Here is a 72,089-nt window from a genome sequence, read left to right as displayed (position 1 = left end):
TTAAAAGGCAACCCACCAATTGGGAGAAAATATTTCCAAATCATACATCCGACAAGGGGTTAATTTCTAAAATAGATAAAGAACTCAGACAACTGAACAACAAAAAAAGAAACAATACAATCAAAAAATGGGCAGAGGATATGAACAGACATTTTTTCAAAGAAGATATACAGATGGGCAATAGGCACATGAAAACATGTTCAACATCACTAATCATCAGGGAAATGCAAGTGAAATCTACACTAAGATATCACCTGATACCCATTAGAATGGCTATAATCACCAAGACAAAGAATAACAAGTGTTGGCGAGGGTGTGGAGAAAAGGGAACACTCATACACTGCTGGTGGGAAGGCAAACTGGTGCAGCTACTATGGAAAACAGTATGGAGATTCCTCAAAAAAGTAAAAATAGAAATACCATATGACCCAGCTATCCCACCACTGGGTATTTATCCAAGGAACTTGAAATCAATAATTCAAAGAGATTTATTTACCCCTATGTTCATTGCAGCATTATTCATAATAGCCAAGATGTGGAAGCAATCCAAGTGCCCATTGACTGGTGATTGGATCAAGAACATGTGGTATATATATATATACACAATGGAATACTACTCAGTCATAAAAAGGACAAAATTGTCCCATTTGCAGCAACATGGATGGACCTTGAGGGTGTTATGTTAAGCAAAATAAGCCAGACAGAGAATGACAAACACCATATGATTTCACTCATATGTGGAAGATAAACAAACACATGGACAAAGAGAACAGTTCAGTGGTTATGAGGGGGAAAAGGGCTGGAGGGTGAGCACAGATGCTGAAGGGGAGCACTTATATGGTGATGGACAAATAATAATGTACAATTGAAATTTCATAATATTGTAAACTATTATGACCTCAATAAAAAAAAATTATACAAGTAAAAGGAAAACTAGTATGAGAAGATGAGGCATGTGGTCTGTCTATAGCGGAGAGTGGAGCTAGAAAAGCATGGAGACTTTGAGGCTTATTGCAACACGTCAGCTAAAGGATGAAGCACGGCTGGGGGTGTTCAGTGACAATGTGGATGAAGAGGAGAGGGCAGAGACATTATTAATAGGATGGAGAGAATTTGGGGGGGTCACTAATTTTTATGGGGTTAAAGAAGAGGAAAGAAGTAAGAATTTTCCCAAATCTCTAGTCAATGAAGTAGAAACAGAGAGTTTGGTGGGGAGAAAAGAGAATGCTCAGGAAAACATGGTGACACCATAGAGAAACACAAGGCTACTTAAGGAGACACAGGGATGTATTTAGGTTAGTTGCAAGTGAGACGAACTGTGCTTATGTGGACTAAGAAAGACAGATTTCCTAAGTGAGTCACAGGGAAGCTGAGGAGTGGTGCACCTTAGGGTAGAGCCTGTTCTGCCAACACCATTGGACTCTCCTTCCTATCTCTTCTCCACCTCTTCAGAGGCCAGCTTTGTTTGTTTGTTTGATTTTTCCTTTCAGAATGGCATTTCTCCTGGCTCATTGAACCAACATCCCCAGTTTGGAAATTAGCTTCTGTTTACAAAAGTTCCAAGGAAAAATTCTGATTGACTTCATGTGAGTCACATGTCCATTCCTCCAAAGTAGCCTGTCATAGAGGGTGGGGTGCTATGAGTGACTCAACCTGGTCTGTATGCTCAAATCTTGACCAAATTCTGTAACATATGAGGTTTGGGTTACTTAAATAGATTTCAGCTTCCATCCCATTTTTGTGACTAGAATGTGATAGATCTCCCCAAAATGGGAAATACTATTTCTTCAAGAAAGTGCTACGTGCCAGACAGGCAAAAGAATGTATTCTCATTGCATAAACGAAACAGATAGGCATGTGGAAGTACTAGTAAGAGCTTTCTTGGGTAGAACAGATGCCTGAACATAGTCCTAATGGTGAGGTCCATGTTAAGCAGGCAATAGACCAGAGGGGATCAGTGACTTGACTTAGGTTTATGAGGAAAAATAAAGTGATGTGTCTGATATGTCCTGGGAAATGTAAAGAAGTTCAGAAATGTCGGATTTAAGGTTCATGGAATAGAAGCAGTGGCTGGAACTGAAAATGAGTCATCTTATGAAGGACCTTGCATCCTATATTAAAGATACAGTCATGTGTCCCTTAATGACAAGGATAGGTTCTGAGAAATGCATTGTTAGGTGATTTCGTTGTTGTGGGAACATCACAGAGCATACTTACACAAACCTAGATGGTATAGCCTACTACACACCTGGGTTATATGGTCCTAATCTTACAGGACCACTCTTGTATATTTGGTCCGTCATTGACCAAAACGTTGTTATGTGGCACGTGACTGTACTTATTTTACTCTGTAGGTAATTGGCTTCAATATACGTTGATCATTCACTTCTGTATGTAAAAATTTTCATGCATAAACCACCAACATAAGTATATTTATTATTACAAAGGAAATATACGTATTTGTTTTACTAGTATAGTATATATAATAAATTATAAAAATACACAAATAGAAAAATATAATGAAATAAAGATAAATATTTTAGATAATTATTTTACTTCATAAATATTATTATTAAAATGTTTTAAAAAGTCTTGCTAATCATGATGGATTTGTGTTATCATTACCTTCTATTTAAGATATAATATATACTTAGGTAAAGTCCATCAATTATAAAGGATATAAATCCATATTTCATATACCCTTTTTAATAATTTCACATTTTTCTGACCAATATCTTGCTGATCAGATTAGGCTATTATTGATATTACCTATTTTAGTGGCTTACAAAGAGATGCATCACACAAAAAAAAAATATCATTGTGACAATTTCTTATTGTTTAGTGAGTTTTACATTGTATTATGTTTCCAATTGTGGTTTCTTTGCAGGAAATTGTATCAATCTCTTGTCCATTTAGTTATGGTTATTTTTGTTAAAACTAAATAATATGATCAATAAATAAATCCTAGTTTATATAATCTGAACTACAGTGCAATGAGCTAAAATTAATTAAGTAACTGAAGACAACACAATTTAACGTTTTTCTGGAACTCTTACTGTAGCTTTAGTATATCCTACATAATCTATGTGACACTTGACTATTTGATATATGGACCAAGAAAGCTTGTTGCTGCAGATCTAGATATTGAATATTAACAAACAATCTCTTTATTAATTTTGTAAATATAAATATAGTTGGAATACTTTTCAAAACCTAATAAATCATCTTGGACATTGTTATGGACACACGTTTATGCCCCCCCAAAATGCATATGTTGAAATATTAACCCCCAATGTGACCATATTAGGAGGTGGTGCTCTTAGGAGGTGATTAGGTCGTGAGGGTATAACCCTCAGGAATGGGATTAACGCCCTTATAAAAGAGACCTCAGAAAGTCTCTTTGTCCCTTCCACCATGTGAGGACATAGCTAGAAGACAGCTTGGTCTTGGAATTCTCAGCCTCCAGAACTATGAAACATAAGTATTTGTTGTTTAAGCCAATCAATCTATGGAATTTTTGTTGAAGCAACCTGAACATACTAATAGAGGCATGCATCCAAATGTTAGACAGAGGAAGGGCATAATTAAACTTCTTTTCCAGAAAAATGTTTCTGGTTAGAGTATGGAGAATTTTGAGACTGGAGGAAGAGACTATTTCATATGCAAAATAATGAGGACTTGAGCTAAGTCAGTGACTGAAAGGACTGAGAAGTAGAATGGAATGTTGGAGATATTTAAGACATGGTCTGACCAGATATGGCTACTGGTAAGTTGTCAGGGTGAGAAAAAGGGAGATGTCTGGGATGGCTTCTAGGTAGACCCCTTGGACAAACGCATGCTGATGGCGGCATTCGCTGAGCTAAAAAATAGGAAAAGGAGATAAAATCTTAATACAGCTAACAGGGTTTCTAATCTGACATATAAGAAGCTTAGAAGTCACCACTGTGTCCTAACAAGTAAAAGACTGAATAAACTGAAAAATTAACAACTCTTCTTAGTTCTGAGAGGTGAGGTCCCAGAGCAAACTGCTGTGTCAAAAATTGGAGAGACAGACAGGTGGATACAGAGACTCACAACTTATGGGAACATAAATTTCCACGGAACCAGTGCCTGGCTAGGAAAATCCAAACTGTAATTGAGGACTTGCTGGAGGCTCATTGTGGACAAGTCTGAGATTAAATAAAATCCAGGGGGCCCAGTTATAAGAGAGCACCCAGACTTTCGTGAGTTTTACCTCCAGGAGCTCTACCAAGTGCTCACAATAAATATCAGAGAAAGACCCGTTCACTCTTCTGGCAGGCAGCGGGGGAAAGGAACCATTTTGAAATGTGCCAGAGCATTACATTTTTCTTAGCAAGGCCTGACCTCAGGAGAATCTTTTTTCCCAGAGGCTAATGTGCTGGAGTTTTATCAGAGCCTAACTTTCCTGGTGGAAGGGAAATACTCAATTCTAGCCCCTTCTAGTCATCCTGTCCCAATAAGAGGGGGAAAGAAATTGAGAAGCAGTGGTGAAGTTCACAGTCCAGGGCACAGGCTCGCCAGAAGACTGAAATCTCCTATTGGACTATAGAACGCTTCCCCTCCCCGACATCTCACCACCGCAGTACTAAAGGCCTATTTACAGCAATTCCTCTTACTGGATACACCATGTCTAGATTTCAACAAAAAATTACACGGCATACTAAAAGCCAAAAAAAAAAGTTTGAAGAGATTGAAGAAGCATTAGAACCAGAGTCAGATATGTCAGGGATGTTGGAATTATCAGGCTGGGAATTTAAAGTAACTATGATTAATATGCTAAGGACCCTAATGGAAAAAAAGAGACAACACGCAAGAACAGAAGGACAATGTAATGGAGAGATGGAAATTCTAAGAATCAAAAAGAAATGCTAGAGATCAAAAACATTATAACAAACATGAAGAATGTTTTTGATGGGCTTATTAATAAAATCAGTAAATTCAGTTCAGGGCTTGTTCAATTTAAGGTGCCTCTGAGATGTCGAGGTGAAGATATTTCATTGTCACAGGCTTAGCTCAGGACAGGAGTCCAAGCAGGAAAATAAATGTAGAAGTCATCTACCTACTAGTAGTGATGAGAACAATAGGCCAAGATGGAAGGGCACAGGGAAAGTGTCTTAGAACAATGATTCATATTCTTTACTGAGTCGCATTCTGATTCTAACATTCCGGATCTCCTCTTCAGAAAAAGGTACATATATACAATATTAAATATATAGCTTCAGGAGTTTTATTGTGTCCTTAAAACCCATTTCAGGACAATAATTTAAACACCTCTAATTTCAAACAAAAAGACTTAAAGTTTAAATACAGTCCTGAGGAGCTTCATCATTTAAGGAAAGGGGGTGCTTATAGAAGAAACTGAGAAGTGGCTGAAAAGAAAGAAAATAGAAAGAAATTGGGAAATAAGGGGATGAGACCCTTTTAAGAAGGTGGCTGAATTTATGTCAAAAGTTGAACATACACATATATACATAAATATTTATGCATAGATGTTTATAAGTACATATTCAACTTTCGATATATGTGTATTTGTATGAGTGTGGGTGTGCTGGTGTGGTATATCTACTTAGAGGAGCCTAAAAGTACAACATAAAATGAGAGTAATTGATGGAGTAAGATGGACTCTATTGGGGCTGGGGATTTAAAGAAAATGAAGAAGGGCTGGAATAATTGCTGAGGGGAATGGGAAATAGGCCAGATAAGAAAAATGTAATGGGATTGCCAGGCAGTTGTGGTTACCCCTGAGTTTGGATACCATAAATTTGCTATGGTACTAATCTGCAAGCTCATCTGGTTTTTCTAGTGGTGCACAGTAATGAGGGTGCAGGTTTCGAAGCAGAGGAGGCAGATGGCTGAGTTAATCCAGGGCTCCTCAGAAGGCAAAGAGGAGGAGAATGTCAGAACTAGCTGAGGAACTTTTTAAACTATGCGTCTATAACTCAGAACTATGAAAATACTTTTTGCAATAATGTACCAGCAAGTGTTGAGTGGATAGAGAAGGGAGAAACGACAGAAAAGGCTCGTACTAATGACCAGAAATCACAAAGTGGGTAAAATAGAAGAGGTAGAATGAGTGAAACTAGGGAGCTTGTAGTAATAAAGTGATTAAATTAGACTCAAACTTATCTTCGATGTTATAAAATGTAATGGAAAACCAGATGCTTTTAGATGATAAAAAATGGATGTGGAAAATAAATTGGCTACCTGGAAAATCAGATTAATCAAATAATTATGTTAGAAGCAACATCATACAATGTTTAGCCATACACTGGAACCATTCTGGCTGTTTAATTCTCAACACTAGGTCTTTCTAACCGTCTGACAAGCAAGTTACCTTGCCTTGTTCTGTCTGGTTTCATCATTTTAAAATGCATATTTTTGTCATTAGAGTTAAGTTAATATATTTCAAACACTTAAAACCATACCTGGTGCCTAGTGCACACTTGATAAATGTTGGCTATTATTATTATTAAATCTCAATTTTACCTTTATTATCCAGATATGACTTCAACTAACAATGAATTCTCATTCAGTGGAAAATGTGTCAAAAAATAGCTAACATCTACACATAATTATCTGTAGGGATCAATGTTTCCTAAAATTTTTATGTTCCAAACAACTTGTAAAATAGATTATTGATAGAATTATCTCCTGGCCCCTACTTCCCTGGAAGCTTTTAACTGTACTCATCACTTAATATTAAATAAGTCAGATGCTTCAAATTTAATTCTGCATGATGTTCTCATCGTGCTCTGTCATGACATATATCAAGTGCGGTTCTCCTTGACTGTCTTCATGTCATCCTTAACAGAAATCCCATGACAAGGAAGCTCTAAGAATTGTTTTCAGAATAAAGTGGGTTTTCTATTTGGAGAAGATTAGAAAGCAAAGAAAGTGTCACCAAAATCCACCACAGAGAATGAGACACACAAGGCATGAATTTCCCACTTCATCTGGGTCTGGCTTAGTCCCCCACACCCCTACGTTTATTAAAATGTAAATCTCACTTTCTTAGTCTCCATATCCCTCCAACTTTGGAATTCAAATTTATCAGCCTAAATCGTCATTATCTGTGATGTTTATTCTCCGGAATTCTGGATGACACGTTTCTGAATATTGACCCTTGTGTGAGGGCAATACCACTGAAGTAGTCCAGCTTTATTGAAGCACAAACACACACACACAAAAACCAAAAGCAACAACAAAAAACTACATTTTTTCATTTTATTTTCCTCATTTTAACCTTGTACCATGTGTTACATATGTTCCCGAATAGTAGACTAAAATGCAACACCTATACAAACTCTAGGATAAATGCAAATTGCGATATATCATCTTACTTTGAACTTCTATGAAATATGAGAGCAGGGGACCTAGCAGCATGTAAGGATTCCACATGGCCAGTGACATAAAAAGTCAGAGTCGGTAAAACCGTCTTTGTGATCTAGCCAATAAACAGAAAAGAGATGAGTGATTTGATTCATACTGAAATAATTTAATCTTCTCAGTTCTCTTGTTCTCATCCAGACATCAATCTTTTCTCTTCTGCTCCAGACAATTATAGTTCTATAATATATTAAAAATTTATTTTAGCCTTAATTAACCAAGGAAAACCTGACTCTCAGTAATTAAGCCCTTATTTGTTTGAAGAATAAAACTTTAAAATAAATTTTTATTTTCTTTTTACGACTTCCTGTCTTGTTTGGTCATTTTTCTATTAAGTTTTAAACCTTAACGATTTCCTATGATTCCTTCACAAAAGAAACTTAGAGACACTCTGTTGTTTAGAATTTTGAATGCACTATGTATAGTAATGGATGTTAATTGGATCTGTTATGGTGATCATTTCACAGTATATACTAATAGAGAATCATTATGTTGTACTCCTGAAACTAATATAATATTATGTCAATTGTAACTCAATTAAAAAAAAGAAACTTAGAGATGCTCTGCCTTTTAGAATTTTAAATGCAAAGATGGCATTGGTGAACCACAGCATTTGTCCATTTCCTTGGTAACTTATCCACAAGACCTGTACACACAGAGTCAAAAACCATGAGTTTCCAATAGAATCTCAGAATCTGACCTGATGTCACACTGCAATTAGCCAATATTTTGATTTTCATGAATTAATATCTGACATAAAAAATAGGAATGGGGCTTGGGGCTGGCCCCGTGGCTGAGTGGTTAAGTTCGCGCGCTCCGCTGCAGGCGGCCCAGTGTTTCGTTGGTTCGGATCCTGGGCGCGGACATGGCACTGCTCATCAAACCACGCTGAGGCAGCGTCCCACATACCACAACTAGAAGAATCCACAACGAAGAATATACAACTATGTACCGGGGGTGTTGGGGAGAAAAAGGAAATAATAAAATCTTTAAAAAAAAAAAAAAATAGGAATGGGGCTGACCCGGTGGTGCAGTGGTTAAGTTCTCATGTTCCACTTCTCAGAGGCCCAGGGTTCGCCGGTTCAGATCCCGGCTGCAGACATGGCACCGCTAGGCATGCCATGCTGTGGTAGGCATCCCACCTATAAAGTAGAGGAAGATGGGCATGGATGTTAGCTCAGGGCCAGTCTTCCTCAGCAAAAAGAGGAGGACTGGCAGTAGTTAGCTCAGGGCTAATCTTCCTCAAAAAAAAAAAAAGGAATAAACAATGTGAGATACTTTTGAGAAATGATTTTGATAGATTACTTTATTTCTCCTGATATACCTTTTTTTAATTGAGTATACTTCTATAGTTAATGAAAAACAGAGACTCCACATAGGTTGAAGCAAAGAGACATTATTTTTTCTGGACAAGGTGCCTCTTAGGCAATAACCCTAATAATTTGCCCACAAGGGAACTGAATGCCTACATGGCAACTCTTAGTGCTTTCCATGGGACACAAAGGAAAATGTCTTTATGAACAAAGGAGCAAATATCCTTCGAAACATGCAAAGTCAGCAAGGCTTAAGAGCGCCAACTTGACTGAATACATAGAGAGTTCTCTACATATACGTTAGCTCACTTAATTGTCACAAACACCAGTCAAGCCTGATTTGTCTTCTCCATTTTACAGATTAGAAAAATAGCATGCTCAAATTTAGGAGATTAGCTATGGTCAGAGGGCTGAGGAGCACAAATAAAATTTAATGCCATTTTGCTAATTTTTACCTTTGTTAACTTACAAAAGCAATAACTACTAATTAAAATTCTGAAACAATGGCAAGGTATATAAAGCAAACAAAGAAATCCCTGTAATAGCTTTCATTTATATATACACATAAGTGTATATATAAATAAATATATATCAATATACATATATATAATTTTATTTAAGCAAAATACAGTAATGCCATGCATGCTATTCTGAAATTTGCTTTATTACTCCATTATTTTAATCGTTTATATTATTTCTTAATATATACCATATATTATTTAATCATTCCAATATGAATTTTTACCAAAATGTCAATATTACAAACTATGTACATGTATATATGCTTAGGACTATTTTTAAGAAAAACTATCAATAAGTGGAAATTCTTCATCAAAAGTGTTTTATAACTATTACTGTTTTTGGTAGGTATTATTAAATTTTTCTCCAAAAATTTGTATTAACTTATGCTGACATCAATAGAGTACGACAATTCTATTTCCTAGACATTTTCTTTAACCATAAGAATATTCTCAGTCTTTTAATGTTTTTTCTTGTTCAACAGACAAAACTTATAGTGAAATCTTGTTAAAAATTCAACTATCTCATCACTAAAGAGTTCAGTTTTGCTCATGTTCTTTCTCTTTATTTCTAATGGATTATATGTCATGTTCATATTGATGTGTAGGATCATTCTCTTTTTGCATTAAGTATTTTGGTTTCATTCCTCTTACATATTTCACAAAACTATCTTCCCAATCTATCGTTTGTTTTCTTTTTACTTTGTTCATTCATAATTTGGAGTTTTGTATTTATTTTAAAGAGCCAAATCATTTATTCTTTTTCTTTATGACTTTTATGCTTCACATCTTACACAGTTTTCCCCATTAGGAGATAACAAAAGAACAGCATCTTCAATTACAGTCTAGAATAATATAAAATTGCTGTGGGTAGAATTTATAAAAAATAAACCTTATGTTTTCTGTGATACAGAGCTCTGAATTTATCTTACAACATATAATCAATTATTCCAGTATCAATTTTTCCCGTCTTTAATATTAAATGGTTAAAAGATAATCTTCAAATACATTCATGTCTGTTTCTGGACATTCTCTTTTGTTCCATTGATTTGATTATCTGTTTCTACACTAGAACTTTATTGTTTTTATTACTGCAAACATACGTATTTTTTTTAAAGATTGGCACCTAAGATAACAACTGTTGCCAATCTTTTTTTTTTTTCTGCTTTATCTCCCCAAATCCCACTGGTACATAGTTCACAGCTGTGTATCTTAGTTACAGGTCCTTCTAGTTGTGGCATGTGAGACGCCACCTCAACGTGGCCTGACGAGTGGTTCCATGTCCGTGCCCAGGATCCAAACCGGCGAAACCCTGGGCCACCACAGCTGAGCGCTCGAACTTAACCACTCAGTCACAGGGCTGGCCCCTCTATGTATTTCTTTTTAACTAACATTTAATAAGAGGCCCAAGAGCCCTTTGGCCAGTGGGAGCTGCCACAGTCAAGAGGAGAGGAAGCAAGTTTCACACACGAGGATGCAGTCCATTAGTGAAATAAAACACACCATTGGTGCAGGCATGCTGCCATGCAGGCTAGTTGCAGGATTCTACATAATGCTCAAAACCCACTAAAGACCTTTTATTTTTATATACAAAAATATTATAAACGAACAAAGTATAAGGCAATGTAAAGCTTGTATTTCAGCTTGAGTCCAAAGAAATAATATTCTCTAACTACGAGGCTAATCGTGGTAGATTAACTGCAAAAATGGTCATTCCTATAAGCATATGCTTCTTCCATTAAGAATGAAGTCTATTTCTCCCACTTGTCTTCTCAAACAATGTGACTTTTTTGAGTAATTTAATGAAATAAATATGATTATCTGGGACTTATGAACTCATGCCTTAAGAGACCTTCCTTGCAGTTTCTAATTTTATTCAGGGAAGGCAATTGCCAGGTTAAGAATCCATCTATACTGCTTTAAAGCATGTCTACACATGGAAAGAAAGATTCTAAAGGTTAAGAAATTATTAAGGGAGATAAAAGACCCCCCAGATGTGTCAAACATGCAAGATGAGACATCAGATATGTGCATGAGGCCATCTCATATCTTCCAGCCCTTATTGAGGTTCCTCAGCAAACAACACATGGAGAAAAGAGAAGCTGTGTCATCGAGCCCTGCTCCAACCACAGAATCATGACCAAACAAATGGATATTTGTTGTTTTAAGCCAAAAAGTCTTGAGATGATTTTTTACATGGGAGTACACAGCTGAAAAAATACTATCTTTTTTTTTCTGGTTTTACTTATTTAAGCTTCCAAATAAATTTTAGAATTAGCTCTAAGTTTCATATAATATCTCTCAGCTTTTTGTTTGGGATTGCATAAAATGCATACATTATTTGGGGAGAAAGTGATGTCTTCAGCATGCCTTCAGAGGTTTTCCAGAGGCGAGTTTGACCTCTCCTCTTTGGTGAGAGAGTCTAACTCCGTTTTGCCTTTGCTGCTATTGTGTAGCTCTTTCCCGTTTGGGCAATGGAAAGTTAGTGTCTGACTGGTCAGAGAGAACAGAGATCAAAATTTATATCTCCTAATGCTAATAAGATTTGGAGGAAAGATAAAAAAGTACTCCACAAAGAAGGACCTCCAAGAATATGTGAAAGAATTCTCCTTGGTCCTTGGCTTAGATGCACAGGATGACATCAAAGGAAACGTAGCCTAGAATATCTGCTGAGATCTGGGAGCTGCAAAGTGACTCAAGAATTTGTATGGAGCTGGAGAGAGGTTGTAGTTCCAGCCCAGCCACAGTGGAGAGACCTTGTCAACTCTTCAGATGATTTCTTTAAAAGCAGGAAAGGCTATGCCCAAAAAGGAAAGGGAGTACACAGCAGCAACACAGGCAAAACTGAATTAGTCCCTCCTCACCAAAACTTTAAAGCAAGTCTTAGCAGGATAAAGTAAACTGCCGAGAATTTAACTGCTGAATAAACAAAACTCAAGATGTGATGCAGTTCCAAATACTCTACAGTGTATCATATCATACAAAATACTCAATATACAGTAAAAAAAACTTAACATTATAGAACAACTGATTGGAGACTAAAACTAGTCATGGGGGGCCGGCCCGGTGGCACAGTGGTTAAGTTCACATATTCTGCTTCAGCAGCCCAGGGTTCGCTGGTTCAGAACCCAGGTGCGGACCCACACACCAATTGTCAAGCCATCCTGTGGCAGGCATCCCACATATAAAGTAGAGGAAGATGGACATGGATGTTAACTCAGGGCCACTCTTCCTCAGCAAAAAAGAGGAGGATTGGTGGCAGATTTTAGCTCAGGGATAATCTCCCTCAAAAAAAAAGAAACTAGTCATTAGAAGCAGATAAAAATGATTTAATTCTGAATTTAACAGACAAGAACTCCAAAATAATTATAATTGCTATGGTTTTAAATATAGAAGATATGGATAAAATGAATAAGGCAATGGATTATTCAACAAATATTTAGAATCTATAAAACATAATTAAATACACATTTCAAGAATTCAAATACAGTATCTCAAAATAAGTAGTCATTTTATGAACTCAGCACACTAGACCCTGGAGAATATAAGATTCATAAAGTCAAAAACTAGTCAAGAGAAAATATACAAACTAAAGTACAGAGAGAAAAATAATGAAAAAAAGAGCAGAAATAAAAGAAATATGGGCTGTCATCAATAAGTTTAACCTATATATAATTGGAATACCAAAAGAAGGGGAGAATGACCTGGAAGTAATTTTTTTTTAAAAAGAATGATGAAGTTTTTCTAATTTGATAAAAATACCAACTCATGAATTTAAAAAGTTAAGCTAAATTCAAGCAGCATAAATACAAAGAAAACAGTCTCCAAGCACATCATAGTCAAACTGAAGAAAAGCAAAGATAACGAAACAATCTTAAGAGTAACTGGAGAAAGAAGACACATTTACTGCAGTAAAAGAACAAAATTTGACCTCTCAGCAGAAATTATAGAAGTCAAAATATTGAAGTGTATTCTTAATGTATCAAAAAAACCCATAAATGCCAACCTAGATTTTTATACCCAGGGACAGTAATTTTCTAAAATGAAGTTGAAATACAAGTGTTTTCAGACACTAAAAACAAAAGAAAAAGAAAAGGCCTACTGAGGAGCTGGCCCTGTTGCAGAGCAGTTAAGTTCCCACGCTCTGCTTCAGCGGCCTGGGGTTTTACCAGTTCGGATCTTGGGCGTGGACCTAGCACCACTCGTCAGGCCCTGCAAAGGTGGCGTCCCACATAGGTGAGCCAGAAGGACCTACAACTAAAATACACAACTATATATTGGGAGGCTTTGGGGTGAAGGAAAACAAAAGGTCTAGTGAATAATGACCAGCATATCTGAACTAAAAGAAATGTTAAAGGAAGTTATTCAGGCTGAAAGGAAATGATCACGGATGGAAGAAAGAGTAACAAGAAATGAATAGTTCCATTAAGAGTAAATGTAAAGCTCATTATAAAAGACAACTGATTGGTTTTAAGGCTACAATAAGGACAATGCAGTTTGGATTTTTACCAGAAGTAAAAGTAGAGTACATGAAAACAGAAAAAAAGGCAAGAAAAGGATAAAGTGTTAACAGTTAAAATATTCCTGCATCTTTTTGGATACATAACTGTATTAACGTGAGGTGGACTGTGGTAAGTTAAGGATGTATTAATTTCTAGGTAGCCAATGAAAAAAGAGTACTAAGAATCACAAAAATGTGAATAAAGAAGTAAAATGGAATAATAAATATTTGTTCATACAATAGTGATCAGATAAGAAAGTATAAAGAAAAAACCCCCTAGATGGAACAAATATAAAACTACTATCAAGGTGATTACTTTAACCCAAACATATTAGTAACTTTTAACATACCCAACATTATGCTGTTTACAAGAAATATGCTTTATAAATCACCTAGAGGTTAAAAGTAAAATTTTGTGAAAACATGCCATGCAAATACTAACCAAAATAAAATTGAGATGCCTATGTTAACATTAAGGGGGATAAAAGACCTTACAGCAAAGAGCACTTCCTACAATAAAAAGGGACATTTCACAATGATAAAAGGGTCAGTTTATCAAGAAGCTATAACAATCAACATCCACTAAAATGAACATATGCCTATCCTATTTTCCAGAAATCCTAGTCCTAGTTATATGTGATACATGAGAATTGAGCACATGCGTCCACCAAAATACATGTATAAAAACATTCATAGCAATTTCATTCTTATAATCAAAAACTGGACACAACTCAAATTCAAATATATTCATCCTATGTGATACTAAACAGCCACAAACATATGAACTACTGACGTATGCAGTAATGCAGAGGATGCTCAGAAACACAATGCTAAGCAAACAAAGCCAGTCACGTAACAGAATATACAGCAAGATGTAGATGATGGCTCCTACTGCTCATGGGAAATATGGAGGTGTTGACCCACTGCACTGAAGTCCACAAGAACAGGACTTTCACTCTGTCAAATCTAAGGAGGCCATGAAGTGCCTACACCCCAGATCTTGAGGGCCACATGTTTACCTGGGAGAAAATTCTCCTCATTCACTGCAATCATTAACTGAAGATCCTGAGAGAATTCCCTGAATTGTCCCTTTTACCTCATCACAACTGAATTCATTTCAATGAATTGAGAGTAACAAGCAAATGCTCTCTCTTAGAATTATTTTATCTAATCACTCTTTTGCCAATCTCTTATAATAAATTCAGTCTGGCTGATGTAAACAAGTTAAAAAACGTAATTTAACATGAAGAAGTTGTACCGGACCCTTTAAGTCAGACATTTTCTAAACAACACTATTTTTTCTTCCAATATAATTTTAGAGAGTGGATTTCCAGCTTTATCTTTTGTTTCAGACCTTGGAGACTGCAATTAATTTCATCACGAGATACTCTTCAATACTAATTACATTCTATCAAATGGATATGTGCTATTAAGAAATGGTCTTTTCTAGGGGCCAGCCTGGTGGCACAGCAGTTAAGTTTCAACGTTCCACTTCAGCAGCCCGGGGTTCACTAGTTGAGATCCTGGGTGCGGACATGGCACCACTTGCCAAAAGCCATGCTGTGGTAGGCGTCCCACGTATAAAGTAGAGCAAGATGGGCATGGATGTTAGCTCAGGGCCAGTCTTCCTCAGCAAAAAGAGGGAGATTGGCAGTAGTTAGCTCAGGGCTAATCTTCCTCAAAAAAAAAGAAAGAAAGAAATGGTCTTTTCTAGATTAAGGTGGTTCTTAAATTTGAAAATTATTTAGTCAATATGTTTTAAAATGTTATGAAGATTAACCTTGACTTATTTCTTTATTGTTTTTTTAATGCACAATTAACCTGAAGATGAATGCTAATTAATAGATGACATTGTAATATGACTCCAGCTATTATGTGAGCCACTTAGATCAATTCAGGAGGAGTGAGGAGATGGATTGAGGAGTTTTCCTGTTTTGAAATTTAAAGACTCTTACAGTTGTGTTTAGATTTCATTACTTTCTACTTTATTTACTTAGTCATTTATATTAGTTAGTATCAGTTTTCCTTTTGATGAAGCAATAAAAAGTCATGTAATTGGGTAATAGTAATTTAAAGCACTAACTACAAGCTTTTAAAATCCCAAGAAATTTGTGTGACAGTTTTATAGTTGATATATTACTGGCAACTAAATTTCTTCCTGTAGGCAATTTTGTAACTTAACAAAATTAGGTTCTTTAAGCATCACCATTCCCAAGACTAAAAAAATTGGTAACATATTTTGTTTTCTGAATATATTCTTTATTATAATGATTTCTAATCATGAAAACATAAACTTTTTTTAGTGAGGAAGATTGTCCCTGAGCTAACATCTATGCCAGTCTTCCTCTATTTTTTGTATATAGGACGCTGCCACAGCATAGTCCGTGCCTGGGACACAAACGCACAACCCCAGGCTGCCGAAGTGGAGCATTCGAACTTAACCACTATGCCACCAGACCCACCCCATAAACACACTCTTAAATGCATTGTTTTTCCCTTAAACCACATTTGTTCCCCCACACCACCCCCCCCCGATGATGTCATTTACCTCTTCTCTGGATGTTGTGTATAAACGCTTTTCTGCAACATGTTGATTAGAGAGGATGCTGACTCACAGGAATGCCCCTTCAGGCAAATGGGAGCCCCAGCAGCATCAGAGAAACCAAGAGGACCAAAATCACACTGCAAACATTAACAAAAGAAGGTCAGGATCCGTGTGTTAAATCTAAAGAGGGTGACTGCTTGATAAAATAAAATATTTTAAAAGGACTGAGTATTCAATCAGAATAAACAAAATGTTGGAGAAACATTTAAAAATCTTAGAAAGTTCTTACAATACTAAACATACTCTTTCCGTACCATTCAGCAATTGCAATTCTTGTTATTTTCCCAAAGGAGTTGAAAACATATCCATATAAAAACCTGCACCCAGATGTTTATAGCAATATTATTCATAATTGCCAAAACTGGGAAGCAACCAGGACGTCCTTCAGTAGAAGAGTGGATAAATAAACTGTGGTACATCCTGACCATGGAAGATTATTCAGTATTAAAAAGCAATGAGCTATCAAGCCATGAAAAGACATGGAGGAACATTAAATGCGTATTGCTAAGGGAAGGAAGCCAATATGAGAAGACTACATACTGTATGATTCCAACTATGTAATGTTCTAGAAAAGGCAAAATAATGAAGTAGTCAAAAGACGAGCTTTCCAGGGGTTCAGTGGGGAGGGATGAATAGGCAAAGCACAGAGGATTTTTAGGGCAGTGAAAATACTGTGTGTAATACCATAATGATGAATATATGTCTTATAAATTTTCAAACCCATAGAATGTACAACTCCAAGTGAAGCTTAATGTACACTACGGACTTTGGGTGATTATGGTGTGTCAATGTAGGTTCATCAGTTGTAACAAATGTACCACTCTGGTGGGGATGTTGATAATGAGGGAGGCTATGCACGTGTGGGAGGAGGGGAGATCTGGGAAATTTCTATACCTTCCTCTCAATTTTGTTGTGAATCTTAAAATGTTCTAAAAAAAATTCATTCAAAAAATAAGATGAATTGCACTTATGTGTTGTGACTGTGATGATTAGAGATGGTGTATAACCAGCACATACTGGGCACTGAATAAATAGAGTTGCTATTTTCAGTGCTAGTAATGATTAAATAGCCAAACTGATATACTAGAGCACCAAAGGCAAATGTGCGTGCTACTTTTGATCCCCCCAGGAGACATTTGGCTATGTCTGGAGACACTTCTGTTACAACTTGGAGGGTGCTATTGACATCTAGTGGGTAGAAGACAAGGAGGTTGCTAAACATCCCATAACACATAGTATAAGCACTCCCTACACCCCAAAATTTATCTAGCCAAAAGTGTCACCAGTACCAAGTTTGTGAAACCCTGCTTTAGACCACATGTGATTTTTAAATGTAAATGAAATACTATTTCTCCTCTCACTCTCATATCTTTTCTCTTTCTATGTGTGTGTGTGTGTGTTAGTCTTAGGAGGCATTTAAATAAAAATGTTAATTTGTAGTTTTCTAAAACCCTAAGATGCATACATACTTGGTTCTGGAGAGGTTGCCTAATGTGTAAGAAATAATATATCTAAATTTTTTAAAAATATGGCCAATTTTCTGTATAGCTTTCTGAGTATAATGGCTTCAGATTAAAACAAAATGGATATAAATATTTTCTTGTAAGCATTAGCAACTAAACAGAGCAGCTGTATTTTTGGCTTTTATTTAAATATTTATAATTACTCATGAACTCTGTCATCAGCAATTTCAGTCTTCGGCATGTTTGTAGGATCTGTATTTATAAACAATAATTCAATTAATATCTCCAAGTGCCATAGATGATGAAGAAAAATGGTCTGTGAATATGTAAAGAATATTTGAATATAAAAAGGGCTTCTTTGGTTTACAGGGAAATGACATTTCTCTAGAAAATAACTTCTTAGTAAAAAACCCACCTATACTTTACCATTTAAATGTTCCTGTTACATCATATTAAACTGATAGCTAAAATGGTTGACATATATGAAATATTCAGAAAACATATAAAGATTATTTTATATATAAATGGCCTCCATGATATTCTTTGTGACGTAAAAAATATAACCATCTCTTAGTTGTGTTTTTACCTTACTTTAAATAATAGCATGAATTTTATTTTTAAACCATAGCATTTGAATTGACCACATATGTTTCATTCATCTTGTATTTGTTAATTTGTTAAACATTTTTCATTTCCGTTTCCTTTTATTTCTGAAATTGTTTAGAACGGCTGGCCTGGTGGTGCAGCAGTTAAGTTTTGCACGTTCTGCTTTGGCAGCCCGTGGTTCACCAGTTCCAATCCCAGGTGTGGACCTACACACTGCTTGTCAAGCCATGCTGTGGCAGGTATCCTACATATAAAGTAGAGGAAGATGAGCACAGATGTTAGCTCAGTGCCAGTCTTCCTCAGCAAAAAAAGAAGAGGATTGGCGGCAGATATTAGCTTAGGGCTAATCTTCCTCAAAAAAAAATAAAATAAAATTTTAAAAATAAATAAAATTGTTTTGAGAATGAAGGCCAGATTTAGCAAATAAAAATACAGGATGTCTAGTTAAATTTGTATTTTAGAAAAACAAGGTAATTTTTAGTATAAGTATGTCACAAATATTGTGTGAGACATTCTTATACTAGAAAATTTTTTTTTGTTTATCTGAAGTTCAAATTTAACTGGGCTTCTTTTATTTTATCTGGCAACTTTATTTCGAATTCTTCTAGAATATACTCCTTTGCGTCCCTTCTTATTGTGATGTTTCTCTTTTCTTTTCCATTCTGTAACTTGTGTTCTCCCTCCAGAGATTTTTGCTTGTAATTCCTTGGTAATTACAGTATCTTTTCCTTGCTGTGTTTTAAATAGTCAGCACACAAAAAACAAACACACTTTGTAATTAAAATGCACTTGAAAAAACCCTCCTTCACATAAATTACGTAACTATTTATTTAGATACATTTTTGTAATTTTAGTTAGGGACTAGGAAATGATATATAGTTGTCTTTATATAAGAACACAGTATGTAGTGGGAGGAAATAGTGACCCTAAATTGAGACAGACTTCAACCAAGCAAATAAGACTGATTCTTCAACATCTTATAGAATAATATCTATAATTTGCAGACTAATATCTTGAGCATTCGGTTTATAGTAGGACAGAAACAATCAGAGGGTTGGAATGAACTCATATTTTATCACAAAATCTGGACTTCATTCTGTGGATTCTGCAAATTAACCAATATATAGCCTTTTTTTCCCCTAGAGGTAGCAAGATAGATGATTCCTGGGATCTTTTGCTCTATTCAAATTTCTCATAGGCCAAAAGTTCATGAGGACCATTGTAATACAGTCTTTGATAGGAAACTCCAGTGTATGAGCTGACATGATTACAACCGGTGAGTCAAATCATTTTCCACAAATTAATCTTGTGTTTAATAGTGACCATATTAATGGTAGCTACTACTTCACAGATATTTGAGAACAAATCACTATGGCTATAACATCATGTCTCAAACTATTTTGTCACCCACATACTCCTTAATGATCATTCAGCCAATGAGTGCATTGCCAATTTTAGGTAAATACAAAAACATTTGCATAAATCATAGCTGTTTTTTCCTTATAATGAGAGGGATGATATTATTGGTTACATTTTACCAAGATATTTTAACTCAGTTTAATGAAGATTGTTTTAAAAATAGGTGAATTTATACATGTAGTCATTTTCTATTTTTTTTTATGATTGGCCCTGCATTAACATCTGTTGCCAATGTTTTCTTTTTCCTTCTTCTCCCCAAAATCCCCCAGTACATAGTTACATATTCCAGTTGTACGTCCTTCTAGTTCTGCTGTGTGGGATGCTGCCTCAGCATGGCTTGATGAGTGGTGTTAAGTCCATGCCCAGAATCTGAACAGGCATGGATGTTATGGCCTAGGGGAAACCCTGGGCCGCCAAAGCAGAGCACGCGAACTTAACCACTCGGCCACAGGGCCGGCCCCCTCATTTTATTTATTATATTTAAATCCTACTAAATCAAATAATACGAATTCAAAATTAAGAGTATTAGAAATGATCAAAACTATAATAGGGGCACTATTATATATAGTATTCGATTGGAGGCTCCCAGATATAGGCTAACATATATTAATGTTTGTAAGTCAAATTATTTTCTACAAATTAATCTTGTGCTTTATAATGGTGATATTAATAATAGCTAACTTTTTTTTAACCCTTGTTGCATGGTTTATATACATTATTTAGTCCTTTTGAAATCCCTCTAAATGAGGCATCGGAGGTGTCACACGGCACAGTGGCCTTCGCCGGGGCTCTTGTCCATAACACTCGCTCTTTGAGATGCTATAACTGCTGCTCCTCTGAAAGAAAGAGAAATTAGAACTCAATTAATATTTTATCTATTAATTAAGCCTTACAGTCTTGTTTTTTGTAGTCTTTATTTGTCTTATAACTGAGGATAGATGTACCTTTTTCACCTCATGCTCGTTGGAAAGAGGAATTTCCCATTTGGTATAAATTTTCCTTTTGCTTTGGTTCAGATCTGGTCAGGACGTAAAGCTTGAAATCTTGCAAATGAAAATTACTTGAGGATGAGGGAAAATCTGGAGACTCTTTGAAGGCAAAAATATCTCTCCACTGAGCCCTCACACCTTACTAAGATTTTCCTCACTTTACCCATACCTCATAATGGCCGTGTCTGTAATGAAAGTCTAAGTTGATTAACAGGACAGATGTTTAATTTGATTTAGTGGTCACAGTGATACACTTCTTTGAATTGGAACTCAGTGAAACACTATTGTTTTGTTTCATATTTTTTTTTATTATCTGATAATAAATCATCTGCCCACCAGCAGATAATTGATATGATTCGATACCATCATAGCCTTTTCGTGTCCTGGGAATTCCTTAAACAGCTGACCATATTACACACAGTCCATAAACAGTTTCTCCCTTTGTCAGATACTGCAAGTCCTACAATTCCATTCATTGGAAGCAACCGAATTGTACTACATGGTTAAATTAGAAATTGAATTTTTGGGCCTTTGAATTACAACATTTTGCTATCTGTTATCACATTGAATCTGTGTTCTTATAATCTATAGCGTTAAGTAGAAAACAATATTCTCCGTATTTGGAAACTTCAACATTTCAGCCACAGCCTATGTTACTAATGTTTTTTAAGAACTGAAAATAAGTTAAAATCTTAACATTGCCTTTGTCTTTTTATTTATATAAGACGTATTCTCAAATTTACTTTCATGTTAATCCATATAGATATGTTAATTGCTTAAATTTTAAATATGCTATTAAGGACTTTTTATACTTCTGGCCTAGAGAAATTTTTCTACAGGTACATTTTAAGACTATCCTCTTGAATTAAATTTCAAGTGAACACAGGGGTTTGAGGCATACGACTAAATATTCATGTGTCTCATTAGCTTAGTCTTTGTGCCAATTCAATAAATTCAAAATGAAATTATAATGTTTCCAAACATTTGCTAACACACCAGTTGAATCTCCATTACATCCAGTAAAACTCGACGAGAGTTAAAAGTGCTCCTGGGAAGCAACATGATGAATAACAGACAAGACATTATTTTAAACAGATCAAGAATTATGAGTTTAAGGGCAAACCACTGACCTCTACATTAGAAAATATTTCTGAAAGTACTTTCTAAATTGACTGCTATTATTATTATTTTTTTTAGTTTTAGTCACTTTCCGAGGGAGGGTCAATTCATCCTGACACACGCCACCGCACAGTATGAAATCGCAGGCTGAATGGGTGGTCCAGACAAGCACGAACCAGTGCGAATACAACTCAGCACCTTTTACCTCCATACCACGCCTTCTCCATCTTTAGAATACATTTATTTTGAACCAAGAAAATTCTGAACAAAACTGGGTATGTGTGTATATATATATATGTGTATATATATATGTGTGTGTGTATATATATATATATATATACATATTTTTAGACCCTGTAGATAAAGTAACTTGCTCTAGTACAAACTTCTTGAAAAGTATTGATTCTAAATTTGTTTTATTTACCCATGAATCTATCTTCACAGTTGAACATAATGTTTGGCACTCAGAAAGAATTAAATAAGTATTTGTTGCGTGAATGTTGAATGAACTACTCTGTTTCCTTTTACTTGAAAATGTGTAAAAGAGACACATGGGACAATGGGAAATTAGATAATTAACTATAATTGACATATAATTTAGGATATTATGCTCTCACATGATGTTCTGAGCAAAGCAATCAAATGATGCACATTTTGAAAAGTCACCGTTTGCTTATTTTGTCACACTATGACTAGCAGAATAGGAAAAATGAATGGATTATATCCTATTCAAAGATAAAACAGCTATGTATTCAGAACTTCAGGATAAAGTCAACTTAATTGTCCATGTTAACATTACTTGTTAATTTAAGTTACATTACATATTAATGTAAAATATAAGAGAAATGTAGACTACTGAAAACATGACAAAAATGATTTATACCACTCTTCAGAAAGCAGAAATACACATGAAGGCATATAAATAAGCAAAAGTTTAGACAAAAAAATCACTGTACTTCATAATTTACTAGCTTTATTCTACAGGCTTTCTCAAAAGAGTCTGAAAAGAAAAATCCTTAAAGCACTGGAGCTGGCCCACTGGCAAGGAGTCAGAATTAGATCATATTGCAGCAATTAAATAAAGTGAACTAGCAGGGCCGTCCTGGCAGCAGAGACAGCTAGTTACTGACCCAATATCCTTCCGCTCCTCTGTTCTGCTGACATTTGGGTTTCCCCTCCTTCTTTGCAGGTAGATGATTTGAAGGGGTGTGGTTAGATGTGGTTCCTGGAAAAAAACTTTTTAAGGATTGACAGAGTTGGCATGCCCCTTATCCTTCTTCCTTTTTATCCTTCTTCCTGCCTGGAATTTGGATGTGAAGACTGGGGCTCAAGAAGCCACTTTAAAAGTAGAAGGATAAGAATCAAAGTCTAAGGATGGCAGAGCAAAGTACTGGATGAGCCAGGATGACTGTTAATATATGCACACTCCAAAGAGCCAGGTATGGGCAGTTTCTGTCCCACTCACGCCTCTGTTTTTCAGGTCTGTGTAATGACTTTCTAAATTCAATATCTAATTGATACACCCAGTGTACCCTAAGTCAATTACATCAAAATACAACTCTTTATTTTCTCCTTTGTATCTCACACAAATAAACTTCCCTTTACAAATGCCAACAATACATAATCAACTGAATGATTTTTTTTCTCACTCAAATTTGGAGTACCAGGGTTAATTTGCCCTTTTCACTTCCAAGATTAATGTAAATGTGTATGTTTTGTGAATAAATTTTGTCAATTCTTCTTTTAAAAGGTCTCTAAAATCCATTTCACGCCATTCTCATTTCTACTTTCATCTTCATTTTTGCTTTATGTCTTACTATTTGTTTGGGAAAATTCCTTCATTTCTCCATTCTTTTCATCATTTGTATCTTTCTTCCTTTCCCCCTCTTTCCCTCCATTCCTTTCACAATGCATCTAGTTTTACTTAATGAATCCACTTAAAGTCCCAATCAGTTTGAAAGATAGATCTAAAACCCCAAGTTTGTGCTGGCCCCATGGCCAAGTGGTTAAGTTCACATGCTCTGCTTCTGGGACCCCGGGTTTCGCTGGTTCGGATCCTGGGCGCAGATCTAGCACCACTTGTCATGCCATGCTGAGGCAGCGTCCTACAGGCCACAGCTAGAAGGACCTCCATGGTCCTTCTGGGGGGGTTTTTGGAAGAAGAAGAAAGAGAAAAAGAAGATGATTGGCAACAGATGTTAGCTTAGGTACCAATCTTAAAAAAAAAAAATCACAATAAAACCCCAAGTTTATCATGTTTGAAAACACTCACTGGCTTCTTGCTACCTATCTCATAGTAGAACTTCACAGTTCTAGTACCACTTTCTTAAATTTCTGTTTGGAATTAACTTACTTTGGAGGAAAGAAAAGGAAAAGTGGGAGGAGGCAGTCGGTACTTTGGGAGGTTTTTTGGCAACAATCGATGAGTTTCCTGAGGCTACTGTAACAAAACACCACAAACGGGTGGCTTAAAACAACACAAAAGTACTGTTTCAGAGTTTTGGAAGCTAGAAGACCAAAATCAAGGTGTTGGCGGCACCAGAGGCCTTCCGAAACCTGCAAGAGTTTACCTGCAGGAGGAGCAGGAGAATTACCAAGGAGGAGAATAGTACCTTCTTGCCTTGTCTAGCTTCTGGTGTTTGCCAGCAAGCCTTGGCATTCCCTGTCTTGTATATCCATCATTCCAAACTCTGCCTCCATGTCACATGGCTGTCTTCTTCCTGTGCCCGTGTCTTCACATGTTATTCTCCTCCCTCTATACGTCTGTGTCTAAATTTCCCTCTTCTTAAAATGATGCCAGTCTTGTTGGGTTACAGACCACTCTAATGACCTCATGTTAGCTTGATTACATTGAAAATACCCTATTTCTAAGTAAGGTTATATTCACAGGAACAAGAGGTTAGGATTTCCAATATGTATTTTGGGGGAACACAATTCAACAAACTATACTATGCATTTCTCCCTTTGAAAATGGGACACAAAAATCATTCTATGTTTAAGGTTTATAATGTGAGTGTGTTTACATCAAAATGTATGAAGAATTAAGAATAACTTTGCATTGCCCAAGGAGGTGGAGCTATAAGACTATTCTAACATTTGACATTTTTCTCCTAAATAAGCAAAAGCATTTGATTCAATGATTTATACCTCCTACTCTTCTGGCAAGGTCTTAACAGTAAACAAGTTGATTAAAATTAATCTTTTACTTTAATAGGCCTGTTAAGAGTTGGAGCAGTGAGAAGCAGCTTGCTTCTAATGGATTGGAGAGGGTCAGGCAGTGTGGTAGGGTGCTGAGTCCCAAGCATGGGGTGCTGCAGTACATGGTTCATTGGTCCACATGTTGCTTTGAAAATCCAACACAATTTTAACTCTTCCCCTGTAAACAAGCCAAATAATAAGAACAAGGCATAATGAAGCCATGACTCCAGAAAGGGATTAACATCCCCCCTATTATCAACCACATCTGTTTGAAGAGTGAGAACATGCAGAATATGAGTGGTTTCTTGTCTTAGGAGGCTCTGATCCTTAAGTAAACAGGCTTCGTTTTCATTTCCAAATGCTTTATGGAAAATGCAATCAATCCCATTGAAAACTGGCCATAGACAAGGGGTGATTGATATAAGCTGGTCAGTAATATTTCTGACTAGTCTGAGAGATATATGAGAAAGCAAAGCATGTCCTGATTACTTATAGCAAGAGAATGCAGGGCCCTGGAAACCTATGGCAGAATGAGCGTGTGAAGGTTCCTATTAGTAGTTACTAAAAGAATACTAAGCCTATTATATAAGCTACATTGTTGATGTGTTGTATCCATGACCAAGTCAATGAAGCATTATGTCCCAAGAAAAGGGTAGGACACAGAAATGGGAAATTAGAGAGCTAATAACTGAAATTTAGGTTTGTAGGTCATTTTTGGAATCTAACCTGATCAACACAGCCTTAGTCATTTGGGCTTGGGCTTAAAATCAAGACTAAAGTTCTTTTTTTTTTTTTTTTTTTTAAAGATTTTATTTTTTTCCTGTTTCTCCCCAAAGCCCCCCGGTACATAGTTGTATATTCTTCGTTGTGGGTCCTTCTAGTTGTGGCATGTGGGACGCTGCCTCAGCGTGGTTTGATGAGCAGTGCTATGTCCGCGCCCAGGATTCGAACCAATGAAACACTGGGCCGCCTGCAGCGGAGCGCGCGAACTTAACCACTCGGCCACGGGGCCAGCCCCAAGACTAAAGTTCTTAATGAAGAAACTGGCACAAGCAATGTAGATTCCTGCTCCTAAATGAGATCTGAATTACCAGAGATATGAATAAAGTAGAGTCCTAGAAAATTGAACAAAGTCTCAGTTTTATGAAACAAGAAATTAGGAGCAACAACCTGGTTAGTGAATTCACTGGTAGGAAGCCAATATTTAAAATCAATCACAAGGCTAGGGATAAGCACGTGATTGCAGTTGTGAGAAAAGCCAGTGGCCCAGTTTCTTGGAGAAAAGAATTAGACCCTGGCATTAACAATGCATTAAAATCTGAACTCATTAATCTGGCATTCAAAGTTTTCAATAATTGATTCAAATTTATCTTCCTAACATTGCTTTCAACCATGTCCAAAATACACCAAAATTATTCCAGCCACTTGAATGTCCTCATGGTTCTCAGAATACATTATGTTTCTCATTAACTCCAAACTTCAACCTACATCTTCACCCTCCTTCCTCAACTGGAGTGATACCACCTCTACTTGCCTATTTCCAACCTACTCCCAAAGTAATGTTCTATCACTCAGTTTCGTCGGTAATCATATGATACTGTGATTGTTTTGTTAACTATGTCATGTATGAATGCTTTATCTTTATAACTCAATTACAAATCCCGGCAGAGTATTATTTGCCTGCTACTTTTGTTTGTTTGGCTGTATTTCCTTAGGTTCCAACATTCTATCATTAGAGAAAAATATCAATGGAGAACTATGATAGCAATTTTTAAAATATTCTATTCCTCTTATTTGAAAAAAACCACTTCATCTACTTTAACATCAGACAGATTTTAGAAAAAATAAAAACTCTTGACAAAGATCATCCTTTCTTTATTTAATCTGATATGATGTACATAGATACTGTTGTGGATTGACTTTTGTCTCCCCCAAATATATATTCAAGTCCTAACCTCTGGTTGGTACCTGTGAATATGACCTTATTTGTAAACAGAGTCTTCACAGATGTAATCAAGTGAGGATGAAGCCATATTGGATTAAAATGGACCCTAATATAATGACTAGTGCCTTTATAAGAAGAAGGAAATTTGTAAATAAAAATACACAGTATGGAGTGACGTCAGCATCATGGTGGAGTGAGCTTCCCCAGTAATCTCTCCCCTCCAACATACAATGAAAAGGACATTCATACTCCAACAGAGGACATCCAAACACAACATAAAAAACATCAGAGAGACCCACACAGCCATATGATGGAGGGCGGAGAGGCTGGAGCCCCCCCCTTGGAGGAGGCGGAACAAGGTAAGAGAAAACTTCACTCTCTCCCCTAAAGACTGTGATCTGGGACACAGGAGGCCTCTGAGAGGGAATGAACGGAGGAGGGGACATTTGCTTGTGGGGAACATCAAGGATCCCTGGTGGGCCCTTGCAGCCTAGGGAGAAGCCCTCTTCCGGGGCAAAAGCTTTCATGGGGGGTGACCTTCTCAAGCCAACACACCAGGAGAGCAGACAGCAAGAGCAGAATGAGAAAACCCCAAGAGCACACAGGAGAAAGCACCCCCTCCCCCCACCCACCCAGCCCAGCTCCACCGCCTGGGATCTCAGCTGAAGGGAGAGGGCTCAGCAGCCACAGCTCTTGACCCCCACCCAGTGGCGATAGGTGGTAACTGCAACCAAATAACACCAGGATGTGAAAAAAACAGAGCCACTCCCTCTAGCAATATCAAACATTATATTAGATCTCCAGACCAGAGAGAAAATGACAAGAACCCAGAAATCAGTCCTGAGGACACAGAAATATATAATCTAAATGACAAATAATTTAAAATAGCGAAAATCAAAAACCTCAATGCGTTAAAAGAGAATGTAGAAAAACAATGAGTTCAGGAGCTACTTCACATATGGAATTGAAACTATAAAGAAGAATCAATCAGAACTATCAGAGATGAAAGACACAATGGAAGAAATAAAACAAAATATAGATTCCCTGAACACTCTAGTGGACATCATAGAGGAGTGTATCAGCATAATCAAAGACAGACATGTTGAAAAGCTCCAGATAGACGAGGAGAGAGAACTAAGACTAAAAAGAAATGAAAAAAGTCTCTAAGAAATAGCCAACTCAATTAGGAAATGCAACATAAGAATTATAGGTATCCAAGAAGGAGAAGAGAAGGAGAATGGAGCAGAAAGTTTGTTCAAAGAAATAACAGCAGAGAACGTCCAAAACCTAGGGAAGTAAATGGAAATCCATGTGGAAGAGGCTATCAGATCTCCTAAATATGTCAATGTAAACAGACCTATTGCAAGGCATATAATACTGAAACTGGCAAAAGTGAATGACAAAGAAAGAATGTTAAGGGCAGCAAGGCAGAAGAAAATAACCTACAAAGGAACCCCTATCAGGCTTTCAGCGGATTTCTCAGCAGAAACCTTACAGGGTAGGAGAGACTGGAATGACATATTCAAATCTGTGGAGAATAAAAACTTTCAGCCAAGAATACTCTATCCAGTGAAAATATCCTGCAGGTATATGGAGAAATAAGAACTTTCCCAGACAAACATAAGCTAAGGGAGTTCATAGCCATGAGACACCCACTACAAGAAATCCTCAAGAAGGCCCTCATACCTAAAAAAAAAAAAAAAAACAAAAAAGGTAGAAAGGGGTTACAAAGCCCAGAGTAAGGAGATAGGTAGACAGAATCAGAGCAAGATAGCAAATACTCACTTATAGTATTAAAGATGAAGGGAATGAAAACAACAAAAACAAAGACAATCTTGTCATTTTAACCACAAACTCATAACACAAGATGGAATAGGATGTGAGAAAAACAACATAGGAGGGGAACAAGAAAGGGACTGAATTGGTTTAGTCTAAGGAAATAAGAGGCCATCAGAAAAGGGACTATCTTATCTGCGAGACTTTGAATATAAACCTCATGGTAACCTCTAAACAAAAAAGCAGAACATCGACACAAATGATAAAGAAGGAGAAAACAAAGAAACAACATAAAAAAACTACATAACTCAACTGGTAGACCAAAATACATGGGATGAGAAACAAGGGAAATGCGGGAGGACCAGAAAATGAATGAAAAAATGACGGCATTAAGCCCTGATATAGCGATAATCACCCTAAACATAAATGGATTGAATTCTCCGATAAAAACACAGACTTGCGAGATGGATTAAAGAACAAGACCCAACAATATGCTGCCTCCAGGAAACACATCTCAGCTCCAATGACAAACACAGGCTCAGACTGAAGGGATGGAAGATGATAATCTAACTAATGGAAAACAAAAGAAGGCAGGTGTCACAATACTTATATCAGAAAAAGTAGACTTCAAGATAAGGCAGGTAAAGAGAGACAAAGAGGGGCAGTATATAATGATCAAAGGGGCATTCCATCAAGAAGAAATAACACTTGTAAATATCTATGCACCCAACACAGGAGCACCAAAGCACATAAAGCAACTATTAATAAACCTAAAAGAAGATATTAATAATAACACAATAATAGTAGGGGACCTCAACACTCCAATCCCATCAATGGATAGATCATCCAAAAAGAAATTCAACAAGGAAACAGTGGAATTAAATGAAAAGCTAAACCAGTTGTACTTAATAGACATACATAAAACACTCCATCCAAAAACACCAGAACACACATTCTTCTCAAGTGCACATGGGACATCCTCAAGGATAGACCATATGTTGGGAAACAAGGCAAGCCTCAATAAATCTAAAAAGATTGAAATAATAGCACACATCTTTTCCAATCACAATGCTAGAAATTAATTACAAGAAAAAAGCTGAGAAAGGGACAAAGATGTGAAGACTAAACTACATGCTATTGAACAAGCACTGGATCATTGGAGAAATTAAAGGAGAAATAAAAAAAATATCCAGAGACAACTGAAAATAAAAACATGCCATACCAACTCATATGGGATATAGCAAAAGGTGTATTAAGAGGGAAATTCATCGCAATACAGGCTCACCTTAACAAACAAAAAAAACCCCAAATAGGCAATCTCAAACTACACCTAACTGAATTAGAAAAAGAACAGCAAACAAAGCCCAAAGTCAGCAGAAGGAGAGAGATAATAAAAATCAGAGCAGAAATAAATGCTATTGAAACAAAAAAGGCAGTAGAAAGGACCAATGAATGAAAGAGCTGGTTCTTTGAGAAGATAAATAAAATTGTCAAAGCCTTAGCCAGACTTACAAAGAAAGAAAGAGGGAAAGCTCAGAATAATAAAATTAGAAACGAAAGAGGAGAAATAACAACGGATGCCACAGAAATACAACGGATTATATGAGAACACTACAAAAAACTATATGCCAACAAAATGGACAATCTAGAGGAAATGGATAAATTCTTAGACTCTTACAACCCCTCAAAGCTGAACCAAGAATAAATATAGAATCTGAATAGACCAATTACAAGGAAAGAGATTGAAACAGTAATCAAAAGCATACCAAAGAATAAAAGCCCAAGACCAGATGGCTTCCCTGGGGAATTCTACCAAACTTTCAGAGAGGATTTAACACCTATCCTTCTCAAGCTATTCCAAAAAATAAGGGAAGATGGAACGCTTCTTAACACATTCTATGAGGACAACATCACTCTGATACCAAAGCCTGACAAGGACAACACAGAAAAGGAAAACTACAGGTCAATATCACTGAAGAACACAGACGCAAAATTCCTCAACAAAATATTGGCAACCCAAATACAGCAATACATCAAAAAGATCATACATCAGGGCTGGCCCTGTGGCCAAGAGATTAAGTTTGTGTGCTCTGCTGCAGCAGCCCAGGGTTTTGCTGGTTCAGATCATGGGTGCAGACATGGCACCACTCATCAGGCCATGCTGAGGCAGTGTCCCACATGCCACAATTAGAAGGACTCACAACTAAAATATACCATCATGAACTGGGGGGATTTGGGGAGAAAAAGCAGAAAAAATAAAGAAAAGAAAAAGATTGGCAACAGTTGTTAGCTCAGGTGCCAATCTAAAAAAAAGAGCATCCATCATGATCAAGTGAGATTTATACCAGGGACACAGGGGTGGCTCAACATCAGCAAATCAATCAACGTGATACACCACATTAACAAAATGAGGAATAAAAACCACATGATCATCTCAATAGATGCAGAGAAAGCATTTGACAAGATCCAATAGCCATTTATGATAAACACTCTTAACAAAATGGGGATAGAAGGAAATTATTTCAACATAGTAAAGGCCATATATGACAAACCCACAGCCAACATCATACTCAATGGACAAAAACTGAACACCATCCCTCTGAGAACAGGAACAAGACAAGTGTGCCCACTATCACCACTCTTATTCAACACAGTACTGGAGGTTTGGCCCAGAGCAATTAGGCAAGAAAAAGGAATAAAAGGAATCCAAATAGGGAGTGAAGAAGTGAAACTCTCACTGTTTGCAGACAACATGATCTTTTATATATAGAAAACCCTAAAGAATCCATCAGAAAACTATTAGAAATAATTAATAACTAGTGTAAAGTGGTGGGGTACAAAATCAACTTACAAAAATCAGTCGCATTTCTGTGCTCTAAGAACAAACTTACAGAAAGAGAACTCAAGAATATAATTCCATTTACAATTGCAACAAAAAGAATAAAGTACCTAAGAATAAATTTAACTAAGGAGGTGAAGGACTTATACAATGAAAACTACAAGGCATTATTGAAAGAAATAGATAATGACATAAAGAGATGCAAAGAGATTTCATGCACATGGATTGGAAGAATAAATATAGCTAAAATCTCCATACTACCAAAGCAATCTACAGATTCAATGCAATTCCAATCAGAATCCCAATGACATTCTTCACAGAAATAGAATAAAGAATCCTAAAATTCATATAGGGCATCTAAAGACCCCCAAATTGCTAAAGCAATACTGAGAAAAGAGAACAAAGCTGGAGGCATCACAATCCCTGACTTCAAAATGTACTACAAAGCCATAGTGATCAAAACAGCATGGTACTGGTACAAAAACAGACACACAGATCAATGGAACAGAACTGAAAACCCAGAAATAAAATTGCACATCTATGGACAGCTAATCTTCAACAAAGGTGCCAAGAATGTACAATGGAGAAAAGATATTCTCTTCAATAAATGGTGTTGGGAAAACTGGACAGCCACAAGCAAAAGAATGAAGATAGACCATTACCTCACACCATACACAAAAATAAACTCAAAACGGATCAAAGACTTGAAGATAAGTCCTGAAACCGTAAAACTCCTGGAATATAATATAGGTAGTACACTCTTTAACATGGAACTTATAGGATCTTTTCAAATACCATGTCTTCACAGACAAGGGAAACAAAAGAAAAAAATAACAAGTTGGACTTCATCAGGCTAAAGAGCTTCTGCAAGGCAAAAGAAACTAGGATCAAAACAATAAAACAACCCACCAATTGGCAGAAAATATTTGCAAATCATATATCCAATAAGGGGTTAATCTCCATAATATATAAGGAACTCACATCTGAACAACAAAAAAACAAACAGCCTGATCAACAAATGGGCAGAGGATATGAGCAGACATTTTTCCAAAGAAGATATATAGATAGCCAAAAAGCACATGAAAAGATGTTCAACATCACTAATCAACAGGGAAACGCAAATCAAAACTACACTAAGATATCACTTTATGCCAGTTAAAATGGCTATAATCTCTATGACTAAAAATAACAAATGTTGGAGAGGGTATGGAGAAAAGGGAACCCTCATATACTGCTGGTGGGAATGCAAACTGGTGCAGCCACTATGGAAAACAGTATGGAGATTCCTCAAACAATTAAAAATAGAATTAGTGTATGACCCAGCTCTCTGACTACTGCATATCTACACAAACAACTTGAAATCAACAATCCAAAGTAACATATATACCCCTATGTTCACTGCAGCACCATTCACAATAGACAAGACATGGAAACAATCCAAGTGGCCATTGACTGATGATTGGGTAAAGAAGATGTAGTGTGTATGTGTACATATATATATACATGTATATATATATATATATATACACAATGGAATACTACTCAGCCATAAAAAAGTCAAAATCATCCCATTTGCAACAACCTGGATAGACCTGGAGGGAATTATGCTAAGCAAAACAAGACAAACTGAGAAAGAAAAACACCAGCTGATTTCACTCATATGTGAAATATAAACAAATACATAGACAAAGAAAACAGTTAAGTGATTACCAGGGGAAGGGGGTGAGGGGTGGGCACAAGGGGGTAAAGGGGATCACTCAAGTGGTGATAGTCAAGAAATAATGTACAACTAAAATCTCCCATTGATGTAAACTATTATGAACTCAAAAAAAAAAAAAAAAAAAAAACAGTGTGGAAACCAGTGAAGATGGAGGCAGAAATAGAAGTGAAGCAGCTGCAAGACAAGGAGTGCCAAGGATTTCGGGCAGCCACTGAAAGCTAGAAGAGGCAAGGAAGGATCCTCCCTTAGAACCTCCCGAGAGAACACGGGTCTGCCCACAGCTTGTGCCTTAGTCAGTTCCGGCTGCTCTATCAAAATCCCAAACACTGGGTGGCTTGTTGTTGTGATTTTTCTTCAATTAACATTTGTTAATTAGGGTCGTGGAGTGTCAGACTGTGAGCCATGGTTCAACAAAGACCACAAGGGAAAGTGAAACAAGGTTATTACTCACAGGTCCTGGAGGAGGTACCTCGAGGAGCCACACAGGGAGGTCAAGGCAGGGTGCAGGCAGAGTATGAGCAGCAGGATCTGGGACATACGCTTTTATTAGAGTCCAAGGGTAGAATGTTTTGGGGTTCCCAGGCTAAGGCTGGATTGGTCGCTTCAAACCAGAAAGAGCAGAGCTTTGGGAAGTTGCGTGGGGGTCTTACCTAAGGCACAAGCCAGGAGAAGGAGCTGGGAATCAGAGGAGACTATTTATTACCAGGGGCTTATCAGGAAATTAGACTCACCTGTGACTCTGCAGGCTGTTCTTTAAGGCATGCGCTCTAGGGAGGGGCTACGCAGTTCAAGGCCCCTGGAGGCTACGTAACCACACAAAATGGATGCTGAGGCAACAATATGGAGCAGTTTAGCTAAACTTTCAATATTAAAAACAACAGAAACTTATTTCTCATAGTTCTGGAGCCTGGAAGCCCAAAATCAGGGTGCTAGCACGGTCAGGTTCTGGTGTAAACCCTCTCCTGGGTTGAAGCCTGCTGACTTCACATTGTATCCTCTCATGGAGAGGAGGGTCCCCATGGTTCTTCCAACGGCACTAACACCATTCATGCGGCTCCACCCATGACCTCATCTGACCGGAATTACCTTCCAGAGGAAATAATACCATCGCTTTAGATGGTAGAGTTTCAACATGTGAATTCTGGGGGGACATGAACCTCAGAACATACCACCTTGATTTTAGACTTCTGTCCTCCAAAACTGTAAGAGAAGAAATTTATGTTGTTTAAGCCACCAATTGTGTGGTAATTTTTACAGCGGCCACAGGAAACTAACACAGACTCCAACGAGGCCTTCAGTGAGTGGTTTAGAATATCAGCAATTAATGGGCATGAGAAATCCTCTCAGGTCTCTTGGTCAGTATAAAGCTAAGTGAGAACGGCAAGCATTCCTGAAATTCTTATGTAATATATATTAATTCAAATGTAAATTAATACTTCAACTACACATCATATATCTGTAAATATATATTTATATAGTATATCTAAAAGTTATGCTTATATTTCTTCTAGATTAAGAACAGTTATATATATATAAAAGTAGACCAAAGAATCATTCAATACCTTTATAAATGAAGATTTCTCAGCCAGATCCCACAATTTAATTCACAGCTTGGGGCTGACAGAACAGAAATCTGCATATTTCCAACTACCCCAGGAAGTTCTGCTACTGATAGGCGATCCACAATCCACCAGAGACGAAGAACTTAAAGCGCTTCTGATAAGGTCGGTTAATTTACAAATATAAATACGATTTCTCACACATACCGCAAATGCAAAAATGATAGAACTAATCAAATATGACATTATTTTCTAGGGGTCTATCCACAAGGGAAAATTGGTGAGAAGAAAAATCAGAAACTCAGGCTTAAGTTCCAGATGGGTAAAAATTTTCACTCTTTTTTTGTTGGCTGGGCAAGTTCACATCCTAGCGTAAGTATTGTTCTGACTAATTGCTGCTGTCTATGTCAGGGGGAATGCTGGCTGTAAAGCAGCAGGAAAGCGCACTCCCCTCCCTTTCCCTGGAGTTAACAAAAATCCTTGAAGGCAAAAACTTAGGAATTCAACTGAAAATAGCAAACAAATTTGAAGATCAAATGGCTTGTTTTTCTGGGAAATAAATCAATAAAAGCATAATTTTCTTCATTTTGTTTGCTCTTGGACTATTTAAAAAAGAATCAATGATTTTAAAGTAATAAACCAACTCATAGTCACAAATGCCATTGAAAACAAGCTCTTTAAATTGGCTTTAATTCCAATCCATTCAAAAAAAGCATGATTCTCTGCCACCTTATTTTATTTTTGAAAAAATTCTTGTTACATTTTCCAACAGCTCTAGTAAGCCAGCCAACATCTCACTGATATCTAGTGTATATTTTGGAATTTAAAGCATGAAGTCAGCAGTGACTTGCCATGAGGTTAAGGAAAATAAGTTATTTCAGATTAAGACTCTAATTAGATAAAAATCATTAAGAAAATAAGTAATTTGGTAATGTCAGCTAAATTTACAAAAGCTCATATTCATGTTTAAGTCAAAGGTTGTGTGTACAATGGCAAGCTAAAATGAAAAATTGAGTCAATTATTTAGATAATTCAAGTCTAAAATTGCTGCTATTTGGGAAGAGAATATTTAGTTAATGGGGTCATGATTTATGTAAATAAACTATCAACATTGACCAATTAACAATCTTTACCATTTCACTTGAAATATCAACACACTATCTTAACGATTTTCATGGGAATAGGTTACAAGAAATCCTCCATGTTAAGTGAAAACCACAAAGGATTTCATAAATCAAGCAAAGTAAAACTAAATAGCTCACCACATACCTTCTCTTTGTCCCTAATAAGATAAAAGAAAACAAGATGCAAAAAGAATTATATTGAATTCTGAATATGTATCCGTAATTGTACCTATTTTTTTTTCACCCTGAAAGTACTCCTCCTTTTTCTATGCATTTCTTAAAGTAAGTTTTAAAGCTTACAATAAAGGGTAGTTTTTCCACACAACTTCTTTTTCAAAAGGAATCTTAAAATTAAAACACTGAGCTTGTAAAACAAATATTACCATATTTTGCTCCTTTTGTTTCTCTCAATGTTTGCCTCTTTTCTTTATTGATCACCTCTTTCCAAAATTGGGGTAAGGCTAATAAATGTTTACTAATGATACTTTTGTTGATGTGTGTTGACACTAAAATCACCATAACCAGATATTTGCATTTAATTTATTTTAATATATAGCTACTGGAGTGGCTAATACCTCACTGTCAGGAAAGAAAAAGTTTCCTCTACCCTTCTAGGTTTTTCTGGCTGGTCTAAGACTTAAGTTGACATGAGATAGATTAACAGGAGAAAACTCCAACAAAAGTTTAGTACCTTGTATACCTCCTGTATACATGAGAGATACCCAGAAAAACTGAGAAACTTACCAAAATAGCCGATGCCACCACCTTAAATACCATCTTCAGCTACAGACCAAAGAAGTTGTTGCAGGTGGAGGGAGTCAATTATGTGAGGTTCCCAGGAAAAGCACAGTAAACAAGGATGAAGTTATTATTTAAGTCATCACCTCCTCCATTGATAAGACTTTCTAGAGATAAGGTAAGCCCCGTCTTCCTGGTACAGTGAGAGAGTCAGCCTTACAAAAGTGATTTCCTTTACAAATGTAAATATTTTTTACAAAGGGTAACTTCTACTTGGTTTCCAGAGCTTCTCAAATGTCTGCTGTTTCTTAAAAATAACCAGCCTCAAATAATCCTTATGCCAAAAAATATATTTTGGGGTGACAAATTCTCCTCCCCTACATCCATAACACTGTGATAAGAAAACGTCCTTGCATTATCTTCAAAATTTTATAGCTTCAGTTAGCTTCATACCTATTGTATGACATAAGTACTCTAACTTTTCAGATTAGGTTATTAGAGTTTAGAAAGATTAGATAGCTCTCTCATTGGTCAGATAGCTGGTGATGTTACAGCTCAGATTTAAACTCTGATATGATCATGTTCATGGTTGTTATTGCTAATTGTTGAATGAAAAACATTTTAAATAACAAGCTAAATAAGAAGCTACAAAAAAAAAGTGTGGGGGCGTGTCTAACAGGAGGGTGGCTAGCTGTATCCTGAAGTCCTGTTGAGCCTAAAGTACTAGCTTCAGGTTGAAACTCATTTAATTCTTTAAATATATTAGGGCTGTGGTTCGCAAACTTATTTACATTAGAATTACCTGGGAAGTTTAAATAAAATGCAGTGTTTTGAAAAAGAAATGAATTTAAAAGCTACCATTTAAAGACCTATGACTTAATATGATCTGCTTCCTACTATTTCAGGGCTAAAGACTTGCATGATGTGGGCCTTACCTACCCCATTTGCTTCATCTCATCCTCTCATCCTGCAGGCTCCAACCAAACTGGACTTTCAGTCTTTCTCAAACAGGTTAAGATCATTCTTAGAGCTTCTAACTTTGTCATGTTTTCCTGAAGTGCTGTTCTCCCTGATCTTTGCATGACTGCCTCCTTGTTACCCAAGAAAAACACAGGTTCATTTACCCACTGCACAGTAGGACTAATAACTGAAATGTCAGGCTTGTGGCAAGGAAAGAAGTTTACTATCAAAAGGCAGCCAGATGAGGAGATGGGAGTTAGAACGCAGATCCACCCCAGGGTTTTAGGTAGGAGAGGGGGAGCATGTGCTGGGGTTTTAGGTAGGGGAGGGGGAGTGCATGCTGGGGTTTTAGGTAGAGGAGGGAGAGGAGCCTGTGTTGGAGTTTTAGGAAGGAGAGGGGAAGCATGTGGTCTTGCTGGTTGGTGCCTTCCCACCAGCCTACGTTTGACTTTGAAGACTGAATTTCTTTTCCCTTGACTGTCTGGACTTCTCTGGTTGGTTTTCATCTTCAGCCTGCATGCGGTCTTGTGAGGCTGAATCTTAATGTCTTGACCTTGACTTCCTGGGAAAGACAGCTCACGCATACACTAAGGAGGGACAGAAAGACCTGGTTAGTTTTAAACAACAGTTGATTATGCTGAATATGCACAGCTGTAGTTAGCATAGCTTATCTCAAAGTTTTTTTTTTTCTCTTTTCGTAGCCCAGGGAAGGATCTTTTTTTTTTAACTTCTTCATTCTCAGTTTCATCCTAATCCAGTCAGTTACCCTTTGTGAAAGATGACATAAGTGAAGCCATATTAAAATAAAGCCAGAACAGCCATTTCAGAGGAACTGCCTTTCACATCTTGTTTATTTTTATCTTCCAAACTGGACCAAACCACCAACATTCCAAGAGGTCAGTAAGGACAAGAATATCCCGTTTGTAAGGACTGATGGAATTGGCCTTTGCTGTTGACCAGGTGGATAACCAATCAATGGAGCACAAGTCTAGCCTTTTGCCTGATGACCTAATCTCCCGCCAATCTGTGAAGTACAAACCCAGCCTTACCTCATTTGGCACCAATGAACTCTTCTTTAATACAACTCACCTCGTCCTCCCTTTTTCCCATAAAAGCTTTAAGCCTCTCTCCTGTAATCAGGACACTATTTGAGTTTCTACCAGATTCTGTGCTCCCTGAATTGCAATTCTTTGATCCCAAATAAACACTTTGCCTCTTAAACTGGTTTCTGTTTTTGCAGGTTGACACTGTCCTCATCTCCCTATCCCTGTCCCCTTCTTCCCATTGCTCCTTTCCATTTCCTCCTCCCCACCCTCATCATAGTGCCCCTCCCACTCCTCTCCCTCTCCTGTGTTGCTCCATCTTCTCTTTCTCCTCCTTTTCTCTCCTCCTCACTGTTTTCTTTCTAACTCTGCTCCTTCTGGCTTCTTTTCTTACAGCCTCCCTTCCTACTCCTGGATCTTCTTCTCTAGCATATTCCAATTTTTAACAAAATGATGAAATGGCCAGCTAAAAAGAGTAATTTCTGAGCTCTTCCCAAAAAGTTATCTGAAAGTATAAAGGCACATTTTTCAGAAGCTGGTTTATATACCAGCAGATATGTTTGGCACATGTAAATTGAAAATTTTGTATCTTATACCTTTGGGATCTTACTGTTCACATTGGAAACTGTCCTTTTTATTATCTTATATTCCTTACATGTTAACTGTCTCACTTAGGTAACCTATCAGCCAGAAAACTGGGGGATTCACCAAGTTTAAGCTGAATTTTTATATTTCCACTACCAGGCAGTTTGCTTCTTAGAAGGAGTGGCTAATTCATGCATTATTTATCTATTATACATAAATTTAAGGATTTCTAGAACTTCTATAGCAGATGTTGTCCATGCACTGCCCGTATTCGGTTGATCCTCACTCCATGAGGGCATGCCAGCTGAACTTCCCACCGCCATCATCAGCCTCTCCTTCCCCGAGGGCTTTGTTTGGCTTCCAGTGCTGGTTCTGCCCATGACCACAGCAGGCTGGAGAGCTAGTGAATTCCTGTCCACCTGCTAGAGGATGGGGCTTGGCATTCCTCAACTGATGACTGAGGAGATTTGGGATATAAATATCCAACTCTTGCCTCTCTGATGGGATGACTCTGAAGTGCTTGTTCTACACTCATTATCTGAATATCCTCAAGGGATTAAACTTAAGATGCCCACAAAGAGAAGTAGAGGATAGTTTACAAAGTAAATAGCAATGTGTCATCAGAAATCTGAATTCCTCCACTTTCTCCAAGAAGTTTTCTTCCCTCCCTCCCTTCCTTCCTTCTTTCCTTCTTTCTTTTCTTTCTTTCTTTCTCTCTTTGTTTGTTTCTTTCTTTCATTCTTCCTTCCTTTCTTTCTTTCAATTCAGTTTCTGGGCAGAGATTTTTCCATACTCTTTAGTGTGTGTGTGTGTGTATGTGTGTGTGCGTAATCAAGAATGGATAGGAATTACCTTTAAATTTTTAATTGCAAATCCTCCCCTCCCTAGTCCTAACTGTTTGCACAGAAAGACAATTACACCCATGTAATGCTTGTTTATTCCAATGTGTTGCTGACTATGGAGACAATACAGAAAAGGAAAAATTACCTTTATCAAATATTACAGCAAGCTTCGAGAACTTTCTTCATCTTTGTGCTGCCTAAAGTCTGGCATGATCTTAATTACTATAAAAGAATTTTGACCGTTGAAAGAAGAAAAACATAAGCATTAAATAAGCATAAAGGAAATTTTTAAAAAGCAAATGCATAATGCAAAGCATTATGCTGCTCTGTTGCTGCCTTAATAAGTACACACACACACACATATGCACAAACTCAGGGCATTGGCTTAGCAGTTCTTAACAGTTGCCCAATAGAGAACAGATGGAAACAAATGCCAGTTTTGTGTAAGTTTATATATTTTCAAATTTTATTTGCCTTGTTTGTCTTTCATTTATTTTTTAATCTTTGTTTCAACCATTGCATTGTTAAGATAAATGAATTAAGCAAATGCTATTTTATAACTAGCATGAAATCTAAAATGTGACTCTCTTCCAAAAGTTAATTAGGTTTGCTTTTCAAATAGGACCAATCAAATCAGAATTCATCATTTGCCTCCACATTTAGCTCTTCCGTCTGATTTTCTTAGTTCTGTTAACATTATACTTGTTTTATCAGTCACTCAAGTTCAACCTCTTAAGATCAATATCTTCTGAAGTATCAAATGCTGCCATTTTTTTCAAATGATACACCTCTGATATCGATTAGTCTCCATCTGCATTTCTGAAATCCTGTTCATTTTGCACTGTTCTGTTCAAATATCACTGTGGCTAATTGGATTCTACACAATTTAATTCTAAAACATTCAATCCAACAAACATGCATGGAGTGTCTAAATATGCAAAGTACTGTACTATACACAAGGAGATTACAGTATCCTGAGAGAAACTCATGTCAACAATGACTCCTGAGTTTGTTCAACGAAATAGTGGAATTGTGTGCAAACAGAAGTCTGGGGGAGTGATAGAGAGAAAGGAGACAGAGAACATTTCATAGGACAAGTGACAACTAAACTGAATTTTAAAGGTCACAGGGATGGTCTTCAAACAGATAAGTTAGAAACGTGCAGAGGGAACAAAAAAGCTCAAGGCCCAGAAAAACATAAAACTGAATATATGTGTGTCACTAAGCAAGACTTTTGGCTGAAAATAACGTAATAGTTAATTAAAATTATTTAAGTAAATAAGGATCTTCCCTATCCCCACTTAATAAGAAGTCCAGAAAGATACAGTTGTTAATATTGATTCTTCCTCCGACATTGAACTCAGGCTGGAAGTAACAACCCCAAATTTACAGTGCACATCTTGGTGAAATTGACTGAGCTATCTGGGAAAGGGAACACAAAACCAAACACGGCAGTTTAAATACAATAGAAAAGCCAAAGGGGCCAGAAACAGTTCTCAAAATGGGAGTGTAGCGGAATCTCAGAGCCAGAATAGTTCTTGAGAGAGCAGCCTGTCTGAGTAAGTAAAGGGAAGCTGAGGAAGCCCCTACCCTTCTAACGTTCCAGCTTGGGTGATGGATGAGGGTAGCTCAGACGACAAGAAAGGGCCAACAACCCAGCACTTTCTGGGAGCCATTGAAGGATTTGAAGCTAAATGATCAGGCTTAGAGTTATCATGATAGTTACAGCACAAAGATTGGCTTGGGGGATTGGCTGGTGGCCCAGCGGTTAAGTTCGCATGTTCCGCTTTGGCGGCCTGGAGTTCACCGGTTTGGATCCCAGGTGCAAACCTAGGCACCGCTTGGCAAGCCATGCTGTGGCAGGCATCCACACATATAAAGTAGAGGAAGATGGGCATGGATGTTAGCTCAGGGCCAGTCTTCCTCAGCAAAAAGAGGAGGATTGGCAGCAGGTTAGCTGAGGGCTAACCTTCCTCAAAAAAAAAAAGAAGAAGAAAAAGAAAAAGATTGGCTTGGAAGAGAAGGATATCCAGGAAAACAATGTAGTTTGGAAACCACAGTAATGACCCATGGAAGCATTTTTCTCTAATTCCTCTAATTGAGTCTATTTTAACCCCTCAAAAGAATGATATTAATTATCCTCGTTCTTCTATCAGAGCATGCATGACCTGGTACCATGGGAGTAAGAATTATGTCTTCTTCACCTTTTTTAGTTTCATTAATTTATTTATTCATTGATGCATTTATTCAACACTTGTAACTACTATGTGTCAGTCTCTGTTGTAGATGCTAGGGAGCTAAGAATAAACAAGAATCCTTTTCTGTTTCTGTTAAGATATTTGCATACTAGTGAAAGAGAGAGTTAATAAACACCTGGAAATAAGCATATGCCATATCAGGTTATGACATTATATAAAGAAAATTCAAGTTGGGTTAGGAACATAATGAATAATAGGGAAGCTCTTATTTTATCTTAGTCTCACTGATAATCTGACACCTGAGGGAAGTTAGAGAGTAAGCAATTTGCATATATGGAGGAAGAGTGATTTTTGCAGAGGAAAGAAGTGCCACGGCTCATGAAGTGAAGCACACGTGAGGTTTTTAATTAGCAATGAGGAAACCAGTGTAATTGACCCATAATGAGTGATGGAAAAGTAGGTAAGTTACAATAGCAGAGAATCAATAATGGTCCAAATCATCGAGACGTGTAGGCAATGATAAGGATGTTGCCAGTAAGTTTGGAAACCATGGATAATATTTTGCAGAAAGGTGACATGATTAGATTTAAGTTATATAGGATCTCTCTGGCTGCTGTGTGGAAAACAGTCTATAGCGAGACAAGAATGGAAGCAGGGAGACCAGTTAGGAGGGTACGGCAATAAGCCAGAAGAGAGATGGTGGCATTCTGGATATATTTTGAAAATATAGGTAAGAGATTGACTGATGGAAGAGACATGGAGTGAGAACAAACAAAAGGAAGCAAGTATGACTTTAAAGTTTTACACCTGAGCAACTAAAAGACTGGAATTTCCATTAACTTAATGGGAAAGATGGTCAAAGGGAGATTGGTAAAATTAAGAATTCTGTTTGGGACATATTTATTTTGAGATAACTATTAGATATCCATAATGTTTAACCCTCAAACAGCATTTTTGTTTTCCATCTCAGATATTGTAGTTTCTCCTTTAAAAGTTTCTGCTTAACCCCTTCAATCTTCCCTCTAACTTCTTCAGCATATGAAACACAGTTTTAATTATTTTAATCTGCTTGTCTACTAATCCCATCAACTGCGTTATTTTTCAATTGATTGATTTTTATTCTTATTCACTGTTGTGTTTTCTTGCTCCTTTGTATGTCTGATAATTTTTGTTGGATGCCTGATGTTGTGAATTTGACTTTGTCAGATGCTGTATATTTTAGTATTTCCATAAACGTTGTTGAGCACTGTACTTGGGTGCAGTTTATTTATTCGGAAACAGTTTGATCCTTTTGGGTCTTGCTTTTCAGCTTTGTTAGTCAGTATCAGAGCAGTGATCTGTCTAAAGCAAGACCCTTCTTAATATGCCACCTGAAGCCTCCTGAATTACAAAATTTTCACTCTGATCCTTGGAGCAGTCATTCAGGTAGTTTCCTCACATACATGTGTTGATCAGATTCAGCTGAATACTCCAGAGTGTTCTCTGCTCAGTTCTCTTCTCTCTGATACTCTGCTCTGTGAACTCAAGCCACCGTGGCCTCCTCAGACACACAGCTCTGTCTCATTCACTCAGGGAGAGCGCTGCGTCCCCCTCACTGGGCTGTGGCCTGCAAACTTTCTCTAAACAGTCAGTGGGGCAATTTTAGAGCACACCTTGTTTGTTTCCCATTTCTCAGGGAGCATTATCTTTTGTTGTCTGATGCTCAATAACTCGAGTCATTGTTTTGTAAATTGTGCCCATTTTTTTAGTTATTTTAGGCGAGAGACTGACTATAGTGTCTTTTACAATATCTTGATTGGAAGTAAAAGTCCATTTTGTCTATAATTCTCTTTTTCCTGTCTTTTATAATCAATGTTACTAAGAAAAATATTTGACCAAATTACAGAACGTTTTACATTTACAGTTCAATGAGTTTTGACAAATGGATGCACACATAAGCATCACCAAAATCAACACACAAACCGTTTCCATCACTCCCAAAAGTTCTCATTCCTCATTGTAGTTAACCAGCCATCCGACCCAACCACGTGCAACCACTCATCTGCTGTCTATAGTACAGTTTCGTTTGTATAGTCTAGAATTTCATATAAATGAAATCGCATAGTATATACTCTTTGGCATCTTGCTCCTTTCACTCAGCATAAGGGTATTAACATACCAGTAATTCATTTCTCTTTATTGCTGAGTATTATTGCTTTAAATGACGTAACACAATTATTGATAAACATTTTGTTATTTCCAATTTAGGACACACTGCTATTATGAGTATTTGTACATAGATCTTTGTCTAATTATTATGTGTTGATTTTATCCACTCCAGTTACAGTTTTTATTCGGGAACAAATTCTCCTCTGCTCTCAGTCTGACTTGGAGCACTTTCTAACACCTTTAAATGGTTTTTTCTTGGTACAGATTTTATAATTATCACTGATAGGGTTTCTGTAACCATTTCACTCCGTTGTCATTAATGGACGTTCTTCAGTTATAATTCCTGCACGTAACTTACACTAAATTGAATTGTAACACCTAATTGCAGCTCTTTCCTCTCATTTTAAACACTAGGGAGAAGTTGGTTTTCTTTTTCTGAATCATTAGTCAAAATAGAGAAAAAAGTTAGCAAGGTCTACAAACAAAGATTTTCCTACAAATGCTACCTTTTCTTTCTTCTGTTAGAAGAAAGATTGCTTAGAATTTGGGGCAATTTGCAAACAATAATCATTAATCATACCCTGTTAATTCTATGTGCTTTCCCACTGATACATAATTACCTAGTAATGTCAAAGTTCTTTATCATCTTTTCTGATATATGACCTCTTAGTCCCTTTTCCTCTATACTCTTATCACAACTGTAAGCATATCCTTAAAATGACTTCTTTAAAAATATATCTATTTCTCACAAAAAACACTTTAAAGTCCATAAATGCAAGAACTATTTTATTCACTGCTATATTTATCACTGCCTAGCATAAAGGTTAGCATATATAGGAGCTCAATGTATAACTAGTGAACAGGCAAATGAAAAAATAGAGAATTATCTGAACATCTTGGTAAGAAATGGTGTTAACCATATTTTCCATGCCATAGCACGTTTCCTTGGTAATATCCATGGCCTCTTAAAATAGCTGTGTTTCCTGTTCCTATATTATCTTCAATATTCTTTCAGTAGTTTCTATTGTATTTCACTTCTACCTCACCCTCTCCAGCACACTACGGATTTACCCCCAATATGCTTTTACATAGCTAGGCCTGGTGGCCTAGTGGTTAAGATTTGGCCCAGGTTCAGTTTCCTGGTCAGGGAACCACACCCCCCGTCTGTCAATTCAGTGTCATGTGGTGGTGGCTGTGTGTTGCTGTGATGCTGAAAGCTATGCGACTGGTATTGTAAATATCAGCAGGGTCACCCATGGTGAGCAGGTTTCAGCAGAACTTCCAGACTAAGACACATTAGGAAGAAGGACCTGGCCACCTGTTTCTGAAAAAATTGGCCGCGAAAACCCTGTGAAGAGCAGCGGAGCATTGTCAGAGCACTGGAAGGTGCGAGGATGGGGCAAAAAGGTGGGGCAGGGTTCCGCTCTGCTGGACACAGAGTCGCTAGGAGTTAGAATCGCCTTGACAGCACTACAACAAATGCTTTTACCTGCCAAATCTTCCTCAAGACAGGAAGGATTGTATTTTGGTGTTAATGGGAAACACCATCAAAAGGGAAATTTCTGAAAGGAAAGTAAGAGAAAATATGGCAAGAGCAGGTTTCAACCTGTCACTGTTACTGTGCCTGTGGCCCTCTTCTGCTGGCCTCTGCTACTCTCTCACACAGCATCATTCCATTCTTTGTAAAGGCAGCATAGCCAACCATAAGGGAATGGTGCTGACTGCATTGAGTTTTCTTTAAACTGAAGAAGTGAGAAAGGCCCTTTGCTACAGTTGGCGAGTTTGGAAGAGGAGATTGGGAAGAGAAGGGGATGGTTTGGAGACAGAATTGCTCAAATCCTCTAGGTTGCAGGTAAGAACGACAAATAATTTATCACGTATTTTAAAGAAACATATAATAAGTTGTTGAGAAGACAATTTTTTTATAAAGATCATGAATTCAGTAGGAACTGTGTTAGTCTCCGTTGCTTTTTTTTTATTACATGTTAGTATTAAATTATGTTTTCTGGCTTAAAAAAATCCCTACAGGCAACCAGGCACATAATATAATCCTATTTGTAACAAAACATTAAATCTATCACATTTCACATATCATGAAAAAATTATTAAGTGATCTTAGTCCTCTTACCCAAATTAACAGTGTAAATACATGAAAGAGAAGCAGTGTGTGGAGTTACATTTTCCACCTGATTTATAACTCCTTTATATCAGACTGAGTGTTTAACGTTCTTTTTATGTCATATACGCTGTATGCAAAACTTGAAGTCTTTGATGTTTTAGTGTAATTTAAAGTGAAATCAGCTCCCACTGTGACTAATTTTGAAAAGAAAGCCAAAAGAAATGTTCCCCTCGTTTTGTGAAAAGTCACTTCAGCGATTCTCTTCAGCAAGTTATGTGTGTCTATAATAACAAAAACCCTGCCAATTATGAGAGGTACAAACAGTTATTTTCCACTGAAGATGGCTTTAAAAATTTCCACTGGCTCAGCCCAGGCTGTAAGGATGCTCTTTTACAGTATTCAAAAGAATGATTTTGTAAGGAATACATTTATCTATATATTAATTATTAATTTAGAGCTGAGACTCCACGTAAAAGAAAAAATAGCTAAAGATAATATAATCAAAATAAATGAATTACTCTAATTTATAGGTTGGGAAGCTGTTTCTTTCTTCAGTGACTTCTTGCTTATTGAATATTGGGCCTAATGAAGCTTGGAGGGGGTAGTTCTAGGCTAACTGGAATAAGTTGCCATAGGTTATAGGGAGCATTCAGATTTTTACAAGGTTATTAAATAGTAGACATATGTTATTGTAGGTTACTTCTGAATTTCTTCAGGTAATACCTAGAGTAAAAAAATTTGTCCCCCACCAAAAATAGATTGTCTGGGTCTATGCTTATTTGTAGTGATCAATTAGCTGGCTAATCATGGAAGTTGTATCTGTATAAAAATTATTTTCAAAATAACCAGATTAAACCGTGCATTTTATTCACTTAACGTCTTTTGAAAAAATTTATGAATGTTTTGTTATTTACACTGTTCTTTTATATATTATTTCAATTGATCTTCCAAATAGGCCTGTGAGCTTTTCAGGAAATATAATTATTCACATTCTGTTAAGGTGGAAACAGAATCTTAGAATGATTAAATGACATTTAAAATTATAAAGTCTAGATAATTATCTAAGGTAGAGCTGTTCTAAGGTAGATATGCAGTGCAAACCAAAGTGTGAGCCATGTGTGCAGTTTAAAAATTTCTAGTAGCTACATTAAAACAAGTAAAAAGTGTCAGGTGAAATTAATTTTAATGGTATTTGTTTTCCCCAACAAGTTCAAAATTTTTTTTAAACACGTATCAGGGCTGGCCTGGTGGCACAGCAGTTAAGTTCGAGCAATCTGCTTCGGAGTTCCGAGGTTAGCTGGTTCAGATCCCAGGTGTGACCCTATGCACTGTTTGTCAAGCCATGCTGTGGCAGGCATCCCACATATAAAGTATAGGAAGATGGGCAAGGATGTTAGCTCAGGGCCAGTCTTCCTCAGCAAAAAGAGGAGGATTGGTGGCAGATGTTAGCTCAGGGCTAATCTTCCTCAAAATAAATATGCAAATAAAAAATAAACATATATCAATACAAAATCATTGATAAGATATTTTACATTCCTTTTTTTACTAATTTTGAAACCTGATGTGTATTTTTTTACATAAAACACACTCAATTCAGACTTTAGTCTGAATTAGTCACATTTCATGTGCTCTGTAGCAACATGTGACTAGAGGCTACCATGCTGGACTGCACATACCTCATGTGTCAGGTTCTTAAGCAATTTTTTTTCCTGTACACAGTGAAATTCCTCTCCTCTTTTTGTACTCTATATCCATGCAATCACCTTTGCTATCTCTTGATTCTTTCTTTCAATCTCGACATCTACAACCTTAATTCGTGCACCATCATCCTCACTCAAATTACTGCAGTAGCTTCCCCAGTGAAATGCTTTCTTCCTACACCACCCCATCCACTTCACATTCTGTTGCCCCAATGACCATCTTTTGTGTGTGTGTGAGGAAGATTGACGCTGAGCTAGTATCTGCCACCAATTGTCCTCTTTTTGCTAAGGAAGACTGGTCCTGAGCTAACATCTGTGCCCATCTTCCTCCATTTTGTATGTGGGATGCCGCCACAGTATGGCTTGATGAGCCATGCCTTGGTCCATGCCTGGCATTTGAAACTTCAAACCCTGGGCTGCCAAACTGGAGCATGCGAATTTAACTACTATGCCACCAGGCCGATCCCCCTCAGTGACCTTCCTTATTTTTATATTTGATCATACCACTCTCTGGTTTACAAGAGAGACTCCTCCAATCCCCATTTTGTCTCAATATGAGGTAGGGCCAAGGCTTATATGTTAAATGTTGTCTAGGCAATTTTGATATGGTCCACTGGTTAAATCGCAAGAATAGATACTATTTCCTCCCCATGGCCATAGACTGTGCTAGGTGCCATTATTCCGACCAATCTCAACACCTTACACTTTTCCAGTAAGTGTTGGCTTTGTGACAGCTGGGGCCAGCCCTAGCACTGAGTACAGGTTTTGGCACATGATCATATATATTTGTTAAACAAAATATATTTTTAAAATTTTAATAATAGATTTCACCTACCAAAATTATTTCAGTCAGTTCATTGTGAAAGTGCTGCAAAATGCATCCACATTAGTTTTTGAACTGTTTGATGGTTTTTACAATAAAAAAGTTTTTCTTCCTTAAAAGGGATATTGATATTAGACTAAGAAAATTCGAATTACTGAAGTCTGAACTTGAATTCATACTTTCTGTTATTTTTAAAGTATGACATTTAGAGAAAATAGGTCAACTTATCTATCTTTTTATGTTAAAATGCAGGAAATGAGATTGCTAGAAAAAAGTCAGAGAGCTATTATTTCTTCATAAGTCACTGTTTATGTATTGTAAAATTCTTTATGATGTAGCTAACAATTTGTATTCTGAAATAGAAATATATCCCTATAGGCTATATTTTTATGTGATAAAGGGATTTCCAAATCGCTCTTATTGGAAAAAATATACATTCATACTTATAGCATGAAAATTAGGTTATTCTTTGGTAAAAATAAAAAACATATTTTATCACCTAAGGGAAAAAAATATGTTTAAAAAACACTATTAAGTTTTCAGCTAAGATCAAAGTTAAAATAAATAAATGTGTCTCTGCAGGCATTAAACTCTATCTTCAAACTGCATACAAGATGAGAGCAACCATAGGGATTTTTTTTTTCAATGAAAAAGACCCCAGTAATAGGATAAAAATGGAAATGGATTTTATACATACTTCCCAAGGCTTATAGTTGATAAGACTTTATAAAGAATTAGTAAGATGAAATAAAATGGCAAGATCAAAGCACACACACACAGAAAAGGATTTCCTGCTCTGAAGCATGTAAATTGGGATGATGTAGCTAATGAAATGTTTTCTTCGATTCCTTAGATTGTGCCTAGAGAAAAGAAAAATTAAACATTTGATTTGATCACTATGATCAAACTATTCAAACTTTTTGTTGAAACTAGGCAAAGCACATTTTAAGTCACCTTTAAAAAGCTTCCCTAAATATTCTTCTTTTCCACAGAATTTATTGGAATTGTGTAAACGTGCCACCGTGTGTTAGAAATTACAGACCTTATTTGTTCTGTGTGATTACCGTCTTCTGCTCCACTTTATCCGTTATTGGTTACGCTCCCGCAAGATTGACTTATAAGTTCCTCAAACACCCCAAAGATACTCTTATCTTAGGGGCTTTATAGGTGTTGTCCCTACTGTCTGTAATAGCTTTCTTTCCTCTCCTTACAGGATTAGCTGCATCTTATTTGTAGGTCTCAGCTTAAATATTCCTTCTCTAGAAATCCTTCTTTTATCATCCAAACTGAGGTTGGAGGCTTCCTCTCTTATTTCTATCTTAGTAGCCTCTTTGTTTCCTTTTGCAGCTTTCACAGTTTGGAATTGACTTATTCTTGTTTGATTACTTGTTTCTGTGCTTGCCTCTCTCCTTACCTCTACTGTAGCCTTGTATGAGGAACAGCAAAGTGTCTGCTCATTAATCATTTCACATTAGTGCATACGATAGTGTCTGTCACAAAGTTAGTGCCCAATAAATATTTGTTGTCTGATATGAATAAATGAATAAACCACAATATTAAGGTAATTTATTGTTAATTACATGTATTTTTTATCTCTGTTTAAAAAGAGATTTATAGTTTCACTTTAATACTGTGAGAAGAGGATTATTTATTAAAAGTCTAATGATTCAGATGAGAAAGGTTTTAGTTGCAAGGGAGTCTAAAGATTAGTATTAGTGCAAATTTACCAAAATAACCTAAAGAATTTTCAGATACAGCAAAAGCAATTTGAATGAGAATTAATGCCTTGTTCAAACTGAAAATAGAATAGAAACTTAGAATTTTCTCTTTTCCAAGATATAGTTTTAAAGAACAAACATTTAGGAGAATGAGGCACTAGGGTTACTAACAAAAGGTAATATAAAAAGATAGTGTGTAAGATTTTTAAAAAAGTTTTTATACCAAAATTAAATCATAAAGGGATTACATTCCTTCATTTCAAGTAGGCCACTCCTATGGTTAGCGATGGTAATTAAATTACATAATTATGTAAATTGACAATGTGGTTGGAATATTATGACACTTCTCAACTAGTTTTCTTGCTTCTACCCTTGGCTCCCTACAGTCTATTCTTTATATAACAGTAGTGTAGCTCTTTTGAAACCTAAGTCAGATCACATGTCCGCTGTTCTATTCAAAGCCCATCTCGTGCACAGTACCTCCCAGAGTTCTTATGACGGCCTACAACAGGGGTCAGCAAACTTTTTCCTTACACGGCCGGATAGTAAGTATTTTAGACTTTGCGTGTATTATGGTCTCATCACAGCTATTCAGTTCTGCTCTTGCGGTGGGAAAGCAGTCACAGAAAATACACAAATAAATGGGCATGGCTGTATTCCAATGAAAGTTTATTTAGAAAAACGGTCAGCAGGTTGGATTTAGACTCTAGGGCATAGTTTGTCAACCCTGGCCTACAAAGTCCTATTCTGCTGTCCCCCACCCCACTCCAAATTCATACACCATTCCTCCTACTCTTGTGCACTCTGCTCTGGACACCCTGGACTTCTTGCTGTTCCTTAGATATGAAAGCATGTTCTTCTTCCATCTCATGGCCTTTGCAATTGCTGGTCATTTTGTGTTGGACACTGTTTCTATGGATCTCTAAAGGGCTCATTCCTTGTTTTATGTAAGTCTTGGTTTAAATATTATCTCCACAGAGAAGCCGCTCAAATTTTATCTTGCCTTAGATAAAATGGGGGGCCGGCCCAGTGGCATAGCAGTTAAGTTCATGCATTCCTCTTCGGTGGCCTGGGGCTCACCAGTTTGGATCCCTGGCACAGACCTATGCACTGCTTGTCCAGCCATGCTGTAGCAGGCATCCCACATATAAAGTAGAGGAAGATGGGCATGGGTGTTAGCTCAGGGCCAATCTTCCTCACCAAAAAGAGGAGGATTGGTGATGGATGTTAGCTCTAGGCTAATCTTCCTCAAAAAAAAAAAAAAAATCAGCATAAAATGATATCCAGTCAAGCACTTCTACTCCCATACTCTCATTCTGTGTTTGTATTGAATAGTTTTTTAAGTTTGGTTATTTTCCGTCTTCCCCTTTTAGAATGTAATGCCTGTCACCGCAGAGAATTTATCTAAGTGTTTTCCTGTTTTAGCATCAGTGCCCAGAGCAGTATTTGACATGTGATAGTCATTAATAAATAGTTGCTGAATTAACTTGTCTTTTCAATATGCCGTATCTTAATTATTTGCTTAAAATACAAACTTTATCCCTAAGTCTCATATTAGGGAAATTTTGGCTCAATTTTTTTCCTTTGATTTAACATCAATATTTACTTTTGTGATTTAGAGCAGTTTGAAAACATTTAGTCATCAGAACCCCCTAATCTAATTCCACTCTAATCTCTTCCTTGTTGATTCTACTTTCCTCCACAATTCATAAAGATAACACTTCTGTTTCAGGAGTATATTCAATCCTTGAAAATAGACAATAAATGAATAAGCCAATAAATATATCACATGCAGGTGGTGATAAGTATTGTGAAGGAGTAGCATAACACAGGGGGCAGTGGGTGATCAGGGACAGTCTTTCTGATAAGATGACATTAAAGCACAGACCTGAAGGAGTAGAGGAACATGACAGACACAAGGAAGGGCAAACAAGTAAAGACCAGAAGGTATATGAATAGACTTGGTGTGCTCAGGAAAGAACAGTGTAGGCCGGCCCAGTGGCACAGTGATTAAGTTCACACGTTCTGCTTCAGTGGCCCTTGGTTTGCTGGTTCAGATCCTGGGTGCAGACCTGTGCACCACTTATCAAGCCATGGCGTGGCAGGTGTCCCACATACAAAATAGAGGAAGATGGGCACAGATGTTATCTCAAGGCCAGTCTTCCTCAGCAAAAAGAGGAGTATTGGTGGCATATGTTAGCTCAGGGCTAGTCTTCCTCAAAAAAAAAAAGAAAAAAGGAAAGAACAGTGTAACTGGTTGAATTGTATCCCCACCTCCCCATCCAAAATATGTTGCAATTCTAAGCCCCATACTTCAGAATATGACCTGATTTGGAAACAGAGTCATTGCACATGTAATTAGTTAAGTCAAGATAAAAACATACTGTAATAGGATGGGTTATCAATTCAATATGACTGATATCCTTATAAAAAAAGAGAAGATAGGGGCCAGCCTGGTGGCACAGTGGTTAAGTTCACACATTCTGCTTCAGTGGCCTGAGGTTCACCTGTTCAGATCCTGGGTGCAGACCTACACACCTCTTGTAAAGCCATGCTGTGGCATGAGTCCCACACATAAAGTAGAGGAAGATGGGCATTGATGTTAGCTCAGGGCCAGTCTTCCTCAAAAAAAAAAAAAAGAGAGAGAGAGAAGATAATGTGAAGACGGACACACAGGAAGGAGTTGGCCATGTGAAGACAATCCGGAGACTGGAGCTATACTACCACAAGCCAAAAAACACTTGGGGCCACTAGAAGCTAGGAAGAGACAGAGGAGGAGTCTACTGCTAGAGGTTTCAGAGGGAGAGTGGCCCTAAGGATACCTTGATTTCAGACTTCCAGCCTCCAGAACTGCGAGACAGTAGATTTCTGTTGTTTCCAGCCACCTCATTTGTGATAATTTGTTATGGCAACCCGAGGAAACTGACACGAACAGGAGGGTCAACATGTCTACAGAGGAGTAAGGAAATGGGAAAAATAACTTGGAAATGTTGTTTAAAAGTGTCATTTTGCAGGTCATTTTAAATTCAAGTTGAAAATTATTTGCATTATTAAGAACATTCTTCTTCTTTGTAAATTGCTGAAAGGTGATGATAAGGAAAGAATTCAGATAACCATGCTAATATAAGTTGAGTATAGAGGTAATATTACAGATTATTTTTTCTCTGAGTGTTAAATGCAAAGGAACCCAAAACACAGCAGATGGGGCCAGCCTGGTGGTGCATCAGTTAAGTTCACATGTTCCACTTTGGTGGCTATAGGGTTCGCTGGTTCGGATCCCAGGTGTGGGCCTGCACACCACTTGTCAAGCCATGCTGTGGTAGGCATCCCATATACAAAGGAGAAGAAGATGGGCATGGATGTTAGCTCAGAGTCACTCTTCCTCAGCAAAAAGAGGAAGACTGGGAGTACATGTTAGCTCAGGGCTAATTTTCCAAAAAAAAAAAACAAAACAGAGCAGACATGTGGGGAGACCCAACATATAGAGAAAACATGCTAGGACTTACATTCTGGGTGGAATTTTGAACATATAGAACATATGATTTTCTGCATAACAGCAGGACTCATGGGAAAATTACATAAAAAGGAATAATGATGTGTTATGTATTTGGTTAAAGGAAATAGGAAGAAAACCAAGGAAGAATAAGGAAATAGGATGTTTTATCATTGGAACATTCTCGTTTAAAATTTAAACACATCCACTAGTAAAATTCTTCACTTTTAGCAAGCTTCTTAAAACAACGTGTAGTCTATCTGTATTAGTCATTTTTCTCCAGAGAGACAGAACCAATATATAAAGAGATTTATTTTAAAGAATTGGCTCACACAATCATGGAGGCTGAGAAATCCCAAGATCTACAGTCGATAGGCTGGAGACCCAGGAGCCAATGTGTAAGTCCGGTCCTAGTCAGGAAGCCTGAGAACCAGGACAGCAGAGGGTATATGTTCTAGTCTGAGAGCAGGCTTGAGAACCATGAGAAGCCAATGTTTCACCTGGAGTCTGAAGGCCAGAAAATAGCATTGTTCCTGCTCAAGCAGACAGGCAAGAGGAGGTCCCTCTTACTCAGCCTTTTTGTTCTCCTCAGGTCTTCAATTGATTGCATGAGGCCCACCCACATCAAAGAGGGTATTTATTTGCTTTACTCAGTCGACCTATTCAAATGTTAATCTCTTCCAGAAACACCCTCACAGACACACCCAGAATATGTCTGACCAATTGTCTGGGCACCCATGGCCCAGGCAAGTTGACACATAAAATTAATAAAATTAACCGTCACACTACCCTTACCTTTGTTTTTATTCGTTTTTGAAAGTTTAATTTTATTTTTATTTTTCAATTTTTAACTTTCTATTCAACCCATCCTGGCCTGGCTTCCTTGCTATGATTCCACCAAAATGACTTCTACCACAATAAGCATTGAATTCCTAAAATAATTCCTATTAGTCATTTTTCTATTCTCTTGCTTGACATCTCTGTAGTATCTGACCTTAAGAACATTCTTTTCTTCTTGAAATGTTATCTTACCTTCGCTTCTGTGGCTCCTGATTTCCATGGCTTTTCTCTTCTCTCTCCAGCTTTTCTCCCTTTCTGAATCTTCTCTCTTGGTTTCTCTTCTGTCCAAATTCCTAAATATTTGTATTCCCACATATTTTTCCTTGTCCCACTTCTTTCTCATTGGAAATTTTCCGTGAATTATATATTTCATGTTTATGACTTCTAAAACCCTTTGACTCAAGTTCTTTCTCTCATTCATGGTGGTATGTTAAGATCTAGATGTACCTTAAACACAATGCATATAAAACTAAACTACCAGATGCTGAGACAGAATTTGAGAGGGAGAAGTTTATGAGGAGTACCTTGGGTATCAGCAATTGTGGGGGATAAAGGATGCATGAATGACAGGAGCCATGCTGTGATGCAGTCTTAGAAAAGACCTCAGATGACCGCACAGGGAGCTCTGGAGCTGGCATCATTCCAGATCCAGGGCAAAGAGTTAGGGCATGTATACCCTGGCATCCACCAGTCATTGGACTCAGGCTGCCCTCAAGAAGAGAATGTTGTGACCATGGGCTCATTTACAGCCAGTTTGAACAGACGTCCATCTCTTATCAACAAAGTGATTTAAGGACTATCTTTCAGAAAAATTGCAACGTCACGTAGCCAGAGTATGTGCAAAAGAAGAAATCATGACCTGAAACGACTTCGGAACCAAAGGTCCTCCTTCCCACAGAACCCAAGGACCAGGACAAGACTGGACATTGAAAGCCAGACTCTTATCAGAAGCGAGGGGTCCCTCATTCAGGAAGATCCAGTGTTAAAATTCTTTCCCTACCTCATGCAAAAATGTTATAAACATTTAGAACCTCATCATAAATATTTAAAATATTTATTTTTTAAAATAAATTTAAAAATATTTAAAACTTTACCATGAATGCCTGAAGCCCACCAGTCCAAACCTGTCCCACCAGCATTTCTATGCATCAACTTGTTCTCCCCAACTTCTTAAATTTTGTCCCAAATCCTAAATCAGGGAGACAGATCTGAGGGCACATGCCCCCTGTCTCCCTGCAGGTAGATCTCATAGAATAAAAGCTGATTTCTCCCCTCAAATGCGGGTACCATAATTAATTGGCTTGTTTATGTGCATCGGGCAGAGAACCCCAATTTTGTGCAGCAACCTGATGTGTCTTCCAGGAAGATTGTTCTCTTCAGACTAGGGCAGTCTCTTGAGTGAATCTTGATTACAATGTGTCAATCGGCAACTTTCTCAAACACTAGGTAAGTGAGTCCTCTCCTGAAAGGGATGAGAGTAATCTGGACAACGCAGGGCACAAACTGGCCTCTCTAATCCCTACCTCAGTTAATAGCACCATCATGTTACCAAGAGAAACTAACAAGAAAGCTCCTTCCTCCCGCAACTGCAACTTTCCCCTTGCCTTCCAGTTGGAAACAAAATTGCTTCATCTTTACTCTCCAGAATTTACTGGGGAGAATTTCTCTCTGCTATATAAAGTCCTCTAATATGTCTACCCCATTGAGAATACTCTTGTCAAGACCTTTATCAAGATCATGGTTATATTGTATTTGGATCACTTGATTTTTCTAGTTGGTTCAACCTCCATGTTTCTACTAACAACCACTGAAATATATAAGAAAGAATTTATCTTTTGTAAATGCAGTAAATAATGGTATCCCCATTCACTATACTACACAGATACTTATTTACATGCCTGCTTTATAAAAAAAATATTTACTTTATATTTGAAGAAAACGTTCTAGTAATAAGCAAGTTGTATGATAGAAATCTATTAATTTTCTTGATTAACTTGTGTTCATGTCTCTTAAGAAAATGATAAAGGAAACTACAGACACTAAACAATTTCGGTATTTTATCCTTATAAAATATAGAAAATATCTCTACACTAGAAGCTTCCTACAAGAATTGATCACAGTCACTAAAGCATGTTACAGACCTGCTTGGTTGAAGATGCGATTTGGAAAGTACTTTTCTTGAGAGAACTAAGTGCCTTCCAGAGAAAAAAGGAGGGGTAAAGAGTCCCTTATAAATGATTGGTCTTAATGTTTTAGTGGCTGTGTGCATGAATCAAGCTGGAAAGGAGATATAGAGGGAGAGAAGTGAGAAACAAAAGGTACTTTTGTACTTCATTAAATTTGTCCTCCAGTCTACTTTCTTATGGAATTTTGGCTGAGTTCAAAGGAAGGAGATCAAGTAAAATTAAAAAGACTGTTTGTTCGGAGTTGTTTCCATGAAATGAATGTTACCTAACTAGTTTAAACTCAAATAAATTAGCATTTTTTATTATACACAAAATAAACACAAAGGGATTAGGTATAGATTTGTGTAGTTTAATGAATTGTTGAAGGAGCTAAAGAAACACTCTAAGCCTCCAAAATGACTCCAAAAATCACGCCACAGAACTGAGTTGCCAAGAGAGAGGCTTACTCTGCCACAGTCTGGAAGCCACCAAGACAACGTCAGCCTTGAGGAGAATGCCACTTCTGCTGCCATCCATGCCAAGAAACTTGGGATCTCATGTTCTGCCTCTCTTCCAATTTATTTCCAAATCAATGTCTCCTATGACTTACCCAAGCTCAGTCACATCTGGAACTGTGTCTGCAAGGATTTCTGAGAGATGATATTTTTAGCTTGGTTGCCTCTGAAATTCTGAAGGCACGCTAGAAGACAATTAGAAAGTGTCTAGTGAGCCTCCCCATCATATCTATTACAGAATTTTTTTCTCATACAAAAAAATCTGTGAGATTCTGGAAACACAAAGGAGCATGGCTTTTGGTCCAATGTGACAGAGACAGCACAAATTTGGAGCAAAGAGATTCTCATGACTCAGTGGAGAGCAACACGAGTTTGAAGGGAATTAAGAAGCAGCAGTGTCAGCAGCCACATCAGCGGGCCATTGCGTATGTGCTCTCTAAAGCACAGAAACACCCAAGTATGGTCAAGAGATGTGGTGGACACCATCAGATTTAAAAGCAGCTTAGGCACTGCCAGTTGTGGGCTTATTTAATTCTCTGATGTTGGTGATAGAGGCAGAAGGGAGATGTATTTATGTGGTTTCCTCTAGCAGATAACTCATTTGTTGACTTGCTTTTGAACACATGCAAGTTAGCAAAGGGAGATTTCCAAAATAAAGTATAAAAGGAAAGATTAAGGGGAAGTACTATAACAGTCAGTGAAGACCAGACTAAAAAACCTGCTTGTTATTGTTAACTTGACCTCATTTACCCTTAGGCTTGAGGTCATACTCAAGTCTTAGTCCTTTCCTAGTAAAGGGCAGGGTTTATGTATATCAGTTTCTCAACAAGGATTCTGTAGAATTTTACGATTCTATCCAAAGGCAGTAGAGATTGCATGAGAGAATAGCATAAAAGAAAGTAAGGGGGACATTTTTATTCTAAAGAAAGAATTATTATGCATCATGGCTCAACTGCTTCCCTGCAGCCTTGATTTTGTTTTGTGAAATGTATAGATAACGTTGCATAGGATTTCCTGCATATCAGCTACATTGCACAGATGTACACCTTTCTGTTGGATATTTCACTAGCATTGTATTTTGCAAGCATGCCTAATGGTGGTGATTGTTGAAGAAGAGATGTGAGAAGAGAAAGAGTCTAAGTCTAGGCCTTTGGACTCCTCTGATAAGATTTATAGTAATAATTAAAAATGCAACTAATTCTTAATGTTTTTTTCATGGGCTGGTAATACAAATTATCCTAATTGTTCAGTGCCTTGTGGCAAACAACTTACACGTGAAGCAATGGCTCCAGAAACGTTGAAAAGACTTTAGAAACAAATTAGAGTCATTTGACAAGTAAAAGTGCTGGTTATTTTAAACAACTATTGGAATCTCATATTAAAACTGAATTAAGGTTAAGAAAGGAAGGGAGGAAAGAAGAATGGAAGGATGGAAGGAAGGAAGGATGGAAGGAAGGAAGGAAGGAAGGAAGGGCAAGCACTGAAAAGGCTTCAGAATCTCAGAAAAGGAAAAGTCACATAGTGAGTACCTATTAATGCTAGCAGGTGAGAATACAGTCAGTAAAATGCTGGGAAAACGTCTAGTACAATAATCAGTCACGGTTCCATCTTCAAACATACAATGAAGTGATGTATTGATAGCATATAACATATACTGAAGAGATTTATGTAAAAAACTTCTATATTCGGGTTGATGAGTGAATAGATTTCCACAGGAAATGTCTTGCATTTGCAAGATTTGTAAATCATGGTTAAATTCAATAAAAGATTTTCTAGTGTGAAAAGCAAGTGGAAATAAGAAATGACCAAGATATATTTAAAATGTGGTCTTCATATCTAAAAATAAAGATGTGTGTCAGCATCTGTATAGATAGCACCCCATCGATGATTGGCTTCATGAGGGGTTTCACTTCTCTTGCCAAAAGAAAAGAAAAAAATATCCTCACATCACATTTTTTCACAGAGAGGTGCTAGTGTCAAAAATTCTTGGAAGCGAAATGGTACTTCTTGAGGATGTTACAAAAACATTTTTTAAACAAAAATAAGTGCACTTAAGAAAATTTAAAGAAGTGTATGAAAACCTGGACCAAGAGCATATAAATCTTGTGCAACACGCAGAAATCTGGTGGCTTAGCCAAAGAGGAGTTCTCAATATGGTGTTTGAGCTGAAAGATGAATCAGAGAAATCATTTTCAAGAAAATAGTAAGTTAGGTTTTGCTGAGTATTTTGAAGGTAAGGCATGGCCACAGAAACGATCTGACTATCAGACACCCTTCATCACTGTGGAACAAGAATCCACGGTGCCCTGTAGAAAATGTTTTGCTTTTGAGTGACTACAGTCTTGGCTTTAAAAGGAAACTGAATCTTTGGAAAAATCATGCTGTAAAAGGAAAACTTGAAGTGTTTCCATAGCTGTTAGGTCTTGAGAGGAAAAAAGAATATCAAAATCCTGTCTTAGTGAAAACTACCGGAAAGAGCTGGACCTCAAAACTGGAGAGAATTTTTACCCTTTCTCAACACAAGTGAATGAATGGATGAGGGACCATTTACCTGAATCTTCTGCCTCAGAACTTGGCTCAGCAGAGGAAGAACTTTGTGGTTTGCAGAGATCATTCACCAAGATGCAGCTCACTGATCGGCCCTTAGACAGTCTAGATTTCTATCCTGCCATTAGTAGGAAAGCAGTAAACATTTTGCTGCAGTTTTCCACATCTTATAAAGGCGAGCAAGCTTTCTTTGTTTAGTAAACATCATGAGCAAGGACAGAAATCATCTCATTTAAATTCAAAATGAAATCTGTATGTGTTTCTTAAATTTGACCCCCGTTGAGTGTTTATAGAGAAAAAGGAAGCACAGCTTTCATATTAAAGCAATATATTTCATTTTTAGTTTTAGTTTCAAAAATAACACTTTTAATTCATACATACACCTATGAAAAGCTACATATGCATATAAGAATTTTGTACTGCTAGATCTCTATTTGAGCCCAACCATATCACTTCGTATGAAAATATTGTTTTGAATGCCTTGTGTAAAATTTGTCATAGGCTACATTTTAGTTCAAATTGCTTTGGTTTTTGTTTTAGTGGTTCTGCATGATCAAAAAATATGCTATAAATAAAATTCACTAAAGTCAATTTACAATTTTTATTTAAACTTACACTACTGAGTCTATATTTCCAAAAGTTAAATTTTGTTCTGACTTAAGACAGCCAGGTAACCAAAATGCCTATGCATTTAAAAAATTTAGAAATGGAAAGAAAGCAGTTAATTAAAAAATAAGTTAATTAACTATGAGTGACTTTGTGTGTAGGAGGTTTTTTTCCCTGAAAGATTGACTAAAAACTCATTTTTTGTTTTAAATAGAAAAAAAAACCTGCTCTAGCAGATACCATATAGCATATACCATGTACTATAAGTAATTTTTATAGTAGAAATTTGTGATATCACAATTATGCCTATTTGGCTGAGAAAAAAATATATAAAACAGGAAATTTATTTAAAACATTAAGAAAAAAAGCTCCCTTGAAGTTCCCTTTCCCCACATTTCTGACTTTCATTGGAGTTGATGTCCATGGTGAAAATAGAGAATCACACAAATAGAGTAGGCCAATAAACCAGCCAAAATAAACAGATCAACCAAAAGTAATATCCTCTTCACAAAAGTACACTGATAATTATTACTGGATTATAATCTCTACAATTTGCTGATCACATTAATGTATATAGGTATTTTAATTTTATGCAGGGGCTATAAATATTTAAATGGTTCCTCTGGGGTAAAAATATTAAAGAAGGCTGATATATAATATCTAACATTTATTTTGAGCTTTAGTCATCTATGATTTATTTTTAAAGTTGAAAATATTACTAACAAACTAAAAGGGCAAACCTTGTGAATACATGATCAATATAGATAAATACATTGCAGTAGGGTTATTTTTAAATGTTGCATGTAAACACCTTTTGGTTGCATAAGAAACAGATTTTAAGCAATCTTACATGGAAAGCTTGTTAACATTTTATTAGTATAATTTTTGAATGAGAAGGGGTTAGATAATCTGTTGTCGCAAAGATGAAAAGGCTCTAGAATCTCTTGTGTTAAAAATACACAAATATATACATACATACATGCATACATAGTACTCCAAAGTGCGAAAATAGCCCCCAAATAAATAAAAGCACATATGTTATTTTTAATCCATGAAATCAGAGGAAGAAATGCCAGTAGACACAGAAATCATGTTTGAAAGACAAATATTGCCTAAGATTTCACAAGGATTAAAAATAAAAACAAAATTTTAAAAAAATCCAGACAGGAAAGGGAGGGGGTGGTCTGAAATGACATAGCTGTCTGCAAAGAAGTTGCACGTTTTTCATTATCACACACTCTTCAACAGCCAAAATATGCATCTCAACATGAAAATCACATAGCCCTCTAAATACAGGATGGGAAGCCATTTCTCACTTCAAAACTGTGTCTTTGAAAAAGTATCTATAAAGCTATTTGAGTTCTGGAAATAGAAAATGTGTGTTTATTGTTGATTCAGGCTATGCTTTATTTTGCCAAGGTCAGACTTTTAAAAAAAGGCATTAAACATCAACACTGGGATCATGAAATTGATAATTCGAAACTTTGAGAAAAGTGGTACATGAAAGAGAATCCTATAAATTAATATCAATTGTATTAAAATATGTACTGAGCACTAACATATTACATAATTTTTGGAAGTTATTTTAGAACCTTTTTTATTGCCTTTTCTGGTACTTAATTCCTTGGCGGTACTAGACCAGAGTAGTTCCTTCCTCAAGAAAGTTTGTACATACATGCCCATTATCTTTCCATTCTCATAGCTCCGGTTTTGTGACTAGAAAAATCACATATTTCTACTATTGTAGGATTAAAGTAAGATAAAGAGGTAGATAAAATTTTTTCGGCCACATAACTAATGAAATCTCCATTCCGAAATTAAAATTACACTCCTCTTCCTCCAGTCTTACAGTATTTATTTATTTAGTTGATATAATTATCATCCACTAAAAGTTTACCTGAATATGTGCTGATCATGTGGACAGACAGGATTGGAGGCAAACAAGAGTGGAAGTGAGGAGTTTCAAGATAAGGGCTAAAGGAAAAGCGAGCGAGAAAAACAGGAGGGGAAGACTTGCCTCTATATAGCAAACTTCAAGTAACACGAAACTCTTTCCCTTTAGGACTACCAACAACTACTCTTCATTTTTATCTTAGATGCTGGTTATTACCAGCATCCTGGTAACCTGGTAATCCTGAAACGTCAAGATATATTCTTAAAAATGTTGAATATCTTGAAATTAAGTAAAACCAAACGTTATGAGTGTGTAGCTCATTATCATACAATTTGGATAATACTGAAGATCAAATCTGAGGACATGTATTCACATACCATCAAAATCTGTTATGATTAGCCTAAATATTGCTAGCTTTAGTCTCATTTCATGCCCATAGGACAATAAAGATGACCATACTACATAAATATACTCCATTCACTCTTTATGTTTTCAAATGTATTTTTTGAGGAAGATAAGCCCTGAGCTAACATCTGTGCCCATCTTCCTCTACTTTATTTGTGAGATACCTGCCACAGCATAGGTCCATGCCAGGGATCCAAACCAGCAAACCCTGGGGCTCTGAAGTGGACTGCATGAAGTTAACTGCCATGCCATCAAGCTGGCCCCTCCATTCACTCTTTTAATGCTTTAATTAGAATAATGAAAACAACCCAAACTCTCTACACTTACACTAGGGAATAGGAGAGACTATTCAAAATTCTCAACTAATAACAGTACATCTTACTTTTTAAAATTTTTATTAAGATATAGTTTACATACCATAATATTCATCCATTTAGCTGAAAAATTCAGTGGTTTTTGGTATATGTGCAGTGCTATATGTAGGGGAGGAAGACATTTCCTCTACCCTCTCTGGGTTCTTCTGGCTGGAGAACGAATTAAATTCACATGAGACAGAATAACAGGAGAAAATTAAACAAAGCTTTATAACATGTATACATGGGAGAGTCTCAGGCAAGCTGAGCAACTCACCAAAATGGCTGAAGCCCCCACCTTAAATATCATCTTCAGATAATGACAAAGGAGGATGTTGGGGGTGGAGGGGGAGTCGATCATGGGAGATTACCACACAAGTACAGTAAACAAATGCATATTTAATTCCTTGCCTTTGGCACTGATTAAGAGTTTCTAGAGATAAGGTCATCCCCCCCTTCTTCCTGATACAGAGAGGGAGACGCCTTTACAGATGGAGACTTCCGTTACAATGTAAATGTCTCCTAACAAAGGGCAAGCAAGTTCCACTCCTCAGAGCCTCCTTCCCGTCTGCAGTTTGTTAAAAGTAACCAGCCCCAAATAATCCTCATGCCAAAGAGACATATCTTGGGGTGGCCAATGCCAGTCCCCCACATATACAACCATAACCATAGTCTAATATTAGAATATTTTCTTTACCACACCAAGAAGTCTCATACCCGTTTAACTGTCACTCCCCATTCTTGCCCCCTCCCAAACCCCAGGCACGTACTAATCTACTTTCCTTTTCTGTAGATTTGTCAATGCCGGACATTTCTCCTAAATGGGATCACATAATGGGTAGTGTTCCACCACTGGCTTCTTTCCCTTCGCTTAAAGGTTTTTTGGGTTTAGCTGTGGTGTAGAATGTAGCCACACTACATTCCTTATTATCACTTAATAATATCACACATTTTGTTTATTTATTTGCATTATTTCCACTTTTTGGCCATTATGTGGAATGCTGAATAACAGTGTGTCTTGAGGAATGCAGCAACAGTTCACGGAAGAAATCCTTGTGTTGCTGACCCTAGAGCAAAACCTTGTTTCCCCTGATGAAACTGTTACAAAGACACAAATCAAGACTTTGTTCTGATAGAGTTTAACCTCCACTTGAGGTGATCCATCTGGTTTCTCATTTTGTAAAGTGTGTGGATCTAATGTCATTCTTCAAAGACTTTTTATTTTTGAATAATTATTTGGTGATATACTAGATGTCTGATTTTTTGGCTAGGATCTAATATTTTTCTGAATGCTAGATTTCATTAATAGTGTCAAGGTATAATTTTCAAAAATTACAAATGTTACTCTTATACAAATATAAACTAGCATTGTCAAAATTGTTCTTAGCTCATGAAAGGGAACAATAAAATTGTAAAAATGGTCCCAAGGGCGTTTGAGAAACTGAGAATTTATTGGCATTTTGAAAAAAAGAGAATGTTAGAGCTGACCCAGTGGCAGTGGTTAAGTCAAGCATGCTCCAAATCTGTGGCTTGGGTCCCTTTCCCAGGTGTGAATCTATACCACTTGTTGGCAGCCATGCTGAGCAGTGACCCACATACAAAATAGAGAAAAACTGGCACAGATGTTAGCTCAGGGTGAATCTTCCTCAGTAAAAAAATAAAAAAGAGAGAGAGAGAATGTTAGAACAAGATTCTGTCGGATACTAAATTAAGAGCAATAAAATCATAACCTTTGGGGTTGTCTTTTCTCCTCAATAAAAATCTTCGGGTTAACGTATAACAACTGTATGGTATCTTGACTCTAATCAACATGCAAATAAAAAGTCAAACACAAGTAAATTTTCCTAGAGAATATAATAATCCAAGAAAATATCCTTCTGTAACATTGAAGAAACATCCTGACACTCTCCTCCCCCCTTGCCTCTTTTCTGGCTTTTGGATAATTTTCCTTAATAATATTATGCTGCAGGGGGCCAGCCTGGTGGTGTAGTGATTAAGTTGGAGCTCTCTGCTTTGGCGACCCAGGGTTTGCCTGTTTGGATTCTGGGTGCAGACCTACACACTCACTTATCAAACCATGCTGTGGCTTCATCCCCCAAAGAAGAACTAGAAGGACTTACAACTATGAACTGGGGTTTTGGGGAGAAAAAAAGAAGAAAGGAGGAAGATTGGCAACAGATGTCAGCTCAGGGCCAATCTTCCTCACCAAAAAGAAAATAATAATAATAATAATAATATACTGCAGGAAATAGATAGATGTAACTAATGTTAAAAGCTTTGTTCCTATTGAAAATAGTTTTCATTTTTGTGTTGTATTTGTATGTGTCCTGGTAATCATTGAAACAGTAATATCATATTGAGGAAAGCACACCAATTTTATTTGCTAAGTTTCCATGACTTTTTTTATTTTCTAACTTTGCTTAAAAGTTTTCCTTTTAACATTCAAATTTCATTAATATAAACAAAGATTTGTCTTATTTATAGCTAAGAAGCAAATATTAGCATAAAAAGAAACACGTGAGACTATTATGAGTAAAGGGGACCACAGCATGGGGAAAACTCAATACATGTATTTTAATTGATCTCTCCATTGTCCTGGGCATTGTTAAAGTCTATCCCAACACGTCTAATTAGCAGGAGAATGAGACAAAAATTAATAGTAAGCTGTGAAAGGAAAATCCCAAGGTATTATAAAGCAACATACTATGTGTAGTTACTTTTATATTCTTGCCCTGAAGAATAATATGAAAACTTAGAGGAAATTTTGAGATGTAAACCTCAAGAATTATTGATTTTGAAAATACACCTGGTGAATTATAGCTTTTAAGTCTTAGGGTCTCAAACAAAGTGACACAGCAGTGAGCAAAAGGCCCCTGTGTGGGGTCACACTTCTCCACACAGGCCGTGCTCTAAAACTGATAGGAATTCCAAATGCTGACCTGATCCCTTCTCCCTTTGTCCTCAAATTAACAAGAATTCAATCAATAGCAGTGATAGCCACTGACTTAGCTAGTTTTCTTTTTTTAATTGACAAAGAAATACCCAACTGCATTTGGAAGAAGAAGTAACCTTACTCAGCCTCTCTGAAGACACCTCTGCTGTTCTGACAGTGAGTTATGGGACTTCGTTAATTTGTCTGCAACCTTCCTGTGAGTAAACCTGAAAGAAAACGCCAAATTCCTCCATGGAAAGAACAAGAAAAGAAAGGCCTGGAGCAAAACATGTAACCTACGCTCCCAGCAGCCAGACAAGGAGACACAGTCCGATTCGTCCCCAAGGAAATAAGACATGATTTATATAGGGGCTGCTCAAGTACCATGAAGAATAGGCAGTGGGGGCCTGTGCTTAAACTTACACGTTAGTTCGTGAAAAATCATGTCTTTAACATGGAGACGCGCTGTGTCAGAGAATTAAATAGAAGCTATATTTTTATTACTTCACTTTTTTCCCCTTTTACAGTGGTTTTAGGGAATTATAATTTCCTCAACTCCTTTTTTTTGCCACAAAGTAATACATTTATATTAAAAATGAAAAAACGTGTGAAAGGTTACCTTTTTCTCCCCTTGGTGCCTCTATTTTGTTGCTACTGCGGGGTTACAGAAGAGGTGGCTACCACTGTTTCATTAAACCAGCATCTCTGTGAAGTTCAGCTGCAGAACATGTGTTCTGCTTTTCTCTTGAAAATGTACTCCAGTAAAACCACATTCCTTTGCCAGCCCAAATCCATGAAAGTCTACATGTCTCTGTTAGAATTACCCGAATTCTGCCTCCGAGGCAAGGGACATAAAGCAAAAATGATGAAGCCACAGTGATACAATCTTCAAGGATGCCGATTGCTGGATGGCTGATTGAGATTCAGCAATTGACACTGACTGTGAAAAGCGCCCAGCAGATGAGGACCACCTGACGACAAGTGGGTGGAGATGACTCTACCAGGCTGGCTCCTGCTGAAGGCTTCAAGGAGTCTTTAGATATTTTTGCATGGTCTCAGAATTGGAAGTGGCATCTTGCATTCCTCAATTTAATCAGGCATTGAGGTCTCATTAAGGGATTATTAAAATCAATAATGGGGCTGGCCTGGTGGCTAGTGGTTGGGTTCCCACGCTCCACTTCGGCAGCCCGGGGTTCATGGGTTCAGATCTCTGGTGGAGACATACACATGGCTCAGCAAACCATGTTGTGGAGGAATCCCACGTACAAAATAGAGGAAGATTGGCACAGATGTTAGCTCAGGGACAGTCTTCCTCCCCCAAAATAATAATAATAAAATCAATAATAACAATATATAAATAATAATAAAATAGTATAATATAATATAATATAAAAACTCCTAGCCCCTACTACAGATAATCTTTATAATTTCCTAGAATGAATAGGAAGAGGATAATTATCACTTCTAATCGAAATCATTTGCAATTTAGATCAGATATTTATCATAACATCTTGAAAATAAGAGATTCCAAGATCTTGTAAACTTTTAGAGAATGAACTACTTTCTGACAGAGGTTACACAGGTAGAATGAAACTGAGTAACTTTTTTCAGTTATATAAAATATGTTTGGTCAGGAGTGTGTGGTGGTGGTGGAAAGATGTGGCAGGAAATGAAAGAGAAAAGATAGCTTGCTGCCAGATCACAGGCTATCTTTTTGTTTTCCTGAAAATTTTAGAATTATTTCTGGGAAGCCGGAAGAATTTTGAAGTGGGAAAATGATATTATCTAAACTATTTTTCAGGAGCATAACTGTTTGTTATGCAAGGAAGAGTAAAACACCAGCAATATTTCAATCAAGTGGAGCACTCATTCTAGTAAACAGCCTTGTAAATTGCTAAGGCCTAGCTTGCTAGAGCTTATCCCTGCTGAAAACAAGGAAAACATTAAAAAGGTATGTGAAGATCCCATTTGAAGAAAGAATTTGACTATCGAAGGAAAACGAAATGTTCTAAAGGCTCTGATCTAAAGAATGATTTTAGAATTTGCCACCTCACAACGTCCCGGAGATTAACGAATTCCCCGAGAACTCAGAATGGACTTGGGCAACCCCTGAGGGGCATTGGAAGTTTCACCCTTGGTGATGGAACACGTTCTGTGAAGACCAGTGAGATTAGATTCCATACCTGTACCTATAGGCATCAGTGAATTCACAAAATCATCTTAACCATACATTTTCGCATTCTACAAGCCTAGCAACTTGTAAAAATATAAAATTTAAAGACAATGCCTCTTCAAAGTCACATTTAATTGTTAAACATTTACATAAGCTGGGAACTGAGTAGGCCACCTGGCAATTTTACAAGGTGAAAAAATGCCTTACTCAAGATGGCAGTTTTTGCTCCTACTTCCCTAGTGTGAAAGTTCACTAATTATTTGCTGCTATAGGTGTTTCACAGTATTAAGGAATTGTCTGAACTTCAACTATTATTGTTCATGTTAGGACTTTCAGAATCATCCCTGAAGTACTCTTAAATTTGAGCATATTTATGATACCAGAGTGAAACATTAAATTCATTTATGGGACTGTATGTATTATCTAGGTAATCTTTAATTTTAGATGAAAAAGCTAAAAAAGCATATAAAAGAAGTTCATTTTAGAAGCGGAGGGGACAACGACCTGGAAAGTAGTTTCAAAGATTTCAAGTAAATTAACATCTGCGAAAAAGTCAGAAATGCTAATTAAAACAGAGTGATAACACTTTTGTGCTAAACATCGAATTTTTAAACCAAGGCTGATCCTTAAAATAGATAGCACATTTTGAAATAATAAGTAAACAAGAAACAAAATGGATTTCTGAAGCCATTAAAAGTGCTCTAAATTTTAGCTATGAGAGTTAGAAACAGGAAGGTCATAAATCTCAGCTCATTCTTGCTGTTCCAGTGTAATTATTAACAGTTTTTACTTTCACTGTCAAAAGCACCCCAGCTTGGATGATAAATTATATGAGCACCCTCGTTAGAAGGCATCCCTGAAAATTATCTTCATTCTCCAGGAAGGAAAATTTAATTGAAGAAATAGACTTAAAATTTATTTTCAATAAAACTGACAATTGAAAAAGTTATTTATCAAGATCTGACCAAAACAAACAGCAGATATATGTAAGCATTGTTTGCTGTTTCGTATTTGTGAAGAAATGTATTTAATGTTATAAAATTACTTCATGGCTCACTTAGCTGCTTCTTACAAGTTTGATATGCTCTCTTTTCATCGTCATTTACTTCTAGATATCTGGTAATTTTCATTAGAATTTCCTCTTTAATTCATGAATTATTTTGAAGTGAATTTTAAAATTTCCTAAGATATCCATGTTATTTGTATTGCTCCTTTCTAATTTAATTATCTTATAATTAGAGAATATGTTGAGTATGATATTGATTCTCCAAAATTTATTAACATTCTCTTTGTGATCAGATAAACCGAATTTGCTTTATTCTTCCATATGTAGCTGAGTATCGATCTTTTACAATAGTCATGATAATTTTGTTGTTAAAAGCTAGTTCTTGAAGTTTAATATTATGTGGACCTATTATTCCAGAGTAAGGAAAAAAAAAGGCACCTTCATACATAAAATAACCAACAGACCCTTACTTCAATATGTTTGAAGACATGATCTTCTGAAATGAAGTAAGTAGGAAAGGAAGAAAGATGTGGGATATAAGTAACAATTGTGGGCAAAGATATCGATTAACTATGGGTAATTTAACAATTTAATGTTGGAAAGAATATATTTGTTTGAAAAATTATTTTTATTAGCCTAATCTACCAGTTCTAAAATGTGTTGAATTCTTTTCCACTGTGTATATGCATTTGTCAATTTTCTCCTTTTTATCATTTTTTATAGCTTTTAAAAAATGCATATATATTTAGGCTATGCTATTAAATGCAAATAAGTTCAGAATTCTTACATTTTCTTGATGGATTATCTTTTGCTCATTTTTTATAAATATTAGCACATTTCTATTAACTATATCTTGTCCAGTATTCTAATAATGTGCCAATTTTCTTCTGAGGAGCCTTTGTATAGTTCATGAATTTTCATCTTTTTTCCCCCTCAATCTCTTTCTGTAAATTAAGATAATAGTGCAGAATGCTCTTAGAGCATTCACCTACATTTGGATTTATTTAACAAATCTGCTAATCTCTATATGTCTCTAGATTATATTAACCATCTAAAATTTTTGTATTAGTTACATATTTGACTTATTTCTATGATTTTTAATTTTGTTGTTTTAAGGAGAAGATTAGCCCTGAGCTAACATCTGCCATCAATCCTCCTCTTTTTGCTGAGGAAGGCTGGCCCTGAGCTAACACCATGCCCATCTTCCTCTACTTTATATGTGGGGTGCCTACCACAGCATGGCTTGACAAGCAGTGCCGTGTCTGCACCTGGCATCTGAATTGGTGAACCCTGGGCCACCAAAGCGTAACATGCAAACTTAACGGCTGCATCGCTGGGCCAGCCCCCATGATTTTCAAATTTTTGATTACTGTTTCTTTTCTTCTTTTTTCCACTTTTTTCATTGTTGTGCCTTCTGTTGTATTGAGAAAGTTTTCACATTTACTTCCCTCAGATAATTTTGAACTAACAGACTTTATTTTTATCATTTTCTGATTATCTTTTTAAACGTAATTACATGCCCGAAGCAACCTAACAAATGGACATGATTTTAGCACATTTACCTATGCCCCAAATTCCCTATCCTCACATTTATCTTATTTACATGATATAGAATCTTGATTTTTGTTTAGCTTTTTCTAACCGAGCTCAAAAATATTAATTTCTGTATTAAACAATTGGATTTTTTAACATATTTTATCAATTACTTTGCTCAACTTTGTTTTTTATATTACATAGTTTTCTCTATTTTTACCTTCCGCTTCTAAAAGAAATTATTTTAAAGTCATGGAGTGAATCTTTAAGCTTTAAAGTCTTTTATTGTTTTAGTCTAAAGCTAGTTTGATTTTGCTTTCACCTTGAAAGATGTGTCCACTAAATAGTAAACTTGAAGTTGACAATGATTTACACTCAGTGCTTTGAAGTTGCCATCATTGGTGGTGTAAAATTTGTTGTATATTTTCTGTAATGAATTTTGTCATTTATTCTTTTTATCTTTGTTATTCTTCAGTTTCACCCGATGTGACCAGGCGTAAAATTATGTTCATTTTTTTTCCTGCTTAAATGTGCATTGAATTTTATATCTCAGGAAACGTCATCAGTTCTGGAACCATCTTGGCAATTCCCCTTCAAGTGTTGATTCTTTATTATTTGCTTCATTTGAATCTCTTTTATATTTCTGGTGGGA

Source organism: Equus asinus, chromosome 3 (assembly GCF_041296235.1).
Source record: "Equus asinus isolate D_3611 breed Donkey chromosome 3, EquAss-T2T_v2, whole genome shotgun sequence".
Lineage (NCBI taxonomy): Eukaryota > Metazoa > Chordata > Mammalia > Perissodactyla > Equidae > Equus > Equus asinus.
Note: the sequence above shows the minus strand (reverse complement) of the source record.